General features: G+C 39.1%; 2 pseudogenes; both read right to left on the reverse strand.

The window, feature by feature from the left end:
• Positions 1–29,185: 29,185 nt before the first annotated feature.
• On the reverse strand, positions 29,186–29,943 carry LOC138838770 (tRNA wybutosine-synthesizing protein 3 homolog; annotated as a pseudogene).
• A 4,117-nt stretch (positions 29,944–34,060) lies between these two features.
• LOC138838771 (zinc finger protein 511 pseudogene) lies at positions 34,061–34,818 on the reverse strand (annotated as a pseudogene).
• Between the last annotated feature and the right edge of the window lie 37,271 nt (positions 34,819–72,089).

The following is a 72,089-nucleotide window of genomic DNA, read 5'->3' on the forward strand; positions in this document are numbered from 1 at the left end:
TGAGTCTCATATCTAAAGTATACTTAGAGCTCAAAAATAAATAAATCCCCCCAAAACAAATCCTAAAAGAAACAACCACCCTATTAACAAGTGGGCTAAAGGCCTAAAAGGAAACTTCTCTGAAGAGGAAATAAGAATGGCCAGTAGATACATGAAGAAATGCTCAACATCTCTGGCCATGAAAGAAATGCAAATCAAAAAACATTGAGATTCCACCTCACACCAGTTAGAATGGCCAATTATCAAAAAATCTAATAACAGCAGATGCTGGAGGGGATGTGGCCAAAAGGTAACCCTAGACTGTTGGTGGGAATGTAAGCTGGTTCAACTACTGTGGGAAGCAGTATGGAGGTTCTTCAAAAGACTGAACATAGAGCTCCCCTATGACCCAACAACCCCCTTCCTGGGCATTTACAAAAATGACCACAAACAAGGCTACACTAAAGCTACCAGCATAACTATGTTCATTGTAGCATTATTTACCATAGCTAAGATATGGAACCAACCCAGATGACCCTCAGTAAATGAATGGATGAAGAATATGTGGTATATAGACACAAGGGAATTCTACACTTCAATCAGAAAAATTGCACTTCCCCATTCATAAGGTAATAGAAAGACTTGGAAAAAATCATATTGAGTGAAGTAAGCCAGACCCAAAGAAACAAAGGCTCCATGGTTTTCCTCATTTGTAATAATTAGTAGATGTCTATGATAGTCCTAGCAGCGGATTACGATAGCTCAATAGCTATGTACATATAACCATAGAAGATGATGTTAATTGAAATGAACTTCAAGATATGTAAACAAGGGGTTTTTCTTTGTTGTTGTTGTTTTTAATGTACTGTGTGAAGTTATTTCTTTTTTTTCTTTCATTTTTTCCTCTTTTGTTTATTCCTTGTTGATTTTGGTACCCTGTGTCTTATATATATGTTTATCTGAACTGGGGAAGGGAAAGGAACAAAGGGGAAGGGGAGGGAAAGTGGGAGAAAAATGAGGGAGAGGGTAACTATGTTTGACAAGAAATGTCTTATTACCTTACATATGTACCTGTAGTCCCTCTGTACATCACCTTGATGATAAAATTAAATTTAACAACAAAAAGTTCCTGTGTCATCAACATCTAGTGTTTATTATAGTTGCTACCCAGTATTTATACATTACTTCATGGCCATGCCTTATTTACATTTCCCTATTTTCTCTCTTATTCTTCTCTAGGATCTCACATAGGATACTAAATTATGTCTGATTGTCATGTCTTTCTTTATATTACCTGCGTAACTCTTTTGGACTGTCTTTGGTTTTGTTGCCCTTGAGAGTGTGGTGGAGTTCTCTTTGAAATTATGTAATATTCCTTTTTCTTGGAATTGTACTGGGCTACTAGGCTTCGTTCATGAGTAGTAGGAAGTTAGAGGTAGCTTTACTTGCTTATCACATCTGTCTCAGGTATGTACTTGCAAGAAGACTACTTGCCTTGGATGTTGTCCTTGGTGATTGGCTGAAATCATTTCCATCAGATTTCTGATTTATAAGTACTTCTTCCTTACATTATACTCTTTGGAAGAAAATCACAATGAACAGTTCTCATTTAAAGAGTGGGGAGTTAGGATCCATCTCACCAAAGACACAATAGCCACATAAATCATTTGAAATTCTTCTGCATGGGCTATGTGGCACTTCCCCATGCTTTTACTCATTCAGTTGTTTTGTCAATATGGTCTATGGACATTAACTTTATATTTGCAATATAGTGGATTATTTTTATTTATTGCTCATATTGGACCATCTTTGGCCACCTTTCAGCTTGAAATACCCCCCTCAGTGTGTGAACACATATGTGTGTGTGCACTTTGTGCATAAACATATACACACATGTGCATGTGTATTTTATTGCTTGGATGTGTGTTATCCTACAAGATGCTCTAGACTCTGTTTTTTATCTCTTGACTTAATTCTATAATATTCCATTTCTATAGAGGTCCTTGTTCTTTTATCAGAACATATCACTACAAATAAGATCTGGGTGCTATGTATATTCCTTGCTACCAGGTTATCAGTACTTCTAGCATTCTCAGCCAACAGATAGAGACATAAAAATGTGTATGGAAACCTGTGTATAGAAACATACCTATAAATGTCTCTGTGGGTATACACATATCTATAAATATAACCATCTGTGTCTGTAACAAGCTAAACAAGTTCACCTTGACATTGCCATCTCTAGTGTGGTGAATGAAATCAGTCTCTCCGTCTTTTTTTACTCATATGTGTATCTCTTTTGCAGTGAGACAGCAGCCACCTACTTCAGCATTTCATCATAGTATGCACATGTTAGCTATTTTAGCATGAGAAATAATACTTCTTTTACTTTATTGCAAGAAAAGGAAAAAGCACATGAAAAGCTAGAAAGTGAATACCATCCCCTACTGGAATAACTAGGAAATTCCTATTTCATGCTTCAATTACTTCAGTAGGAGAAGATAGGAGTGATGGAGAGATTGTGAGGAGTTTTCATAAAGTGGAGAATGCATATGCTAGTCAGATTTACATCATTGTTAAAAAAATACCAAGCCAGGCACCGGTGGCTCCTGCCTATAATCCTAGCTACTCAGGAAGCTGAGATCTGAGGATCGCAGTTCAAAGCCAGCCAGGGCAGGAAAGTCCATGAGACTCTAATCTCCAATAAACCACTAGAAAACTGGAAGTGGCACTGTGGCTCAAGCAGTAGAGCACTCACTTTGAGCTGAAGAGTGCAGGGACAGTGCCCAAGCCCAGAGTTCAAGCCCCACGACTGACCTAAAAAAGAAAAAAGTACCAGAGGCAAGCCAGGTGCCAGTGGCTCAAACCATGATCTGAAGAATATGGTTCAAAGCCAGCCAACGGCAGGAAAGCCCAGGAGACTCTTATCTCCAATAAACTACTCAGAAAAAGCTGGAAGTGGTGCTGTGGCTTAAGTGGTAGAGCACTAGCCTTAAGCAAAAAGAGGCTCAGGGACAGTGCCTAGGCCCTGAGTTCAAGCCCAAGGACTGGCAAAATAATAAAAATCAAAAATAAAAATACCTGAGGCAATCAACTTAAAAGGAGGAAAGGTTGTTTTGGCACAGTTTTGGAAGTTTCAGTCCCTATCCTGTTGACCTGTGGTGAGAGTGTGTGCCAGAGAAAGATGCTGACCCTACAGCGCCCCAGGAAGAAGAGGTGGAGAGAGAAGCCTCATGTAGTGACCCTTTGAAGGTCACATTCCCTCAATCCTCTTAAAGATACACCTGCCTCCCCATAGTACTACAGGATGGCAAGCAAACTTTTAATCCATGGGCTTTTGGGAACATTCAGTATCCAAACTACAGCAATGCCTGACATAGACATGATTTTAGCCCATGGCTGTGCGTATTTAAAACAATCCTAGATTACCAGTCTGTGTTGAGGCAGGTGGTCATCATTTGCAGTGAAATTGTAGATATGCCTGTAAACTCTTCCTGTAAACTACTCCTCTGTGGAGTCTGAGTGATCTGCTGGGACAACAGCTTATGACAGTGGAACGTGGATCAGATTAGACATTTAAGTATAATTTTAGTTTAGTAATTTTAATGATATAATTAATGATTAAATGATATAATGACAACTGTATCATAAATATAGATAACTGGAAAGATTGATGATAGATGGTCTTGATGTGGTTTCTGAGGATACTAAAATAAGTAGGCTGGAAGTAGACAAGTAGGCTACTGAGATCCCTAGAGGAAGTGAGAGTTCTTGACTATGACCAGACTTGTCTTGAACTATGCAAATGGATAATCTCCCTCCCATCCAGCAGAGAACAAAGGAAGGGGAAATGTGGAGGCTGAAGCACTATGGATCAGGTGTTGAGTGTCACATGCATGGTGATTTACCAAAAATTATGGCAGGAGATGAAGATGGAGATGCAAAAAATTAGTAGGTATTAAGTTTTCAGCAGACAGAGTAGTGGGCCCACTAGGCAATGCAGCCATCAGGAATGGAGTGGGCAAGTGTAAGATGCTCAGAGAAAAGGGGGATTTACAAAAGAGACTCAGAGGGGTGATATTTGCTATCATGGTAATTATTGAATAAATTATTGTTAAGTGTGCACATGCATATACACATACATTCCAGATGTGGATGCAGAATATATTCATCCTGTGGTGCAGTTATTTATTTATACTTTATCAGTTCTTTCTTTTACATTGATTTTTAAGCCTAGCTCAGGATAGACTAGCTCAGCTGTGGCATACCCAAAGTGAAATTCAGTATTTCTAGATAAGAGGAAAACAATTATCCCATTAAAGGCAGCTATAACTGTCTCTTCTCTCTTAGTTGATGTCTTTCTCACGCAGCTGCTGTTTTGACTACATGATTATTGCACTTAATAATCATAGTAATCTCAGGAAGCAATTTCCATTAATAAAATGCAAATGTATACATCTTGGCATCTCATTAACAAATAAAATCTCACATTGATCTTTACTTTGTTTCCACCTTCTTGCAAGGCTAAAAAGACATTGTCTCTTAAATAATCTGTATTAATTACCAATTTACTTGTTGAATAGATTTAAGCTTTTCTGAGTTTTTATGATTTGAAAGCAAACTACCAATTAACAAAAGATCAGAACTTTCCCAGTTGCAATCCTTTAAAGAAGGGATGATGGCTGTTTAAAATTCTCTGGTGTTCTTTATAACATATGAGCTCATATGCAATTTGGAGAATCAATCAAAGAAAATATTTTCTCATAGGGAAAGTTGTGAAACTTAGAACCCAGTCTTATATCTACTATTCTGATGTCAGCTTGTCAGATAGCATCACTATCTTGAACTCCAACAAAAAATTGAAAATAAGGAACCACCTTTGGTTAAAATCCTCTTCTGAGGGTCATTTCCTGGTTAACGAACTGAAGCCTCCAGAAAGGACAGTAGCCTCTTTTCATCTTTGTATTTCAGACATAGATGAACTGTTTTTGAAAATAGTAGATGCTGATTGATTAAGCAAAGTATTGTTAAAGTATTGAGCATTTATTTACATTTAATAGACTCAGTCTTCTAAGCCATGTGTCACTATTGCCTTTATTTGAGAAATGTGAAAATAGAGACATGCAGAGGTTAATTAATCTGCTCATGGATAATCAAGCAAAGCTAGGTTTGGAGCAAAACTGTCTTATATTAACTGTCTGATATTATGCTAAGTGAAATAAGCTGGCTATAGAAAAGGAAGTACTACTTGATCTCATTTAGGTATAATGCCTAAAATTGTCAATTGTACAGAATCAGAGCTTCCAATGATTATATTGTATCTTAGGAGGTGAGAGGGGAATTTGTTATTCATTGGATACAAAATATCAATTGTGCAAGATGAATAAATTCTGTGGTTTAACTGTGCAGCACAGGGCCCATAGATAACATCTTGTACTGTGCATTTGAAAGTCTAAATGGGCAGATCTGTTATTAAATGGTCTTACCACATCAAAATTTTAAGCAAAAAGTGAAAAGGTGCTTTGAGAATTCACTCTCAAACTTTGTTCTGGTACTCCTAATGTAACTACCAAAAGACTTTGTTTTTAAGTGTTTTGCTGTAGACAAAAAAGTAAAAATAATGATAATATCATTGTCTGATTCCAGAAATGGAGTTATAACTGGAATGTACCCGTTCAGGCTTGAAATCTGACCTTCTTTCTGTTATATGTTTAATGATGATAAAACAAACAAACAAAACAATATCTGAATTAGATGTTCAGAAAAAAATCAGTGCCTGTGACCCTGGCTGCTTAATCAAAGACAGGGCCTTGTGAAGAGTGGGGACAGATAACTTATACCTAGAGACTGTTGAGGATCTTTTGATTCAGAGAGAGGCAGTTATGTCTCTGGGCAGTAAGCTCCTAGCTTCTGCCAAAGTTCTCCCTTATCTCACGAGAATACATATACTGTGTGGTAGGTGATCCTTTCAATATTGGAAGGAGCTCAAGAGCTCTTGAGTCTGCTATGATTATAGCTACACACTGGACTAGTCTGATGTCTAAATATGGCAAGACTGGTGTACACCAGGCCTTGAATTTCTAGTGATCCCCATCTTTGGCTGCGAGCTGGAGTCAGAGGATCCCTGTCATGGGTACCTCCTCCTGAAGGAATAAGGTGAGCTCACTCAACTATGAATTCCATAGTCTAAGTAATGCTCACAGGACTTTTTTTTTTTTTTTGTCGGTCGTGGGGCTTGAACTCTGGGCCTGGGCGCTGTCCCTCAGCTCTTCAGCTCAAGGCGAGCGCTCTCCCACTTGAGCTACAGCACCACTTCCGGTTTTCTGGTGGTTTTATTGGAGATAGGAGTCTCACGGTCTCTCCTGCCCGGGCTGGCTTTGAACCACGATCCTCAGATCTCAGCCTCCTGAGTAGCTAGGATTACAGGCGTGAGCCACCAGCGCCCGGCTCACAGGACTTTTGAAACTGGAAAGTTAGACCCCAGCTTCAAATTCCAAGGGTTCTACATGTCAGATCTGGCTACTGGCCCCTGTATATAGAGAGAATAGTTAGAACAAAGAGACATGCTACATTTTATCTAGCTTTTACTTAATTATGGAATGAAGTAGTCAGTGCTCTTCAACAAAAGTAGCTTTTTGTAGCACCTCTTACACTTTCAGGATCCTTATCAGCTTTCCTCTTCATTTCTGCTGTGTTTGGGTGTGAAATCTCTCCCTGGTTCTTTGGAGCCCACCGTTCCTCTCTTCCATTAACTTTTTAAAAAATTGTGATTAAGTGATTACATAAATTTCACAAATTTCATAGTTTTGTGAGACTTAAAAAGTCACAAAAACATTCTAACCTTTATGGGGCAAATTGTCTTTATTGTGGTCTATAAGTTTTGTGAATTTTATGAGCTTTGACAATACATCTATTTCTTGCACATTGGGTAATAGGTACATTTCTTTCCTTTTGTTTGTGTCAGCTGTTCCCTCTATCCCTCTCTTTCTCTCCCTCCCATTGCTGCCATTGAGTTGCTTAATTGATGTTTTCCCCTGTTTCCTCTGTTTCTGTGTCCTCCTCCTAGTTTCCTTCAGATGTGAACATAAATACCATAAATGTGGTCAGGAGCATGGGGTCATTTAGTAATGACACTACCAGATGAGTGGAGGTCCTTTGTTTCTCAAGTTTTGTTTACTTTGTTGTATCTCTTACGTTTTGGATTTAACATCCACATATCAGGGAGACCATGTGTTGTTTGGCTCTTTCCTCTTGGTTTACCTCACCCAAAGTGATTTTTTCTAGTTCCATCCATTTCCCTGCTAATGCCATTATTTTGTCCTTTCTAGTGGCTGCATAATATTCCATTGTGTATAGGTACCACAATTTTTGGATCCATTCATCTGTGGTGGGACATCTGGGTTGTTTTCATATCCTGGCTATTGTGAACAGTGCTGCAATAAATATGGAGGTACATGTGTTCTTGTATCCTGCTTCTTGTTGCTCAGGGTAGATGCCAAGGAGTGATATGGCTGGGTCATAGGGGAGGTCTATGTTTAGCTTTCTGAGGATCCTCCAGACTGCTTTCCAAAGTGGTTGTATTAGTGTACATTCCCACCAGCAGTGCAATAGGGTTCCTCTTTCTCTGCATCCTCTCCAGCATTTGTCATTGGCTGAATTTGGGATGTAGGAAATTCTGACTGGGGTAAGGTGGTATCTTAGTGTTGTTTTTATTTGCATTTCCTTTACAGCCAGGGATGATGAACATTTCCTCATGTGTTTCTTTGCCATTTTTATCTCTTCTTCTGAGAAGTCTCTCTTTAGTTCCCTTGCCCGTTTAGCAATTGGTTTGTCAGGTTTGGGAGAAATTTCAGCTCTTATTTTAGTTAGCATGTTCTGTCTAGAATCTTTAGGTTCAATTTCTCATTCTCATGTTTTTCTAGCAGCTTTAGTTACAATATGAGATTATTTACTTGTTCTCTATTATTGTATATGTTTTTTATTGTAAAAATACTGTAGGGAGGAGTTAGAGTTACATGAGCGAGGTAATGAGTACATTTCCTATCAAGCATTGTTACCTCCTCCTTTGTTTTTCCCTTACCATCCCTTCCCTCCCACCTCCACAACTACACCCCTTTCCCCACCTAAATTGTAAAGTTCATTTTTCAACATAGTGTCTTGTATATCTCATTGTTACAATGGGTCAACCTGTATCCCTATTTAAGCATTTTGTTTTTTTCCCTTCCTCTCCCCAAATTAGAGAAGTGTATATACAAGATGCAGGGCACTGACAACAAATACAGTGAAAACAGGGGTCTTCCCAGCCCTCTATTTTCTGGATATGTGCATTGAGAGCAATAAATTTGCCTTTCAGGACTGCTTTTGCTGTGTCCCACAGGTTTCTTTGTGATGTGTATTATTTTCATTGAATTGTAGGAACTTTTTAATTTCTTGTTTACTTTCTTCTGTTACCCAGGTGTTGCTCAGAAGTGTGCTGTTCAATTGCCATGTATTTGAGTAATTTCTATGGTATGCTTTGTTATTGAGAGTTAGCTTGATTCCACTGTGGTCAGATAGAATACAGGGAATTATGTCAATCCTCTTGCATTTGCTTAAATTCCTTGTATGAACTATGATAGGAGAAGAACGTGTGCTGGGTTGTTATAGGGTGGAACACTCCAGTAGATGTCAATTAATTCCACTTAAGATATGGCATTCTTTAATTCAGTGGCTTCTTTGCCAATCTTCTGATTGGTAGACATGTCCTTTGGTGAGAGTGGGCTATTAAAGTCTAGTATTATTGTATTTGGATCTATTGTAAGTTTGAGAGTATTGCTTAACATACTTGGGTGCACCACTGGGGAGTATAACTTGACAATGGTAATATCCTCTTGGATTGTTTCCTGTATTAATATGTAGTGTCCTTTTGTCTTTTTGTATTGATTTTAATAAAGTTTATTTTGTCAGATATCAGGATGGCAACTCCTGCCTCTTGCTGGGAGCATTTGCATGGTAGATCTTTCTCCGTCCCTTCACTCGGAATTTGTTTTTATGTTCGGCTGTGAGGTGGGTCTCTTGAAGGCAACGGATGAGTCTTGTTTTCTCATCCAATCTGCAGTTCTTTTTCTTTTGATTGGTGAATTGAGCCTATTAATATTTATGGTTATTATAGAGAGATGCATTGTGTTTCCTGTCATTCCTGCTTTCCTAGATTTTTCTTCTTTCTTTTCCTCTTGTGCTTACCAAGTTGGACTTCTAGTGATATTTGTCTGATGTTGATCCCTGATCATGATTGTTTTCTTCATGTTGTATTCCTTCTCTTAATATTGTTTGAAGTTCTGGCTTATTGTTAATGAATTCATTTAGTTTTCCTTTACTATTAAAAATGTTAGTTTTGGGGCTGGGAAGGTGGCTCAGTGGTAGAGCGCTTGCCTTGCATGCATCAGGCCCTGGGTTAGATTCCTCAACACCATATAAGCAAAAAAAGCTGGAAGTGGTGCTGTGGCTCAAATGGCAGAATTCTAGCATTGAGCCGAAGAGCTGAGAGATAGTGTGGGGCCCATAGTTTAGGCCCCACAACCAACAAAAAAAAATTTAATTTCTCCATCAAATGTGAATGCTAGCTTTGCTGGGTAAGTCAGTCTGGGTTGGCAGTTACTGGTTTTCAGGTCTCAGATGATACTATCCCAGGCTTTCCTTGCATTCAGTGTCTGTATGGAGAGATATATAGTGATTCTGATGTTTTCCCCATTATAGTATAGTTCCTTCTGTGTTTTTTCTCCATGCAAGATCGTTTTTTTATTATTTATATCTATCATTTTCCTATAATGTACCTAGAAGTGTTCCTCCCAGGATCCTGCTTGTTCAGTGTTCTGTATGCTTCTGTTATGTAGGCAAGATGTTCTCTTTTAAGATTGGGGAAATTTTCAGTGAAAATCTTATTGAACAGGTGTTGCATTCCTTTGTTCTGGTATTCCTCACCTTTGTCAACTCAGTTTTACGAGGGTTAAATTTCTTGGCACTGTTTTCTTGTTCTTAGACTTCCCTTTGGCATAGTTTAAGTGATTTTCCATATCTGTGGCTTGTTTTTTTCCAATTACTGCATTTTGTCTTCCGTATCTGATATTCTAATCTCTGTTTCATTCACTCTGTTAACTATGGCTTCCATTGTGGTTTGCCTGGGAGGAAATTGAATCATTTATGACTTCTATGTTGGTTCTCAGAATATTAATCTCCTCTCTTAGTGAGGTGTGTACTGAATTTATTTTTGTATATATCTCCTGTTTGAAATCCTGCATCTCTTTTAATGTTTTCTTTGTTCTTTAAATTTCTGCTCTATTTCTCACTTTAATTCTTGAGTCATTGCCTCCAACATCTCTTGGATATAGCATTTGTCTTCCATTCCTGTTTTGCTTCCACTGGGGCTCTCCCTTGGGTGGTTGCTGGCTTTTGGGGGTAGCCTGCTATCCTGGCTATTAATAAATCTTGTAATTTTTTGCTGTGATTTTCACATGGCAATTCAGGGATTATTGGAGACTAATCTCAAACTCTGACTGTTTTGGTCAATAATTGGTTCTGGGTTGGTTCCTGGATCAATTGATAAAACTTACTCTTGGCCCTGGGTTAGCTGAGAGTCTGTACCTGGTCTCAGTTCTGTTGGGAGAGAGGCCGACCTCCAGCTGCTGGTCTGACCCATGTAGGACTCTCAGCTGTCTGCTGGAGATCACAGGCAGTTCCTGCCTTCAGCAAAGAACTAAGCAGGCTAGACTGTTCATGCTTCCTCCTAGGTGTGCTCTTGGCAAGACCAGGTGGGCTAGGTGTATTCTCCCAGTTGCTGGAGTCCACCATGAGTTCCCAAATATAATCAAGTGCTGGCAGCCTGAGCTGTCCAATCCCCAGTTCAGGATACACAGGTCAGGCTCCAGTGGGATTTGGGCTTCTGTTTCTCCCACCCTGAATCCATAGGTCCTTTGCCATCACAGGCACAATTTCCAGGGGGTGAGGTTCCCTACATTCACCTCTCTGCTGAGGCAAGCGCTCAGCTTCTGACTTCAATCAGGATGGGTAGATGGTGCAGCTCAGGCACTGATCCCCAGGCCTGGTCCTGGCTCCTGGTTCCCAGCCTGGGACATGCCGGTTGGGCTCAGGAGGGACCTGTGCTGCTGGATAGCCCACCCAGGGCATGCAGCCTGTGGTACGCAGTTCAGATTTCTTCCTCTGCAGTTTTTGTTCCCAGCTTGTGCAGCATTTAAGCTCCCTACCAGGAGCACCCTTGGTCAAGCTTGGTGGGCTGGGTGTGCTCCACAGGCTGGTAGGGTGCTTGCACAGCTCCTAGTTTTAGTAGAACCTGTAGTCCAGGTGGTAGGGGGACGGTTCCAGGTCAAGCTGTGGTGGTTACCACCAGCACTGGTCTCCCTTGAGGAGGGGAGGCTTTCCCCTGTGGGCTACTCACTTATCCCAGAACTGGTTGGGATCTGTCCAGCAGTGCTGTGGCAGATTGCTGTTTCTGTATGCTGTAGGTCACTGGGTGCCACTGTGCTCCTTGTTCAGTTGATATGACTGTGGGCTGGGTTGGGTGGTGGTGGAGGCTCCAGGTCTGTGTTTCACACCATCTGCCTCTGTTGATGCTGTCTGAGTCAGCACTGCAGGAGATTTTTTGTGCTGGCTGCCAGCCTGGGGGTGGGGAAGGGGTCTTCCAGCAGGTTCTGAGCTCCGAGGTTTCTGTTTCTGATTGCATTCTCTGGGTCAGCACTGGCACCTTGGGAGTCTTCTGCACTGGTGTTCTGTGGATGGACACCTGCAGTTCTGGGGTTCCCATCTCAGCCTGAGGCTGAATGGCTTTGGTGGGATGGAAAGGCCCAGTTGATGCTATTGATGCTGTCTGCATCGGCACTTCAGGCTTTTTTTGTGCTGTCTGACTGCTGGGGGAAGGGTCTTTGTGCAGGTTCTAAGCACCAAGGTTTATCTGTGTGCAATCAGTGGGTCCACCACCAGCACCTTGGATGTCTTCTGCGCTGGTGATCTGCAGACAACCAACTGTGGCTTTTGGGTCTCCGGGTCTCCCACAGCCCTGGGCCAGGCTGGGCTGGGTTGCGTGCAGTTGGCACAGAGCTGCGCAGCCAGCAAGGGATGGGAGAAGGATTACTGTTCTGAAATTCTTCCTTTTCTTTCTTTTTTATTTTTATTTTTTCACCTCCTGTTGGGTGTTTGGCTTTTTGCTGTTGTTGGTCTCTTGGGGAAACTGAGTATTAGAATTCAAATTCTCTATTGGTGTTTCCCTACTGTACCATTGCCATCTCAGCCCCCCCTCCTCCTCATCCCTTAACTTTTATAAATGTTTTCTTCTGTCTTCACCATCAGAATAATACATGCTTGAGTGGTAATAGTGTGAACTAAGTATATGTTCCTACCCTTTCCTTCTCAATCCTGGTACAGAATAAGGATGCTACATGTAACTTTTGCTCTAATATTTGGTCTTTGACATTCCCTGCCCCCTCCATTACTCACATATAGCTCCTGATCCTTTCAAATGTTCTGGGTGATAGAAAATCTTTGTTGTAATCAAGCCACCTTTGTTGGAGTCCTGGATGTGTCTGGCCACTTGAATGACCAAGATAATGATTCGAACTTGGAATATTCAGCCCCTCTCTCCACCTTCTAGAAATAGGTCTGGGTCTGGGGTTGAGTCATTGACCAATTAGGGCCATACAGTAAATTCAGGCACCATAAAAATTATTGTATGTCACCAAGTTGATGAACACATGGAGATTCCTGGAAAGAGCATGAAAGATCCCAGAGCTTTCCATGAATTTTTCCCTGTTGCTAAGTTTGGATCTGAAGTGTCCCTTAAAGGCTGTGTGTTAAAGGATAGTTATCAGTTGGTAGCATTATTGGGAAATTATGAAACCCTTAGTGTTAGGTTTATTAAAGAGGTAGGTTTAGTTAGGTAGCCAATACAGAGAACACAATGTGGTACTCAGGCAGGAAGAAAAATTCCGAACTTCTTGCCCCTGCCATGTGCAGTGGAGACCACATAGCTGAAGGGAAGAGGTTGGGGGAAGGGGTGGGGAGAAGGTTCAGCCAGCTCAGGGAAGGTGTGACCATAATCAGATAGAGATGTGATCTCAGGGCCTGAGACCCTCCCCTGGTCAGATGGGAGGCCGTCCAGGGGAGGCCCAGAATGTAACTTTGGAGGAGGAGGAGGTTACTGCCTCCAGGTGTGCCAGTTACCTAAGTGATACAGGTACTGGGCAGAGACTTAGTCAAGGGGAGGGAAGAATCTGCCTGGCATTCCTGGGGTGGACCTTACACTTGGGAGATAGGACTTACTTGGAGAAAGCAGGTCAGTGGTAACTGTTATTGAAGCACATACCTGTCTGTCTCTGGCCCTTTATCCCACTCCCTTGTTTTTTCACTCACTCACTGTCTTTCCTACCTCCTCTTTTTCTAGCTCTCCACATACTCCCATACCTTCTTCAACATAATACTCTGTTTTTCTACAGAACTACAGTGCTAAGACAAGCAATCATGGACTGAAAACTCTGAGTCTGTGAGCCAAAATAAGTCATTCCTCCGTTAAGTATTTTCTTAGGTGTTTTGTCACAGAGACAGAAATCTGACTAATATACCTGTATATCTCATCTACCTGGCTATTCATCTTCCTTTGTAATGCAATATCTCCTATAATGAAATAGTTTCTTGATTTCTGTAAGCCACATTAACAAATAATCAAATTTGAGCTGGAGGTCATGGAAACCATGATATATAGGTGATAGCCTAAAACTTGGTGGTTGGAGCAATCTTTGGGGGTTAATGTCATACTTTAATTATACTGAAAGATACCCTGTGTTGGGGGTGGGGAGAAGGACACTGCTATGTATCTGAACTAGAAGTGTGTTGTGTTGAGTGTGCAGTGAGAGAAAACTGTCAGTTAAGTAGTTTGCTTTTGCTTACCATGCACACTGTGGTTTGAAAGTCTTTTTTGTTGTTGTCTACATAGGAGAGAATTCTTCTGCTTACTCTCTGCTGGAAGCCAGCCGTGGCCTCCAGTTCTCAATACTGTCACAGAGGATGGATGAAGGGTTCCTTCAGTTTCCCTGTTTCCACACAAGATCACAGATCCTCCAGACACATGTGTGCAGAAGCATTTTGGTGTGTCTCACAAAATGGAAACTGTCACAAGTTGAATTCTTTGGGATTTATTTTAGTGTAAGAAGGAGAGAAACATTTCCTGCTTTCCACAAGGGAAATGTGAATTAAAGACTCAAAATCTGATTTCAAAGATCTCACTTGTACTCTTTATACTTTCTGACCTGGGAGAAGGCATGTTATCATGCCATTTAACAACTCCTGGCCCTTAGATAATGGCTCTGGATGAGTAAGATGGAAACTATTTTTATTCTGAAACAGTTAAATATATTTGGCACTGCCTAAAAACATAAGGTTAATAGATGAGTTCTAGGGCATTGTTTTCCCAAGTATGCTTCTCATTTTAATTATTCATACAGAGTTCCCAACTTCTTACAAATCCCAAAAAAGATGGGCAGGTGCAGATAACCCCAGTTGAGGTAATCCATTAATAATTACATAAAATTTGAAAACATGGTAGTATTACCTTAGAATAAGTGCTCTGGAAGAGAATATAAAGTACACTTCCCAGGTGTTTCTTGGCAGAACATACTCAGAGCATAGAGATGTGAAGTGACACTTATGCTGGGACATGAGGGAGGAGACAATCTGTTCCCAAGATCTGAAGAATCAAAACCAAAGATCCGGAGGCATGAAAGCATTGGTGTGTTTAAAGATTCACAGGAAGCAGAGGGAGGGGAAATCAGGAGAGAGGGGAGAAGTAGCATATAGCACACAGGACTTGAAAGATCATGCTAGAGCACACAGAGCATGGGATTTATCTGGGGTTTTTTTTGGGCGGATCTCTGGCTGCTTAATGGAAAATGGATTCTTAACAAAGAGAACAGAAATAGGAAACCAGGAGGGCTTGTTGGTCAGGAAAGACAAGTACAGCACTGGACTAAAAGTAAGCAGAGAAATCATACAAACTCTTGGCACCTCTAGAGAAGAAATGGTGAAGATTTATGACAGAGGAAAAGCAAACAAAGCCGAGGATGTGTAGAACTTCAGAAATCGGAAGTAGATGGTTCTGTTTACCAGTAGGAAATGGGCACCATAAAAAAACATTTTATAAGGAGGGGATTCTGAGAAGTTCTACATCTTCCCCTTTCAAGTCTCCTGAAAAAAAAACTGTCATCCATGTGCTTACATAACAACTGAGATGCAGAATGACCAGGATAATAAACAATTAGAACATCTTTAAATCATAATCATAATAAGAATAAAAAACAAAGCATTCTGTAGCCTGCCAATCATGTGTATGGCTCAGGGACCAAGTGTCTCGGCTGCAGGAGTGTCTCAGCATCTGTGGTAGTCTATGGTAGTGTGTGGAGAGGATTAGTTTGGGAATAGGAATGGCACAACTCAAATTGCACCATGAAGTTTGATCATGAGGCACTAGGTTCTTGGAATTAAGGGAGATGTGACTATATGGTTCTCTTTTAACTCTTGGAACAAACATGACTATAATGCTAACAAATGTGCCAGGAGTTTATGCCTGATCTCAGTTACTGAAACTAAACTTCAGAAATGTGTAGTTACCAATGTTTTTTTCCCTTTTATTTTTAAAAGTGGTAACAACAGTAGCAGCAACAGGAGGATGAGACTAGCATGCAAAACTTTAACCTTACTGTCATACCTCTAAGGGTGGGGGTTCCTAAGGCCACTGTGGATGGAGAAAGGGGGTCATCAGTCATCAGTGTCTCTTTGTTTCCCTCTTCTTCAGTTTGTTCATGACGGTAACTGTGTGAAGGGCTTTTATACAGCATTGCCTGTTATTTAGGGCAAGGCTGTCAACTCCAGACGTCTTAAAATGAAAAATTGGAAGTATAAACCAAGTCCCATTGAAGTTTGTCAAATGGTGATTTTTTTTCTCATCAGCTGGACTTTGGACTTTTAAGAAGGAACAGAGGCTGTTTTCCAGCTTGCCATTTTCATAGAGAAACAAAGTCAGAAACTCCTTTAATTAAACACTTTCTATAGAGCTAGTGTTGAGAGCAGGTGAGAGTAATTTTAATAGAGTAGCAAGTGAATTTATACAGAACATAAAAAATTCAAGGGTAATTCACAAACACAAGGTCTTTTTATGCAAGCAGAATAAAAATGAGAAAGTTAAAAAATAATTTAGAGTAGTGCTAAAATACTTAAATACAATAAATGATATGTAAAAACTAATTTATTAAATTAAACACTGTGATTGTTGGATATTAAAGAAAATTTTAATGAACAGCATACATATTTATGGTTTATAATATCTAATGTTCATAAGTTGTTAAGTTTCTCCAAATTGTTCTAATATTTAAGACAACCACACTCTAAATTAAACCACATTGTTATTGAATTGATGTGATTCTAAAATATATACAGACATTTTAACAACCTAGAAGGACCAAAGCCAAAGTCTACCTCCTTCTTCCTGGAATACAAGTTGAGTCTAAGAAATAAATCAAAGAACAGTAGTTTAATAAGAGAAGAGCATAACTCAAGTTTTATGTGGCATGGAAGCCTTCATAAAGAAATGAAGATCTAAGAAAGTAGATAAGAGTCAGACACTCATGCACTGAATCTGACAAAGACTAGTATGCTGTAAATACACAACTACATTATGTAGGGAGGCTTAAGCAATAAAGCTTACCTTTAACAAAGTCTGAATGTAATTCACTTGGTTTCAGCATCTTATCCTAGGGATAAGATCATCTTCTGATTTTAAAAATATTATGAAAGTTAAAGTGACCCTATACCTGCTTTCATTTTCTTGAATGCCTATGACTTAAATAGTTAAAATGCTAAAGTGGTATGTTTTACCTGATTTGGAGCATTGTGACTACTTGATTTCAAGAATAGCTATAAGAAACAGTCATGGTAGCCTAAGTCTGGGATTAGATCCAGTGTTATGGACAGACACATAGATAGATCACTAAAGCAGAGAGAGAGAGAGAGAGAGAGAGAGAGAGAGACAGAGACAGAGACAGAGACAGAGACAGAGACAGAGACAGAGACAGAGACAGAGACAGAGACAGAGACAGAGACAGAGACAGAGACAGAGATTATAAATGGTCCGTATATGTGCTGGGCACCAGTGGCTCACACCTATAATCCTAGCTTACTCAGGAAGCTGAGATCTGAGGACCATGGTTTGAAGCCTGCCCAGGCAAATAAACTATAGACATTTACCATATATCATACTCAGAAATTCACTTGAAGTGGAGCCTAGCTCAAAATAAAAATACTAAAGTTTTAAAATATCCAGAGAAACATAAAGACAAAACATGTTGCGACCACATTACGTCAAAAACTATGTCTTGGAGCATTTGATCTTGAACAAAGACTTTCCTCTTCTAAACACTGTTAAAATCAAAAGGTCAAATGACAACATAATAAAAATTATTTTTAATACAGAAATCTGACAAAGCTATCTCAAGAATATACACAGAACTCTTATAGTAATAAATCAATCTAAAACAACATGAACCACAGATTTCAAGGACATTTCACAAAACAGGCTAAGTTCACAAGGTTTCATAATATAGTTTATTTTGCCAATACACAAAAGTACCTTAAGTATTTATATAAAGATTTAATTTAAGATGTAAATTTAAATATTCAAAATTGAAGTAAATTGTTAACTGGGTGTTGTAGTGAATACCTGCAATCTTGGGAATATGAGGCAGAAGGATTATGTTTGAGGCCAGCCTAAGCCATAAAGAAAACACTATCTAAATAAGTAAGTAAAAGGTAACATATAAACCAAAATCTCATCCAATAGCCTCTTCCCAATAAGAAAATAAAATTGATATAGCCTATAGGGAATGCACTATGAAGACAAAACTATCTAGAAAGATATACTAAGATCAACTTAGTATGATGTGCTGGCAATATTATTCATGTGTAACTATTTTATGGTGCTCTAGGAAAAATTAAATAAATATTGATATCATTAAGAACTAAGACTATTGACCCTAAGAAAGGATGGATCTGATATAAATAATCTTAATTTTGAGTAGGAATTAGCACTGTCTGATCTTTATAACATATTAATTAGTTCTGAAAACTGGAAAGGCCTGTAGATTAGAAGCCATAAATATTAAAACAACCAAGATTCCTGGGACAAATGTTTAATTCTAAGCCTGCAAACACTCACAGATCATGTAAACACCTTGTCAAAGCAGATTGCTATCAAACTATCAATAACTGTGAACAGTGTCAAAGTGATTCTGTAACCAGTTTGGGGAAGAATCTCTACACAAAGGTTAGATGATGTAAACACAAATAACCACACCCATAAACTGGGTTTAAATCCAGATGTGCTTAATAATAGTAACACCAAAAAATCTACAAAATATATAGATGTTACAGAACCAGCTCAAAATTTGAAAACTAGTAAAGAATACATGTATGTATCCTGCTTTCTTCTAGGAATGAGACTATAGAGTAAGCAAATGAATGATGAAACTTGAGATGCTGTGGACATTCAACAAATAAAAACAAGAACTGAAAGTACTGATAAAATTTAATTTAAAAAATGACCATTGTTTTATTGTAGATTATACAAAATAAAAAATATTAGAGCTAGCTTAGCCTCCGTGGCTCATGCCTATGATCTTAGCTAGTCAAGGAGGCTGAGATCTAATGATCATGATTCAAAGCCAACCCTGAGCAGGAAGGTTCATGAAACTCTCATCTCTCATTAAGCACTATAAAAAAGCCAATTGGTAGAGCATTATCTTTGAGCACAAAAACCCAGGGACAGTACCCAGGCCCTGTGTTTCAGCCTCAGCCCCAGCAAAAAAAAGAAAAAGAAAAAGACATTGGAGCTATTCCTTGTGCTAAATAAAGGATCACAGGTAACTTTGTATTTATTGTCAATAAGAAGAACCCAAAGAACTAGTGAGATGTAGTGATCTCTTATAATGCCCCTCCATCACTCAATAGGAACTATACCACTCTTTTTAATAAGGCTTTAGTTTGCTGGTGCAATATAAGATTTCAGCTGTTTTAGGACCCCAGAAAAGGAAAAATTCCTGTCATTATTTTGCAGCACTTATGCCCAGTATGACTTGAAATTAGAAACTATAGTTTACTCAAGGAATAACCCTTCCTCCTTTCTTGGCTGGTTCTTCTAATTAGATGGTATATGACACACTCTTAGCTCTTTTTGCCACGTTCTTCTCCTTTGGACTGGCAAGGAGCTCTGACCTCCTTTCTAATTCCAAGTTTTTGTTCCCTGTGATGCCCTCAGTGAAGAAGGCAGCTCCCATTGGTACATTCAGACATTTCCTAATTGCCACCAATGCAGTGGAAGTGATTGGAAAAATCACCTGAATGGAAAAAGGGACAGAGCCTAACTGGTGAGTTAATACCTTCTTGGCAAGTTTGTCTTTTGTCTAACCAGTTTTTACAGTAATTTGAAATTCATTCAGGCATTTCATCATGTATTCACTCAATACTCTCATCTACAAATCTGTATTGTATGAGTTCTATTTTTTCCAGCACTATTTTAGGTGGTTAATGTCTTGGGAGATAAAAATAATAGATTCCATTTGTTTAAAAATGCTGGAGCTTAAGAAATTCATACACAAATAATTTGCTCAAAACAGTTTTTTTGTGTGTTTTTCTTTGAACAGGCAATACCTATGTGTTATAAATGTTGGAAAGCACTCTTTGACCAAAGTCCAACCCTTTGCTGCACTGCCCAAAGGCAACAGACACACCTTGATAGTTTTGTATTCCCTAAAACAATTTCCAGCTGCTGAACGATAGAGATTTCTTCTATAAAATCATTCTGTTATTGAAATATTTTTGAAAACTAATCCTAACGCCTCCCTTTCTCCTACTTTTTTTCTAGAGCCCCACTTCCACCTTACCTTCTTCACTACACTGAAGCATACTATTCTCACGGGGCAGGAAGAGGCAGAGAAAGCTGTGCTGATCTCAAATAGAATTCTGCGAATTTCTTCTTTTTTCTGTGGGGCTCTGAGTTAGGTCCCATTTGAGGTCTTCATTTCTCTTATTCAGAGAAGTCACCTGGACTGACATTAATGGATGAGATGTGGAGATGTCTCCTTTTAGGAAAGGGGCAGAATTTGGGACCACATCTGGCTGCAGTCATTAGTGAGGTCTTCATTTCTCTTATTCAGAGAAGTCACCTGGACTGACATTAATGGATGAGATGTGGAGATGTCTCCTTTTAGGAAAGGGGCAGAATTTGGGACCACATCTGGCTGCAGTCATTAGTGAGATCAAGCTGGAGCTTTCTATCAACAATAGTCATGATAGTTGTAGGTGGGAAGGGAAGGTCTGAGCAATCCTATTGGGAGATAGGGTACTCTCTGAGTACTATCTTTATTTGCAGAAGACCTAATCCTAGGAACGCTAGAGACTCTATAGTCAAGCTTCGAAAGCTGATGAATAACTTTGGCAAAGCAGCAGGATATAAAATCAACCCACAAAAATCAGTATCTTTTCCATTTACCAACAATGAATAGATAGAAAGGGGAATCAGGAAAACAATTCCACTTGCAATAGACTCAAAAAAATAAAAATACCTCACAAAGAAAGTGAAGGACCTCTATAATGAAAACTATAAAACTTTGAAGAAAGAAATTGAAGACGACACTAGGAATTGGAAAGGCTTCCAATGTTCCTGGACTGGCAGAAATAGTATCAGGAAAATGGCAATGCTGACAAAGGCAATCTACAAAGTTAATGCAATACCCATCAAAATTCCAATGTAGATTCATGATATCACATTTGTAATAGTCTATTGGTTCCTTGGTTAGAAAGAAAGAAAAATAGAGATTTGTAGGAAATGTCCATTGAGTTAGGCAAAAAGAGTATATTTTAATGGTCCCAGGATTTTAGACACAATTGCAAATCCTTTAAAGAAATCAACACATAATTAGAAAAAAAAACCCATGTATTTGAAAGCATTTTATTTCCTGTAAATGCAAATGTGTTTAAAATCAAGGGAAACTTATCACTCTCTAGAAAGGTGGGGGGGAGGTGGGAGGGGAGATGCAGTCTCTAGCCTGGGCCTTTTTATCCTATGATCACAATGGGTTCCTTGGGAACAAAACCTTCTCATGACAGGCACAAGAACAGCATTTGCTCATCCAGGCCACCAAGTTCAGGCTTCCCCCAGCATCTAATTTCTAAAATTCCGACACCTTCCTTGAGTACTTTGAGGCCTCTTTTCAATAATCAGCTGCCCAGAACCATGAGAATCCTTGAGTTCTATAAAGCAGAACTTCATAACGTGGTTTAACTGAACATTATCAGGACAGTTTTTATGGCCATCAACATCACTGGGGATATAACTTCATAAATCTCTTGCTCACTACCTACTTAGTTAGTTAGTTAGTTAGACGTGGAGGCACTGGGTTGGAAAGAGGACCTTAGTCTGTCAAACATTGTCTTCTTGTTGGACTCTAATTTCCCATTACACACTTAAAATGGAAGGTAAAGTAAGGTGGTAATCTCAGGCTTGACCAAATGGATCAAGTGTGTGGTCACACAGAACTTTAATTTTTTCATTTGTAAAATGAATGTTAAAATCTACTTCACAGGGCCAATTTCAAGACCAGAGTTCATTTGTATAAAATTAATAATAATGTTTTCCTGGGAGCATGAAGTGTCCTTTCAATGGGATAAGATATATGTCATTATCTGTGCCTAGCTCACAAGACAGGGCAAGATTTTTATTTTTTTTCTTTTTAGTGGGAATGGTGTGGTCCTGAGCCAGCCTCCAGTCTGTTCTGGAAGCTGGTAATGAATGGTGCACACTTACAATAGGCTTCCCATTAATAACCTTGAAACCAAGCAAGAATTCCTTTTATATGATGGATACTTTTGGTTCTGGCCTCTATTTAATAATACCCACCAGGTGATGGCTACTGGCTTTGTCATAAGGATCAGCAGGCCACCTTCCCCATGTACATGCACTGCCCGTGGGTTATAAGATCTATCAGACAGGTAGACAGTTTAGAGATGAGACACAGAACCAGTTAGAAAAGATGAAGTGTTGGATTACTTGGTAGGATAAGGGATCAGAGACATGTCAGAGGAGCTTAGGCTTTATTGGGGTGAGTTACTGGATTTCCATTTATACCTCTCAAGTTAACATCCAGGCTATCTACTTTTTTTTCTAATAAAGCAATTCAATGAAGTTTCATAATTCAAAAAATCAACAAATACTCATGAAGTGAAGCCATTGACCATTTTTTATTGCTTCCAGGGCATAAGAAATCCCTGGGCCAAAGAAAACAGAAGCTTGTTATGATGATAAGTATTCTGAAAGACCATTGATGATGCCTTTAAGAGGGTTGTTGTCAATTGTAGGCAGCTCAGAGCACCATGGGAGCTATGTCTGGATGCAGGAAGTGTTAGTGGATGACATGCATGGAACAAGCCTGATATCAATGAGAAGATGCTGATTGTGATTGCTTATCTTGTGTCTCAGTAAAGACACAGGATTCTGAGTATTTGCCTTTCCTTAGTAATCCTGTCAAAAGACTTCTTTTACTGCTTTCTGATATCCTGTTAACTGCTCTTTGGAATGTGCCTTTTGATCTATAATCAAACCCCTACTCTCTGACCCCTTAAAAGCAGAGGATGGAGAAGATCCTGCAGTTTAATCTCTTCTGTCAATTCAGCCTGTTCCTTACCTTCCATGGTGAAAATTAAGTATTCAATATTAATATGAATATGTCACTGCATAGTAGGCAATTCTTTACCTCCCATCACAGTGTCTGCTGGACAGAACTAGCAGTCAGTCACTGTGGATTTGGAGTAGGTGGTGCACTGGGCAAAGTCTCAGTCTACCTTGTCCATGATGTCCTACTCTCACAAGTCCTTGAATGATGCAGAAAGTAGGAGAAAAAGTGAGGTGCCACTTGAGGGGCATATAAGGCCCAACCTCTAACATACTTGGAGCTGCATATTGCAAAACAGGAAAGCAATGAATGAGAAGATGAAATAATTTTTGCAAGTTTGCCTTACATTAAGGATTGGAGGTATAACCCTACTAATCCCAGACTCAGGGGCTTTTTCCCAGTGCTCTCACCCCCTGTCTGAGATCCCAAAGTTCCTATTGTGGCCACACCTGGCTCTCTGTTAGATTCCACACCATCATGTTGCAGATGTTTAATTTTTTTCTACCTGGACTTCAAGCACTTTGAAGGCAGTGACAATGTCATAAATGTCTTTGGGAAATTCACTCTGTGCTGCTAGCTTACCAAATTCTTGAAGAATTAGGGAATTCTGCTGGTCTTGAGGGCTCCAGATAAGACACATTCAGGTAGCAGGATCTCTCTGACTTGGTGCTCTTCAGGTGCTACTCAATATTGGAGAATCTGTAGTTGGCTTTGGCCTTCCTTCTTTGCTATAAAGCCCTCTGTTCTGCTTGTGGAGGTTCCCACAATGTACGCCTCATCTCTGAGAGATAATGGAGGAAGTGTGGGCTAAGGAAGAGCAGAAGGAGAGAGTTCAGAAGAGCAACCAGGGCAAGGTGGCAGTATGGAAGAGGAACCTGAATGCCTGTGCTAGAAGCTGTGGAATTGTTAGGAATCAGAGTTACTAGGACCCAGGACTCTGTTTCTGGGATCTTATTCCTCATTACAGGGGCTAAATTCATACAGAAAGCCAAACACATCACTTATCTTATACTGCCAGACTGTAACTGTAACTGCTTTTGCTTACAAGTCCTCCTTATATGGGTTATGAATTAACTGGAAGGGGCAGAAAAGTTTCTCATTTTACCTTCTTTCATATTTTTATGTTTTAAGCCATTAACTTTGTAGCCACCTTGAAATTCAGGAAGAATATGACAGATTGATAGCATCTTTACAAGGAGGGAATGGAGCAAATTGCCCACAAAGAAAGGAACAAACAGAGCCTCTGCAGGAAAGACCACCCATCAGGCAGGAATTTCATTTTTTATCCTCAACAGATTGCTCCCCTCAAGTGTTGATGAGTGATAACAACCTGTCTAGAATTTTCCAAACCAGAACTGAGTTAACAACCAACCAGGCCACACCTGTAAGCAGGATCATTTAACTATACACACCTTTTATTTCTTACCCCTAATTATTTTTCTATTTGAACCTAAAGCTGTTGTCGGTTCCTTGAAGATGGATGAAGATGGACTGACACGTTTACTTTGCCTCTTACTGTGGCTCCCTGTGCCATGTAATAAACCTCCTTTCCCTCTCCTTCACCATTACTCATTTTTTATACGGCCTGTTAGAGAAAGATCCCACCCAGTGCAGGGATTTCCTGCTCATTGTCTCACTGCAACCCCTTTGCATCCCATAAAAACCCTTCACACCCCATTCTCCCTACTAACAAAGATGGAGATTTAAGACAGAAATGTCTCTTCTATTTTCCTTCGGGCTGGCCTTGAATAAATCTATTTTTTCGCACTCGTTTTGGTTTCTTAAGTTTTTGGTTTAGTGGCCCAGCAGTATGAATTAGACTCCAGTAATACTGGAGTCTGTAACACTTGTTACATACTATGTTCTTTCTGTGAATTGACTTTCTCATATGTCTTTTTGATTGTTTTAGTCTTTTTACAATCAAATACTAATTTGTGAAAGACAAAATAAATTCTCATTAAAATAATCGTTACTTGAGCTAGGTTTTGCTGATGGAGCTGTGTAGCTGCATGTACAAGAAAGTAGTCCTTTTTCTCTTCAATGAAGAAACCGGGGCACAAAGATCTGAGCTCCAACTCCAGGAGAAGTAAAAAGTAGAATTATGATTCAAATCTAAGGGTTTTGTCTTCAAATGTAGCAATGTGAAACTATGCTTCCACAAGCATAACCTGTTTGAAAAGATGTTGCAACTTACAGTTAATTTTTGAATTAAAGTGCCAGGGAACTCTTTTCAAAGAACCACCTATAACTTTTTCTGTAAATATGGGTGAAAATTCTCATGATGTAGATAGTAAGAGAAAAGGGCATGAATTGGGGAAGTTAGGATGAGAATTAGGAGAAGGGTACTTACCCTAGTTTCTCGAAGGAAAAAGAAACTTGAGGGGATGTGGGGGGGATAGGGTGCAGGTAAGATGATGAGGTCCTGAGAATGTCCTCATGACAAGAATTTTATCACTTAAACGGCAGTGGACTCTGTTAGTGGTAAAATGCTGACAAGCTCAGAGAGGCCCAGTCCTCTTGGAAGGTGGGTCTGAGTCCCGCTTAACTGAGTATACTGCTTTGAGGCCCAGAAGGCTGAGGTAGCCAGTGGACACTACTACCCTCCAGCCCATCAGGAAGGAAGCTTTTCCATGGAATTTCCTTCAGACTTAAGAATGTTGGACAAAACAATATGGCTTAACTAAATTAGGAATTGAAACTGGGAGGGGATTGAAAAGATGATATTTCTAGTAATCTTTCTTTCATTTTTGTGATCAAAAATTAAGATAAAATTTTCATCAGTAAAATCTTTGAATTCCTAAGCAGGATTTAAAATTCTGATCCAGGTTAATCTTGTGCAGGATCTTTCCTTCTAGTCCAGGCTCATTTTGGTAGAAATAAATCTGATTCTATTAAAGCTACTTGACTTTTCAATATTTAACAAGATGCAAATGTATGTGATTAATTTAGTTATTTGCATAATAAATAATATGAAGTATCTTTGCTGCATGATCCCAAGTGTTTTGTTCTTAATTATGTTACTCAAAATGGGATAAAAAACAAATATGGCTAAGTCTGAAAAAGTTATTATTCCAGTTTATCTAAATTCAGTTTGGAATTAGTTACCTTTAGCAATGGGTTGAAATTCATAGTCTACCACCAGCTGCAGGAGTGGGTCTAGGTGGATTGGTTGCACAGCTCAGCTAAGTCTTGTGGCTAGGATGGAGAGTGGAGGCTGATGTTTTGAACTCTTCATTGGCCATTCTTGCTCATAGCTCTTGAATGATGGGCAGTAAGAAGGATTCAGACAATCACCACACTGTGCAGTGCTCCCTCTCAGTCCTACCAAGCCTTCACTCCAGTGTCACATGATGTGGTCTGGATTTCTGCTCCTTTTGTGTTGAAGCAGGACTAAGCACTCTCTTCTCACCTTCAGATGCTATCAATTAGTCTCCAGATCTATCTGACCTGAGTGAGGCAAAAGATAATTTTTATTAAGCTAAAATGTTTCTTTCACCACAAAAGCATATAGAGTCATTCTAGAAAATAGTTGACAAAAAAGGAGCAAACATAAGGAAATGAAAACTAATGTTAATCAATCCAAGCATTTACTGAAAATCATTCTTAATATACAGAGATTATCAGCACTTCAGCATTATTATATTTCTCTGGTCAAATAAACATGAGAAATCTATGTTAAATTTACTGAAGATCTTCCTTAATCCAGCACTCTTCAGCTTATACAGCATTCTTTTTTTTTTTTTTTTAGCATATTCTTATTACCTTTAAGTAGTTGTAAATAGAAGTCAGCATTCAACAGATCTGTTTGTAAGTACAATGCATTTTGACAGATGTCATTCCTTTGTCATTCTCCTCCATCCCACAGAAAATTCTTTTTCTCACAGTTTTTATTCTGGAAGATAGACTTTTAGGATTCTGGAAGTAGCACATTTGTCACTGGCAGTGGCTTTCAGAATCTGTGCAGGTCAGATTGTCTACAAATGTCCTATTCTAATGCACTGACATTTTCACTGCCCTCAAAGGATGAGCCACATCCTCAGAATGAGACACCATAAATAGATGAGGAGGCAGGAAAATTATGTTGTTTTTAACAAATATCAAAAGGGCCAGACTCAGACTTCAGAACCAAAAAGTAAAAACTTAGGAACCAAAGCAACTAGACCTCCATTCCCCGCTACTACCATACATGTTGGTGCTAAGAAAGGCTATCTGTACCTGCCTTCTTCTTTGAAATGATTACTAACTGACAACTGTCATGACTGAAAGATGAGTATCCTACCCGGGAAAGGAAACCTAACCATATTGTCTATCAAAACTATTGTCCCTGTGATTTAGGTTGGTACAGACTGAACTTCATATTTTAGAATTATATGAACACCCATTCTTGGCTACCCAGAACCTTTTTCTAATTGTTGAAGGTAGCTAGAAGACATTGCCAAAAATATTCACACTACTCAAATAATGATTGCTATTTTTGAGTCTTTATTGCCATATCTTGCATGGTGAGCAGGTAATGTTTCTCCTTTTTTTGTCTCTCTCTCAATTTTATCATGTTATACTAAAAAAAATCCTTGCTAAAACTCTCACATTGTCAGATTCTCCCTTTTTTCCCCACTGGTACTGGAGATTGAACTCAAGGCCTGGTTGCTGTCCCTAGGCTTTGTTCAAGGCTAGCACTCTGCTACTTAAATAACATTTCTACTTCTGGATTTTGGGTAGTTAAATATTCCTGCCTGAGCTGGCTTCAATCTGCAATCCTCAGATCTCAGCTTCTTAAGTAGCTAGAATTACAGGTGTGAGCCACTGGTGCCTGGCCGAGTCCCTCCCTTTTGTAAAACACACTGACATGGCTTTCATAAGTGGATTTAAAGGGCCTGTGGTTTTGTATGGAATCTGGGAAGCCCAGGAAAACTCTCACACCTATCATTTGATGACATGACATTCCTGCCATGGCTGGCTTCTGATTCCATCTTGAGATTATTTCTTCTCTATTTTACAGTAGTCTCTTGCCTTTATATAGCTACATTCCTTCCAGTGTCTAGAAAATTTTATCAGAGAAAAATATTATCCCTGCATGCAATATGTAAGCCATGTGATTCAGTTCTGATCTTGTTCAAATTGTCTTACAAGTCACACCTGAAAGATAAAGCATGAAGTTCTGGCCTATTCATTTATCAAGTTACTTCATGACTCCCAACTGAAAAACTATGTTGTTCTTCTCCTTTCACAAGGTCTGGGTCTTTAGAGTACAGTGCTGGAAGCTCTTATAGAATTCTCAATGGGAAACTCTGGTTATGATGGGAATTCATCTCAGCAAATCGTCTCTGGTTATGATTAAGAAGCACTGGGAATTCATCTCAGCAAATAGTGGTATTTTGTGTACCCTGAAATATACAAATCTATTCTTTTTTTCAATATTTACTATGTTGTATTTTTATTTGGCATTCAGGGGTTTAGTAATTGATTAGTTCCATTAATAACTAGTAATTTCTTTTAAACTATCTATTTTTATGATTTGTATTCTAAATAGTTTAAAATAATTATTTTATAATGATAAATGCTCACATGCACAATGGTCTACTCATAAATGGTTTTGCATTTTAAATTTGATACTGTTAATACTCCTGCAATATAAATAAGGCAGATTTCAGAAATACTTTTATGCAGAAGAAACATGAAACAGAAGCTCTGGAAAGTAAATGGTTTGCTTCAGAAACTCCAACTTCAGAATTCACACCTAAGACTTCTGATCCTTGAATTTTTCTATGGCACAATTAATTGAGTAGGATGCTTTGCATTAGTGCTTATTTTTGATCAGGCTTAGTGAAAAATTATGCCCATGTGTTTCAAAGTCTGTACTATGTTAAGGTTTGATTTATAATAAACAATGAGGAAAGGGGGCTCAGATACTTTGTCTTGAATAAAAATGGTACAGTTGTTTATTCAAGAGGTCAAAAGGGGGAAAACCAACTTGTTGCTGTACTCCATGAAAATAGGAGTAAACTCAAACTTTCTTCTAAAAGCTGGAGGAACTTTCAAAATTAGTTTCATATTACTATGATTTTTACTCAAATGTCCATGATGTGAGGTTTTCTTCAAATAGTGTTGTATTTTGTTTTCCTATTTCATAAAACTGGAAACTGTAAAAAAGAAAGAAAGAAAGAAAGAAAGAAAGAAAGAAAGAAAGAGAAGCATTGAAAGTCATAATTCTGCAAAGATTTTCTTTATGCTTAACAAGGCAGTATTAAATGAGCAAACATTATAAAATTATACTAAGTAAACATGCAAAGCTATTTTTAACAGTCATATATACATTGAAATGGGTTTCTCTGAATAGAGAAATTAAATATTGCTTTTCTAAATGCATTATACATACAACAAAGTCTTATAAAAAACAGCTTTATAAAATCTACTAGAAACACTTTACCAAATCACTTCAAAGGTAAATGCTAGTAATCTTCAGGGAAGATGGTAGAACTGATTTCTGGGTCATCATCATCATCGTCATTTTCAACTTTTTCAACATTTTCTTCAGGAATATATTTGCCATGTATTTTTTTCTGATTTCTTTTTCTTGTGAGTATAAGATGACTTATTTTTCTCTTTGACCTTGGGATGTGAATCAGTAATTATTCTTTTTCCAAAGCATGTTGTAGGCAGTTGTAAAACCTTTCAATTCTTTTCTCGTTTTCTTTCATTTTTTGATTGGTTATCTTTCATAGGAAGTCAATATATTCTTCTGTCACCATCAGATTGCCCTTATGGCTTAATGGAACCTCTAGGCCATGTGTACTCCGGACAACCAACATAGTCTTTCCTGTTTTTCCCACTGTGATACCAGAGTTCCTGAAACCAGAGTTAATTGCCACTGTCTGCAGAATCTGTGCACCCTCCAACTGCATACACTGCACATGAAGAACCAATGGTTCAAATTTTAAAATGGCATCATCATTCGCTTTCTTCAGAGCTACCATGACATCATCTTTTACACAAGATTTGTGTGTAACCAGTAGTCAGCAACGGTTTTGTTTCTGAACCTCAGGAACAGTACGTGGCTGGCGCAGGAGATGGTGGTGACAAACTGATCCCGTGAGTTGAGGAGCTGCGGGAGCTCCACCACATCCTCGTCCACGCTGCCTTTGCAGCTGAGGTCCTCTCGGCTCGGACGCTGGGCCTTCCTCTGCCCGAACTTGGCGCCAGGGTCCATAGGTGTCGGGTCTGGTCCCGCGGCCCTAACACGTTCTCCTCTATTTGAGCTCTCCAAGGTAAGCTATGCTATGCTATCATCCAAACCTCACAAAATAAGTCCAGGAAGCAAGTCTGGACTTACTGGGGGTTCTTTCTAAGTTCAAAGCTTAGAACCAAATGCTGGGTAGTCTACTCCTTAACACGCACTCAGAGCTAAACCTCAGAGATTACCACCAGCCACCATTCTCAGAGTTCTCATTACATCCAGAAGAAATGGAGTCTTAGCATAGGGTGATGTTTTTCTGCAATGCCAAGGACAAAAGTAGCAAAGAGGAAAAAAAGAACATTCAGAAAGGAAAGGTTTCTGAATCTGGTATCCTTCCCACTGCATCTATGTGAATAAAGTGAAACAAGGGGCCATACATTTAAGTACTTTCTCTGAAAAGAAGCATTGAAAGAATAACTAAACACTGACCTAGAACTTGGAACTTTCTATTCTTGATTCCAATTGTTCAGTTATTAATTTTTATAAGCCACAATAAACTTGTTGTTATAAAATAGCAAGTGCTTTTGGGAACTTCAAGAGAGCACAGTAAGGAGGTTATCTCTAACCCACCGTCGATACCCCCCTCTCAGAACACTGAAAGATGGAAGTTTCTTGACAAGTGGCACTGAAAGACCCTAGTCCCCTAGGATACTTTTGTCAATGGGAGGGCGCCCCAGAAACTCAGACTCCAGGCCGGGAGATGCAATAAGCAAGAGGAGTTTATTTGACGTTTGCGCAAATGGACTCTCTGCCTCGGGAAGGGAGAGAGCCCCAAGCAGCAGTTACAAGCCTTTTTAAAGGCAAAAACCACAAGATTAATGCATAACACAAAGCATCTCATGATTGGTCCATTTAAAGATCACCATATATACCAACAATCACTTTGCCACGCGGGAAATTTTGTAACACTCTTTGTAAAATGACTGGCGCGGGGGACTCAAGGGGGGGTGGTTACTTTGGACAATAAGGGTTAGGGGAGTTCACATAGTTACAGACTTGTGATTGGTTGACATTTGGCCTAGTTTGCTGGTCCTGCCAGGTGGTCATTATCTCAAGGTCCTGTCTGGGGAATTTCTAAATGGGAACTGAGGAACACGTACTGTCTGTTCTTTATCTACGACCACTGAACTTGTCCTGCGGCCGACATCCGGGCTCTGAGACTTTACCCAATTTCTTATTTCCAGGGAGGGGGTTGGTGTTAGCGCAAGCAAGCAAGTTTACAAAAGCAAAATCAGCAGTTAGCAATGGTAAAATATAACTCTAATTTTTAATCTTTCAGCACCCTCTGAAGGTTCACTCAGTTTTGTGAGAGCTGTTGCTGATTTGGGCCAGGACCTCAGATGAAGATGTTGCCAAAATATCTATTTGTTGTTGGTTTTTCTTCATGCAGTTTTTATTCCTTATATCATGATGCTGGGTTCTAATAATAGTTGTCCCAGGGCTGAGGTCTTTCCACCTTCTGCATACTGGTCATGGAAGTCAACATCCCTTTCTCTGCACTGAGTTGACCACACAATTGCCAAGGCCCTACCAGCCTCAAGGGAAGAAGATGAAGTCATCTGACATTGTAAGACAATGTGAAATGGTAGATATTATGATCTGCCACTCACTCATCACTTGAGAATAATATTGTGTTTGTGGGATGGAAGGGGCATTGGGAATAGATGCCAGCAAAAGTAAGAGAAAGGAAGAGATGTGAGTTTCTTCTAGAGGCTGACTCTGGGACATGTATCTGAGACTATGTCAAGGTTACATCTCTAACTTGTAATTGGGAGCCTCAACAAGAACAAATTATTGAGCTGTTATTGTTATTGATGTTAATCTTGGGCTATTCACCAAGATTGCCACTCAGTTATACTAGAAAGACACAGAAGAGTTGAACATTTAGACAGATAAACTATTTTTGGTATAGGACTTTGGGACACATTTAGTCTACCCATCCCATGGGGCAAACTTTGAGGACACTGAAAAGGGTGAAGTTTCTAATAACAAACTATTTGTTTCACAATTTGACCTTTAGTTAGATTAGGAAGGAAATTTAATCTCCTCTATAGAAAGCTTTTTTCTAAGAGTTGCTTCTTTTTGCAAAGTCATATGCAGATATAAGTCAGGATAAGCAATGGGCATGTTCTCCAAGCTTTTATGCTTGAGACTGGGGATAGGTGTGGGACCAGATAGTTGGATGTTGTCAACCCATCTAAGGGAAACACTATTAACATGTAGATCAAATGTATTTTATTTTTGCTAATATCAGGGCTTGAATTTAATGATTCATGCTTTTGTTCAGTTCTCTTGCTGACAGCTGGAAATCTACTACTTGAGCCATGAGTCTAGTATGGACTTTTTGCTGGTTAATTGGAGATGGAGATTTGCAGACTTTTCTTCCCTGACCTGGCTTTGAATAGTGATACTTCAAGTTTCAGTTTCTAAGAAAATATATAATTGATTTGGAATCAAGAGGGGTACCTCCCAAAAGAACAATTGAAAATGTAGCTCATAAACCATAATGGCTTTGGGAAGTTGAGTCTCAAGGACTAGCAACAGTCTTATCAATATCATTGCCATCACGATTAATGAACTCTGACCTTTTACAGTTTTTGGAACACTGAGCCCAAGAATCAAATTTCTTTTCTTCTTTTTATTTTATTTTTTTGCAGATCTGAATTTTTGCCAATATGTATTCATGACAATCCCTGGCAATAGGTTGTTGGGCAGGAAGGAATGCAGAGGTAGTTCCCCGAGTGGTCACAGAATTCTCCTCCTAGAAGTTCCTTCCCCAGCATCCTACTGATAAGGGGGCATCTGGGCACCTCCCATAGATTGCCACAGAGCACCCTCAGTGGAGTACAAGAGAGTCTCTCTTACTTATTCATTTCTGCCATGACTGAAGTGAGTTTTTTGGCTTTCTAGGTGGGAAGCTAGGACTGGACTCCAGGACCAGCAGTCCCCAGGGACAATATAGCACAGTACTCCTGGCTGCCCACACAGCAAGTGGGTATGTGCTGCAGTAAAGAGGGCTAAAGCGATTTCTCATGCTGACAGCTAGCCTCAGAACTGTACTACATAGATAGGGAAGGTGGACAAGCAGAAGTCAGAGGAGCAGACTTGCCAGGCAAGGCCTTCTGAGGGGAGATGGAGAAGGCAGCATTTCTGTATGTTGGAAATTTCCTGTTGTCACAAGAGGTCTGGTCAGGCCATCAGTGCATATTTCCCCACACAGACCAGTTCACTGGAGCTCTCTTCATGCTCTGTGATTACGGTTTCAATTTTTTTTTTAACCACTTGAGAACTTGGTAACTTACTCTAGTTTTCAGTGCTTGAAGAGCCATTGTCTGTTTTCTTGGAATCTGAGGTCATATTTTAGATTATCTGAAGGCTTTGAGAGTGGCTTTACTTTTGTACTAGAAGCCAAGGGTGAACCCCAGCTTCCTATGGCCAGACTCAAAGCCCAGAAAGAGTAGGTTATGAGGTAAGGTCTCCCTCCTGAACCTGGGGCCCTGCCTTTACCCAGGAAGCACTGCTTTCTCCTAGACATGCTATTTTTCTCTACACGCTAGCCCAGCTTCCTGACTTGTTATTTCCTACTGCAGCTCTTCATTCACATCACTCCTGATGCCCCCACCACCACTGGAGGGCAACTGCTTCTCTGTCCCCCTTGCAGTGGGGCTGCCTTCTGCACACTTCTGGCTCTGTGTCCCAGTGGGACTTGCTGGCTAGTTAAGATTGCAAGGAACATGAAGGCATCTCTCCCGGTGCTGTGCGGGTCAAGGACTCAGTCAAAGCAACTACTCTGGGCCAGTTGCACTCCTTTACTGGACACAGTATGACTTTCCCTGAAGGAGAGTCTCTAAAAGGAGGTGGGCCATTTCCCCAACCCATTCCTTACCCTGTGTCCCAGTCTTTTCTGGAGTCTTCAGGTCCTTCCCTGCTACTTCTAGTCACAGCTACTGCTTCACAGACAAGGGTGGCAAAGGGCTGCCAGGCAGCCATACTGGAAGCCAGAGGAAGATCCCAGTGGATACAGATTGCTGCACAAGGCCCTGTCTCTCTGGCCTTCAGCTCAGGCATTTAGTTCTCTCCCCTTCTGGATTTAGTGGTGTTTATTTCTTTTCTTGGTGCTTTTAAACCCTTGAGATGCACCCTGGCCAAAACATATGGTAGAGGGTACTCTCTGACTGTAGGTCCTTCTACAGGGGTGCCAGTGCAATGGGTTTGGAGCTGAGTTCCATGGTGTTGTCCAAACAGATTCCATAGGGTCCCCAGTGTGGAGGCCTCCTACAGGCCTACACTGGCTCTAGGCAAGGTGAGGCCTCTGCTCGTCTTGGGCTTGTCAAATTGGAAATCCACAGGGTACAGGTGGAGCCTCACCATGTGATCCTTCTGGTCTTGGCTGGTCTGGAACTTTTCCGGCAGCCTTCAACCAAGCAATGGTACATATCCTGTTTCTCTGCCAGGATCTGGAAGTGAGTCGAGCCACCCTAGGATGTGGGCCTCCAGCAAGTGCCTGGAAGGGAAGGCCCGGTTGCAGAGGGAGCAGACATTTCTGTGCAGCATGTGGTAATGATGCTGGTAGTCCTAGAGGGCTGCAAATACCTGGCAGCAGCCCTCCACTTGACTGGTGAACTCAGGCGCTCTGGACTTCTCTGGCAGCGCTGCTACCTGTGTGAGTACGTCTTGCAGCTAGAGGTGTCACAGCTCATCCCCATCCTCAAAGAATTCGTGGTCCCCCGGGAAGCACACTGGGTGCACAGGGAAGCGGAAGGGCGCCTGAGGGGTCCTCTCTCCACGCAGCGGTTCAGAAGCTCCCGCCGTGGCCAGGTGGGCGCTCAGTGCCAGTGGCAGCAGCATTGCGCTGAACACCAGCACTGTGGCCCATTGGCCTCAAATTTCTTAAAAAGACTAAATAAACAAGCAACTTGGGAAATAGCCCTGTAGTTTTAGTCAACATGACATTTGACTGGTAATTTTATAGGATCCTATAAATAGGCAAAGGACTAGATTACATTGTATAGCCAAGTTCCTCAAAGTGGGGGAAGGGGTCAAATTGTGGCAGATGGCACCTATCTTGGAACTTCATAAAAATTCAAGGTCTTAAGTTCTATATTATAAATATCCAGTTGTAATCTATATATCAACATGTGAGAAGTACTAGCGTAGATCTGCATTTATCAGTCTGAGTAGAGCTTATAGATATATGATTACTTAGATCAACTTCTGACCTATCAAGCCAAAGGTTTTAGTGGTGGTCTGATGCCCTAGTAGTTTTTACAAAACTTTCAAGTCATTCCTGAGAAGGAAGTCAAGACTCAGGGAGACAGAAGTATGTAATTATTTGCACCTAGCTACTTCTGTGTAAATGAGTCAAAGTGTCTAAATTTTTCTGTTTTACATCCTTTCAAACTGCACCTCTGATAATCTCCTGAGCATAAATGGATCAGCTTGCCAGGTAATTTCCTAGAGATCAGTAGAAGAGAGTATTGCTTTAGCTACAGGATTTGGTTAGTCAAGCCCATTGAGATCTGTGCTAAACTGGGTGCTCAGGAGCCTTGTTTGTTGAACAGAATGGATATGTTAATGGATTTTGTGTTTTAATAGCTGTTGCTTTCTAACTTTGGAGATTTACAATATTGGAGCTAGAGATAACCATCTTTCCATTTAGACAGAGGATGCAGCCATTTAGCCAATAACAAGAGCTATAAAACTAAGTAACAACCATGAATACCCACATTGTGAGATGCACAAATTTGAGTTTACTGAAGGATTGACTCCCACCCTGTTCTCCCAGGTGCATACAGATAGCAGGCAACCCACCAAAGCTAAATGCAGACTTCCTGACTCTAGCAAGGCAATCTATCTAAGCTTGGCTGTAAACATTCCATCTTGGGCCCAACCGAAAGGCCCCTCACCTACCTAGACCTAGTAGCTTTGTTATTAACCTCTGCCTCCTTGCCCAGACCTCATAAAAGCCAGCTCCTGTCCCAGCTCTACAATAGTCTCCAAGCCCGTGGGAGGCTTTGTCCCTCGCTGCTCTATATCAATAAACAGTCCTCACCTGTGGAAGATGGAGTCCAGACCATTTCATTCTTTTCTCCTCCATTTCCCCAACATTTACAGTGTATACACTGGCTATAAAATTAGTAATTTTTCTTGTATGATACATAAGCTACCATTCATGAAGTTGTCCATGGAATACCATATAAGAAAACTGCTAAAAATATATAATTTTGTTATTTAGTTCTGAGCAAATCTCAAGAAATGAGATTCTAACTTGATAAGGGAAGAAAGCAAAGGAGAAGAACAGAGGAAGGAAACATGGAGGCTGCCGGTTAACCAAGAGTGTCCTAGACATATATATGAGAAAAGACTTTTATCATCCCACTAAATGACAACATGTGCTAAATTAGCCCACAGTGAAGCTAGGAACCTTGGTATAGATGCCAAATCAAATTCTATGCTAAATAATAATGATGTTTTTTTCCTTACCTGCTCCTTAGCTGTCATTCAAAGCTATTTGTATGTAAGAGTAAGCAGACATACTTAATTTTGAAAGTTTTCAGTTACTTATCATCATGTAGTATGAATTATTCTGAGTTGACAATGATTGGAAATGGAACATTGTATGTAATTCTGGATTCAGCCTAGCTTTAAACCTAGTAGATAAGTTTTAAAATTATATTTTTTAGTATCTTTAAGTAATTGTATAAAGGAGTTACCATTCAACAAACCAGTTTATAGGTACATGATCTTTGATCAAAACCACTCATTTCATCATACCCTCCCAATGAAATCCCTCCCCTCAATTTTCTTAGTTTCATAGAGTATACATACAATATTAAGAGTCTATTCTCTGCCTCCACTCCTTGTTTTATTCATCTATCTTCCTCTCATTGACCTTCCCCTATACACCTTTGTGGTCAGGTGTGAGAAATTGGTTTTAGGTTTCTGTTGATAGATACCTACAGTGTTTCTGCATCTGGACTATTGTGAACAAAATTGCAATGAATTAGAGAATGTAGACCTTCAAGATGCTGATTTCATTTCCCTTGAATATATACTCAGAAGTAGGATTGCTGCATTAGCATGGATTTGTTTGCAACTTTTGAGGAACCTGTGTACTGTTTTACTTAATGTTTGTAAACTTTTACATTCCTGTTAGCAGTATATATCAATCCACTTATCTACACCTTCACCGATACTTGCTATCTCTAGTAACGATTTCACACTACATGTGTTTATCAAAACAACATGTGCCAGGTTTGGTGGTACAAACCTGTTGTTACAGTCTCTTAAGAGACAGAGAAAGAAGGATCACTGTTGAAGGGCAGCCCAAGCAAAGAGTTACTAAGACCTATTTCAAAAATTGCAGGAAACTGCTGGCTCATACCCATAATCCTTGCTGATCAGGAGGCTGGAATCTTAAGATCCTAGTTTGAAGCTAGCTCAGGCAGAAAAGACCATAAGACTCTTATTTGTAATTAACCAGCAAAAAGTTGGAAATAGAAGTATGGCTCACATGATGGAACACCATCCTTAAGCAGAAGAGCCAAGTGAGAGTGCAAGATCTTTCTCCTTATCTCTCTTTTTTCTCTTTGTTTATTCCCTGGCTTTGAATTCACTATTACACCTTCCTGCTTCAGCCTCCCACGTTCTGGGACTACAGATGTGCTAGGATTAAGGGTATGCTGGAATTACAGGTATGTGTCATTCCATTATAAAAGGGTGACCTATTTTTCTTTGCTGCCACCATATGAATCTAAGGCACAGTCTTTTTTCACCTAGATGTGACAGTAGTTTATATCAATCATTCATGCTGTTGACATTCCTGCTTTTCTCCTGTCATTATATATGTACCCCCACTCATACTACATATACTATAGTCACCCATATTAATATATTACTCATATATATGTGAGTATATATATATATATATATATATATATATATTCCACACACCCTGCCTTACACATACCACACCAAATTCACTCACACAGACACACCCTGAACACTCACTTACATACTCTTAGGAACTTGTGTAACATAATACTGCTTCTGTTTATGATGCATAAATAGCATCCCGTGACATTTTGTATATACTTTAAAATTCTCCCATTGTAGAAGCTCCTAAGGGCCACAGCCTCTGCTATGCTTGCAGAACTCTCTTCACTCTCTCCAGTGCAGTTACCCACCACTGGGATCCCTTTAAGATGCCTGAATATCTTCTGACCCAGCCAACCTCTGGTTCCACAGGAGCCTCCAAACTAGCAGTTTTGCACCTGTTACCTCCTCTTTCCACAGAGGAACTCTGTGTGACCCACCAAAATCACCTCCTGCAAGTTTACAATTAGACATTTGTTCATCTATTTGTATATTATGTCCTCTACTAAAGTTGTCTTCTGATAAGAAAAGAAAATAGTTCACTTGTCGCTAAAATACCAAAGTACCCACCTACATATGACTGACTAAAGTCAGAAGATTTGATTCCTAATGCTATCATGGCCTCTGTGTGACTTTGGACAAATCACTGTACCACTCTGACTATTTTTATAACTCCTAATTATGTAAAAAGAAAAGTACTCCACTTCTTGGGATTTTCTAGATTGACCCATTACATATGTAACCAGAAGTTCCAGTTTATACTTACTTATTTCTCCTCCCTTGGCTTAAAACTTTGAAAGATTTTAAATGTACTTGCTAGGTACACTTCACAATATAAAGCTGTAATGTTTGGATTTAAAAATAACTTGCAACTTCATAAGATCCTTATCCACAAGTTGGAGAACTCTTGTGGCATACAATTTTACTTAGATGACCTGTATCTTTATTTCACTTTGGGGTCCAAAGATCACTTAATTTTGGTTCTCTGTAGATGTACCATGTGACATGGAGAAGCTGAATGGGAAAGAAATAAAGGCTAAACCCACTTGCTTGGATCCATTGACTCGCAAGACAGCAGTTTGTAGTATGCAGCATGCAGCATTCATGTGAACCAAGGAAGCAGCCAACTCTGTCAGGACTCTTGCTATGGAATTTGAGTGACTTACCAAATTGTGATCTGAAGAACAGAACATTCTGATGCTGTCTAGAGAAACATTGATTTTTCTCCATCACTGAAAGAATTAAAAATAAAAAAGTATTTCAAGTAAACAGAGTAAGTTTATTTAAAAGTGAAAGGAAAGCTATGAAGAAAGTAGTGAGAGGGATCCAAAGAGGAGTTCAATGGTGGATGCGTCTTTCATATGAGATTTCTGCCATGTCTCCTCCACTAGGCTTCATGAGGATTTCTTGATGGCTTCTGCATGCACTACCCCAGCTCTTTCATTGGTTGAGTGGGCATCCAAGGCATTATGGGAAGAAGTATTTGAGAACAAGCACACAGCATTATGGGAAGCAAAGCATTTGTGTAGGGGCCCAATGCACTAAGGGAACAAGAAATGCCAAGATGGGATATGTGTTATCTGCCACTTGTTATATCTGCCACTTTTTATCCCTATGCACCCTTCCTCTCTCTCAAATCTGACCTGGAGCAATCAGAAGACAAAACATAAATGGGATCTCCTTAAATTTGATCAGCACAGAAGACATAGAAGGTCAAAACAATTGCATTGGGATATTCTATCAGTCATGAAGAAAAGTAATCTGATAACAGCCTGTGTATTTCCCTGGTTCTCAAATAAGCATAAAGTGACAAAGATGAAGTAGTATATTAGAGAAGTGGTAGAGTCATGACTATGTGGTTTCTTTACCTGACATCAGCTGAGACACTATACTGCCTATAACAATAAGCAACATACTGCAATGCACTCTCTATTATGTCCCTTTGTACATCATCAGCTATTATTTCACAAAGAAATAAATCAGTCAGCATGGAGAATGCCCAATGATCTTGATGAAGCTGCCCACTTAACATACTTCTGCAACCTTCCCTTGAAGTGTTTAGATATTAATCTTTAAACAGAGACACAGAGTGAGAAATCTACATACAATCCCAGTCTATTTTACTGTTTAGAGCTGTGCTATATAGAAAGTAAAGTGGTCAGATACTGAAAGAATGAGTATAACAGAGAGATGGGGTGGGGAATGGCATATGAATGAGGGATAGAGGAGAGGTAAAATGAGAGAAGAAAAGAAAAGGAGGGGTGAGGGGGATGGGAAGCTTTCCTAATAGTCACATACTCACAACAAAATAGCCCAAAAAAGCTTATAAAATCAAGTTTTATGATATTCAAAATTAAAACTCTCTCTACTTAGAGATGCACATAAATGGCTAAATAAATACAATGTTAAATTACAAATATAGCCTATAAGTTCTAAGAGAAATGTGAGAATTCTAAGTCTTCTGCTTTCTTTAGGTCTCAGCAGACCAAGGTGAGTTATTTTCTTTTGAGACAAGGGTTTCATCAAAACCCGATGCTCATTTGTGAATTTCACCTGAACAAGGTCACTGTCTCTGCACAGTTGTGCCATGGAATTTTAACAAGAAACACCTCAGTCATTCCAAGTGTGATCATGTGGACAGATGTCCCTGAAACCAGCTACCTTTCCTGGGCTGGCCAATGTCCTGAACTCTATTCTTCTGAGGTCTATGCCCAGTGTCCTTCTCTGAACCATACTCAGTATGCTACCAAGAGAATCCTTGGACAGAGATACATTATTCTTCAGCAAAACAACATCACACCATCAAAGATGCTTCTGCTCCTTTCTGTTTACTTAGAATTTTATACCACAAGGCAAAGCTCTACTCTATTAAGAACAGAATGACTCACTCATCCTTCATACCCAAGTCAGCTCTATGAGGTTAATTCATGAAATGATGTGGCTCAAAGAGGATTTTTTTATATTGTTATGTGACTGAAATACCAAAATACTTAGAAATCCTGTGTGGGTCATAGATTTATAAGCTGTCTGAGTGACTTCCCTTCAGTAGCAGCCACATGCCTGAGATCACATCATCTGTAGTCTGTGAGTGACTATGAATTTAGGGGACACTGAATGTATTTAGAGATAATATAATATAATGTTATAAACTGCAAATTTGTGTCCTTTCAAAAATTCATATGTTAAAACCCAAACCTGGGAAGAAATGAAGAAAAGTCAGACCATGAACATAAAAGTGAACTCTTTGGGAATAATAAGCTGGAGAAGGGGAAGAAGGGAGGAAAGAGTAAGGAGGAGAGAATGTGATTGAAGTATATTAAATATCTATGAAAATTACAGCAAACCTCACTAAAAACTGTTAAAAAGAGAGGGGAAAAGAGAAAGGAATTCAGAAAGAATAATATATAAAGGATAAATATGATCAAAGTGCATTAATATGCATGTATGTATTTTAAAAATGAAACCTCTTTGTACAATTAATTTATGTTAATAGAAAAATAAAAGAAAGAAATGTAAAAGTGTCCCATGTCTGGATTTATAAGACAGAGCCATAATATTGTTGACTAGACAAGTTCTTTATTCTTTAAGAAAAAGAGGAGATAGACCCTGAATACAGCTGAGAGATTGTAAGAGCTGCCTCCTTGATCAAAAGCAGACACTAATATCTTGTTTCAAATAAGGTATGAGGCCTTTGTCTAAAGCTAAGGGGCAGGCCTACCAACATCCTCTGATCTCACACTGTCTGCCAGGCAAAGCCACAGGGTATCAATCTCTGTTTTTCTGCATCTGGAAGGTTGCTATCCCCTAATACATATATCCAGTGACTGCAGAATGAGGAAACAGGGAAACTAAAATGAATAAACATTAAAAAGGCCAAGCCCAGGCATTAAAATAAGGGAAAAAAACTAAAGAAACAAAACCAGTAATAAACAGAACAGCTATACCCTTATCCATGAAATCTTAGATGAAAAGTTACAAGAGTACTGAAAAAAACAGCTCACTCTCTCTGCCTTTTCCTTTGTGATTTAAAAAAGCTGAACATGCTTCCACTAGCGGCTAAAGAGACAGAGTTGGAAGGCACAACGGACAAGGGGAAATAATTAATACCATCTTACCCAATAGAACCTTTGTCTAAGAATTAGGTATTCCTAGACAACATGACCATGTTATGTTAAAATAAATCTTTTATATAACTTCTACTTTGTGAAATTCTTATTTTTATAACACACATTAAAATTTCTTTCAAGTGTTGAGCTCAAGTATCTGTAATTTTTTTGAGGAAACTAGGAAGCTGAGGGAACCCCTTTATCCTTACCCCTCACCCTTTACCCATACCAGTGAATCTGAAAGGCAGTGAATCAAGCCAAAGGAGAGTATCAAAGTTGAAAATCAGGTAGAGTTAACTTTGTAGTGTGGATTAATTAGCAACCTCTTGCCCCTTTCTTCTTTTCTATCTCTCCTTTCTGAAGGAGAAATTACTCCTACGTTTGTGTCACCACTGTAAAACTGGCATTTTAGACCACAGGCCAAACTCTAGGAGTCTCATATGTTGTCTAACCAATTGCTTCCATATGCCAAATTAAAAGATACAATGAAAGTCAAAAAAGGAGATTTATTATTTTACAGCCATATGAAGATAGCACTTCAGTACATCTTCAGCCATCTTTGAAGTACAAACATTTATCTTATGCTAAATAGGAAATACAGGGTGTAGGAAGGGAGAAAAGTATGCATAGTTAAAACAGGTGAGACAGCTAAGTTTAGAGAGGATCCTGATGCAAGTTAGTAGAAAAGCAGGCATCAGGGCATTGTGGCTTATATAATTTGCAGGTAAATTGTTAAGCCAAAACCTGACTGAACAAAATGGGGCAGGGGCTAAAATGGAGTAAGGAAGAAAGGAGGATGAGGCACAAAATATTTGGTGTTGGCTGGGTGCTGGTGGCTCACGCCTGTAATCTTAGCTACTCAGGAGGCTGAGATCTGAGGATTGCAGTTCAAAGCCAGCCTGGGCAAAAATGTCCATGAAACTTATCTCTAATAAAACATCAGAAAACCAGAAGTGGCTCTCAAGAGATAGAGCACTAGCCTTGAGCTGAAGAGCTGAGGCACAGCGCCTAGGCCCAGAGTTCAAGCCCCATGAATGACCAAAAAATAATTGGTACCATGACTTTGTAGGAAATAGAAAGGAGACCCAAAAATCAGAAAGCAGTCTTCAAGGGCTCCAATTCTCCCCCTATTTAACCCAAGGCCAAGCTCTATGATTGGGAAAAAGTATAAGATGGCTGAAAAGGGTTCACCTACTATCTTCCTGTGGCATAGACATGCTATATGATCTTTTCTCTGCCATATTTATTTTCAGATAAACTTTCCTCTTTATTATGTTCTTGTCTTGCTTAAATTCTTTGCTTGGAAGAACTAAGATCAACTTAGTTGGCTAAAGTTTTGGTAACTATTTTATAGTCCATTGTCTTAGAACTGGTAGAGACTTGCTACAATAAATCAATGCCTAGCAGATTTTGTCCTTCCTGGCTTGCATGATAGCTACAAAGTAACCTCAGCAGAGAATAGCTCAGAACAAAAGACACAAACACAAAATGAAGAATTCTAGGATGCCTAACCTTTATCCAGCTTCTGATTAATATATGGACCTAAGTAAGCAGCAAAACCAAGCATGTATTTGTGAGAATCCCTATAAATTGCATAGTTGTGTTCTTACAAAATTCATCTGTTGAAATCCTTCACTCTCAAGAAGATAGCAATTAAGAAGTGGGGCCATTTTAAGATGATTAGGTCTCGAGGGTGAAGTTTTCATGAATGAGATTAATGCCTTTACAATATAGACCCAAGGAGACCCCTAATAGCTGCCATATGAAGATATATCAAAAGTATCTTCAATAAATCAGGAAGCTGACCCTCATTAGAAACTGAATTTTCTAGCACTTTGTTCTGGACTTCCTTGCCTCCAGAAATGTGAGAAATGAGCTTAACATTCTATTATATTTTGTTGCAGAAACATGAATAAACCTAATAAATTAATAACATAAAATGAAATATTTTCTGTTATTGTCTTTCTTTGTGTGTATGTGTGTGTGTACTATTAACATTTGAGCTAAGTGTACATTAGGCAAGCACTCTGTCCCTTAACTATATCCCTCCCTGTTTATTTATTTTATTTTAAGACAGGATAGCACTACATTGCCTAGTCTGTCATTACACTCATGATCCTCCTGCCTTAACTTCTTGAATAACTGCATGTTGCACCACATCCAAGGCAAAGTCAAGGCTGCAATAATGCAGAGTAATGAACATGTCATGAGCAAAAACAAACTTCTTCCTTTATCTCCTACTTCTTAGCATTACTTCCAAACCTTTGCCTTTTCAACCTACACACATCCAACACTGTAGCCACCTTCTTTTCTTCAAATCTTCATGCCAATATTGCCTATGAATGTTATATTCAAAATCAACTTTTACATAGTAAGAGTCCAACATAAGTCATAGATCTGAACATACACGGAGTAAGGAGTATACTCCCTTTTAGTTCATTTATACGATGGTTTGTGATGAAACTTTATTTATAAATTTTATGATTATTTTAAAGTATTATTTTTCTCATCTCTGTAGAGTTAATACTCATACACATAAGCACACAAGGATGCACACAAACATATTTGTGAAAACAAAATACTAGAATTCTGATAATTTACCAACACTATTATAGAATTAGAGGTTTATGAAACTTGAACACTACAGCTCTTAGCAGTGACCATACATCTGTCTCCAGTACCTATATAAAGGAAGAAAGTGAAAAGAAAAAGAGGATTTAAGTTTACTGTGATGCAAAGCTATGAATCTCATGAACAAGAAAAGTGAATTATTTGACATCAATAATGGTTATTTTCATAAAGTTTGTTTTCTCTCTGCCTTCTCCTCTTCCTCTCTTTTTTTTCTGCAAGATAGTTTTGTTGGTTCTGGGGCTTGAACTCAGCTACAGGCGCTATCCTTGAGCCTCTTTGTGATCAAGGCTAACACTCTACCACTTGAACCACAGCACAACTTTCAGCCTTTTCTGAGTAGTTTATCAGAGATAAGAGTCTCACAGACTTTCATGCCCAGGCTGGCTTCAAACCTTGATCTTAGCCTCCCAAGTGGCTAGGATTATAGGCATGAATCACTGACACCTGGAAGTCTTGCCTACTTTTTAAATCAGGAAGTAGTTCTGAGTTTATTCATCTTAAGTATAAATAAAATTTTCCTCTTAATAATTATCTTTTATGAATTTGAAGAATTGTAGTGGGTTACCATTTTATTCTAAAAATGTCTTCTTGGGATCTTATCTCAATGTATGTTTTTCTCATAGAACAATTCTATGAACCACAGGAACACATTGTAAATATGGCATATTTAAATATCAGAAATTCATTCCATTACAAAAGCAATGAAAATTGGGCAAAAGTTATCATATTACTTTGTCTTTAAGACTGGGAATTTATTGAAGGATTGTAGAAACGTGGGTATATGCAATCAAGAAAAATGGCTGGATTTCCACAAGAACAACATACTTTATTATAGCTTTTCCCCTCTGCAGCTCAGTGGCAATTTTGAAAACTAACACCCTGTATTACTGTTACAAAAGAGAGCGCCTCAGAGGTTAGTGCACTTGCTCAGCATGTGCAATATTCTAGCTTCTACCACTAGCAAAGCAGGAGGTGATGTTAAATGGGCAGAGCAGAAAAAGCCAGAGCTTGAGCTCTTTTTAAACCCAATTGCCACAAAATTTTTCATTCTGTAACATCTCTAGTGGTTCCATAGAGGACTACCCTTCAAAGGCTTTTCTTTATTTAATTTTAGAGCATATTCAGTGCTACATGCTTCAACAAGTGTGGTGAGGGGAGATCTGTTGTAAACATTTAATATGATGTGGCTAATTGATATGATGGACAATAAATAGTTGAATCAAATAACATGTTGAATTTTCAGAGATCCAAACTTAGTTGCAGCCTAACCACATTCAAAACACAGCTAGATATTCTCAATGGCACCAAGTAAGAAGCAGTGCTAAATCCAAGAGATCTTGAATAGGGATTTCTCATTAGAAACTACAGCAACACTAAGACAAGACCAAAATAAAATGAACAAATGACTAAATGAACATAGACTTGTTAACAGACAATTTGATATTCAGAATGAATACCTTTCACAAAGAAAATTAAGACAGTGGCAAATAAAAACTGAAGGTCTATGTCAATACAAAAAGTGTTACTCTGTAGAGCTAAGCATTGGTGGCTCACACCTATAATCCTAGCTACTCATGATGCTGAGATCTGAGAGGACTGTGGTTCAGCCAGCCTGGGCAAGAATGTCCATCAGTCTCTTATCTCCAATTAACCACCAGAAAACTGGAAGTGGCACTGTGGCTCAAGTGGAAGAGCACTAGCCTTGAGCTGAAGAGCTCAGGGGCAGAGCCCAGGTTCAGAGTACAAGACCTACATCGAACAACAACAACAAAAAAAAAAAAGAAATTGTTACTTGCTAGACACCCCCCCAAAATTAACCCAAGTAAACATCTGAACAAACAAAAATACAAATGCTTGCCTTGCCAAAAAATACAGTAAAACTTGGGCTTGAAACTAAGGACATGGACCAATAACTGAGACTAACATTGGTAAAGGTAACATTACAGGTGAATAGAAAAGACAATTTATTACTATTTCTGTTATTATTTCTCCTATGTAATAAAAATATTATGACAATGTGCAATTTATACCAGGAATACAAATCTAGTTCAGCACACTGAAGTCAATCTTTTTAATATACAAAATTAACAGAATAAAAGAGAGGGCAGCAATATTTTAGCCAGTTAGAAAAGTATTTGACCTAGCCCAACTCACTTTAATGGTAAAAATACTCAACAAACCAAAGAAGAAAAGGGAATTTTCTCTATGAGTTAAGATAATCTAAAAAGTATGCACAGCTAATGGCATACTTAATGATGCAACAATGAATGTTTCAGGAATAAAATAATGACTTCTATTCCCAGTATTTCTAGTCAAAATTACACTTTAAGTGCTAGCTAAGGTTATTACCAAGGACTGTATGGACTATGTGGGCCCTGTCCCAGGACTCCCTCCTAACACTCTACCATGATGGTGAGCTGAAATTCTGCTTGAAGTCCCTAGAATGCTCCTAGGGTTTCCTACTATCCTTTTCATCAGGAAGAGGTCAGCCTCTGGGAACTGGAAGGAATTTCATGTCCTGAGGAAATTTTCCCTCTGTATCAGTCTCTGATGTTCAGAGAAACATCAATTAGCCCAGCTATAAGCCTTGAGCACTGGGGCCGCTGGCGGATATGACTCAGTCTATATGGGATATAATCAGTAAATCTATGTCAAGGATCAGCTTCCTTGTCTACAGATACTTGGCAGAGTCACATGAAAACTTTTCATCTTTTTATAGATACAGAAATTTGTTCAGTTGAACTCAAAACAGCCACTCAATGGAAATGAGGGTAGGGCCTCTATGGTTCCAGCACAAAAGCTTTGCTCCAGACCCATGAATTCTAAGGACTAAGTAAATCCATTTGCAAATAACTTCTCCAGTCAGTCTAGAATCTTGGTTCCACAAGAAAAATGGACTCACACTCATTCCCTTCTTCATCTTTCCCATGTGTCACTTCTCTACCTTTCCTGCAGGAACAACCTTTAGATATTCCAGAAGTTATGGAAGATGTTCACTCATTAGGAAAGCTAGATTGTGAGTAAAGAGATGCTCATTAGACAGGGTGAGGAGGAGGCCAAATGAGAAGGCCAAATGTAATTACATCTCTTGTTCCACATAGCTACACAGGTGATGGCAAGCAGTAAGATTGTGAAATGAGTCTAGGTCAATCTCTACAAATCTCTACAAATAAGCGGGATGTGGTAGCATGTACCTGTGGTCCCAAGGTTCCATGAGACATAGGTATAGCCTGTTTTGGGAGAAAAAACGAGGCGTCCTATGTATAAAACAACTAAAAAAAAAGGATTAAGGTCTTGGAAGGTGGCTCAGTGGTAGAGTGCTTGCCTTGCATGTATGAGGCCCTGGGTTTGATTCCTCAGTACCACATAAGCAGAAAAAGCTGGAAGTGGCACTGTGGCTCAAGTGGTAGAGCACTAGCCTTGAGCTGAATTGCTGAGGGACAGTGCCCATATCCAGAGTTCACCCACCACAACCAAAAAAAAAAAAAATAGGATTAGGACATAGTGCTATCTAGCAAGCACATGGTCTTGAATTCGAATTTTAGTACTATCCTCCTCCCCCAAATAAATAGAAAGTTAAAGTCAACCATAACTAAGGATAAATATCCACAGAGTAAGCCAGGCACCAGTTGCTCACGCCTATAATCCTAGCTACTCAGGAGGCTGAGATCTGAGGATCATTGTTCAAAGCCAGTTCAGGCAGGAAGGTCTATGAAACTCTTATCTCCAATAAAACACCAGGAAATCGGAAGTGAAGCTGTAGCTCAAGTGGTAGAGTGCTAGCCTTGAGCTGAAGAGCTCAGGGACAGCACACAGGCCCAGAATTCAAGCCCCATGACTGACAAAAAAAATCCACAGAGTAAGATAAATATATGTTTAACATGTACATAATGAAGATCTATCATAAGACATGAAGATGTCTTATAACTCAACAATAAAAAGGTGAAGAATCTAATTTGAAAAATGAAGAGAGAATTTGAATAGAGATATCTCCCACAACTACATTAATGGTCAATAAAGATGTTCCACATTCTTAGTAGAGAAAGACAAACTCTGTGGGCATACCATTCTATAGCTACTAGAATAATTGCTTAAAATGTAAACAGTAGGGCTGGGAAGGTGTGTGGTAGAGTGCTTGCCTTGCATGCATGAGGTCCTGGGTTCAATTCTTCAGTACCTCATAAGCAGAAAAAGCTGGAAGTGGTACTGTGGCTCCAGTGGTAGAGCACTAGCTTTGAGCTTTGAGCTGAGGAACAGACAGTACCCAGGCCCAGAGTTCAGGCCCCACAACTGACAAAATAATATAAACTGTAAAATGTTGGAAAGAATGCTCAAAAATGGAAGGCCTCAGACATTGATGATAGGAATGTAAGCAATGAAGTGCTGGCATCTTCTAAAAGACTTTCTAGAAGATAGATCTCACTCACATCTAACACTTCATGATAAAAGAACAGGAAGTACCACTGTATAATCTTGCAGATATGACAGATTCTTGGATTCTTGGATTCTTGGATGCTAGTGGTTCACACCTATAAATGTAGTTACTCAGAATGGTGAGATCTGAGACTCTTGGTTTGAAGCCAGCTTAATCAGAAAAGTCCATGAAACTTTTATGTCCAATTAACCAGCAAAAGCTAGAAGTTAAAATGTGTCTCAAGTGACAGCATTGGGTACAAAAGCTAAGCAAGAGGATGAGGACTTGAGTTCAATCCCCAGTACTGGTATGTCTGCACATACACACATGTGTACACACATGCACTTGCATACATATGCATACACACAGAAGTTACCAGCAATAATGCTCTGTGAATTGCTCCATTTATGTCCACAATGGTATTAATAATAGAGAGTGCCACAAAAATCAATAATAACAGTAGCAACAACAGTGGTAATAATGACATATCAACAATGGTAAAAAATTATAAAAATATTGTTGTTAAGTCCTAGATACTAGGATGTATTCTGAGGCAAGATTCACTAGGTGATTTCATTGTTGTGTTGGTGCCAGTGTCCAATCACCCAAACTAAGCTGGCTTCAATATCACTAGGCAATATGATTATTATTTGGTGCATGACTGCATAAATACTTTGCATATATTAACTCATGTAAATCCTATAACAAACTTTTGAAACAACACTATTTACCAAGAACACACAGCAGCACAGGTGGACTGCAAATCCAAATATGTAAACTCCAAATCTACTCTCTTAATAAACTGACAGCAATATCATATCTGACATTTTTTAAAAGACTTTCATCTGCAACATTTTATTTGCCTTTATAACAATCTTTTAAAAAAAACAATGGAAACATGAACTACAATTGACTAGCGAGGAAACCAAAAATCAGAGGTAAGCTGAAGAATGGGAATTGAACAGGTTCTGACACCCAAATAAGAGTCATGCTTTTCTGATAGACTAAACCACATTCTATCTTAAACCCCTAATAACATATAGCTCCTCAGTAGTAGGCCTTCATAGGACTCATGGACTGAAGACTAAGATGATCACGCTACCCAACCCATGAACTCACATGACACTTTGCACTTAACTCAGCTGTGGCTTTAAGAGTGCAGGTTGTCCAAGAACCCAACCTCATCACATAGAAATAGTGTGTAGATGTCAGTCCCAGAGTGACTAAGAGATAAAAAGGGGCCTGACTGCTTCCTGAGATGGCTCTTTCTTAGATCCAACTCTGGAGGCATCACAAGGAAACCCAGATGTTTTCAGCCTACATGTTCATGTCTGTCTTCTTATCCTCTGCCTTACAAACTTAACCATTTCTCAACACAAGAGCAAAAGAGCCAACAATACATTCAAATAATTCAGAGAAGCTACTGGCAATGAAAAGAATGTCAATATAATTCTAATAGCTCAAGAATAAAATATAATCATGGGAGGAAATTTCCCCTGGAGACTTTTCTTAGGGATTCTTCTTTTCCTGGACTCCTTAATTCTGTTCACTTATTAGGCTTTTCCCTTGAGAAAGGGGTACTGTCATGTCTCTAGGTTGCCTGGAACAGAGGTCCTAACTGCCCTTTTTGGTTTGTCTCCACTGAGAAAGCTGACTTTTCAATTACAAACTTGCTAGCTATATTAAGGACCCAAAGACACAGGATTCACTCAGGCTCTTATGGATATTTCAGTTTGGGATTAGGAATTTAACCAGGAAAACACAAAGGAGCCATTGCTTGCTTTTTATATCTTCAATCATTCTTGGTTTATAATCCTATAGACTAGAATTGGAAATTCTAGGCAGTATATTCTACCTATTCAAATTGGGCGAGGAAAACCTTTCTACCTCTGGCTACTAGGGACACTAGTAGATGTGTCAGTGAGGTCTGAGTAAGTGTATGCTGAGCTGCAGCAACATTTTAGTGAACAGGATTGTGTGAACAGAGGACAGACTTTGACAGACTTTGCCCAAGATTGGGGGACTGGAGCGAGCTCTGGTCTTGTCACTTAACAAGGACAGCTTTTTCTCAGGGCCGTGTCTGGACCTTGACATTGATTGGTTCCTACCTTTGTTTTAGGCCCCAGTTGAAATCTATGTAATTCATGAAATTTAGTACTTTTAGTAACTGTCTGAAGTATTTTTATCCCGATGTTATATGTAAGAAAAACAGCCTTGGGGATGTTGAAATGTTTCTATCATTTCCCTGAATGCAGAAAACTGGTGTGTGTGTGTGTGTGTGTGTGTGTGTGTGTGTGTGTGTGTGTGTGTGTGTGTGTGTGTGTGTGTGTATGTGTGTGTGTGTGTGTGTGTGTGTGTGTGTGTGTGTGTGTGTGTGTGTGTGTATTACCGGTTTTAGGGATTGAAGTTTTTCTGGATGCTGTCCCTGAGCTCCTTTTGCTTAAGGCTAGCGCTCTACCATTTGAGCCACAGCAACACTTCCAGCTTTTCTGTTGATTAATTGGAGGCAAGTCTCAAGGACTTTCCTGCTGGTCTGGCTTTGAATCACAATCCTCAGATCTCAGCATCCTGAATAGCTAGGATTACAGGCGTGAGCCACTGGTGGCTGGCTCCAAAGATATATTTTGGTTCTGTTTTTGATGTTAAGTTTGTCAAATAGGTCATACCTACCCTAGCTCAACTTCTCTAATTCTTTAATATATAATGTAGGAAAACTAACTTATTATTTACAAATGATGTGAGGAGATTTTTAGGGGAAATTTCCTACCATGATTGCATTTTCCTCACAGATGCTGTGAGAAGTATGTATAATAGCACAAGAAGACCAGGCACAGCTATAAGTATGTAGCAGATATTTCTCTGTCCCTCAGCAGTAGACATAAAACCTAGGACCTGATAAACTGTCCACATAGATATCTTTATTCACTTCTGTGTGTGTGTGTGTGTGTGTGTGTGTGCTAGTATTGAGATTTGAACTCAGGGCCTGGGTACTGTCAATTAGCATTTTGTTCTACATTGGTATTCTACCCCTTGAGCCATAGCTCCATTTCTGGATTTTTGGTTTGTTAGAGATAAGAGCTCACAAAATGTTTTGCCCCAGCTGGCTGCCCATCTCAGATCTCAGCTGAGATTACAGGTATGAGCCACCTGTAGTCTTAATAATAGATTAGATGTGAGCTACATCTTTAAATTATAAAAAAATGATTAGTGTTGGATGTCTTAATCTATCATTTAGGCATTAAGTTTTTGGACTACTTCATAAAAAGTAAAGATATATAGGACCATGAAAGATTGAATGAAATATGAAATAAGTGATCAGTAAACAAGAGCACAACAAGGAAGGAAAGAAGAAAGAAGGAAGGAAAGAAGGAAGGAAGGGAGGAAGGAAGGAAGGAAGGAAGGAAGGAAGGAAGGAAGGAAGGAAGGAAGAAAAGAAGACATGAACAAACTAGAATAAAGTTAACAGGCCTAAATCCACAGTCCTCTGAAGTCACTATGTGGAACACATAGAGTTTTATTATGGGGGCGGGGAGGATTGGGTGGGGGGGACGGGGAGAGGATGGGAAGGGATGGGAAGAGGAAACAAAGGAGGAGGCTACAATGCTTGATAAGAAATGTACTTGTTATCTTGCCCATGTAATTGTAACCCCTCTGTACAGTATTTTCACAATAAAATAAGAAATGTACTCATTATCTTGCTCTTCTAATTGTAACCCCTCTGTACAGTATTTTCACAATAAAAACAGAAAAAAATTATGGGGCCTCATACCGGTTATAAGGCACCTATTTATTTGTTTTGCTGCTGAGAATCACAGCTACTTCTAGAATGCTGATCAGAGATTTTTCCATGTACTGTCTATACCTACTACTATGTGAAATTGCCTATTTGTTCTGAAAATTCTTAGAATAAGCATAAGATATATGACTAATGGGCTGGGAAGGTGGCTCAGTGGTAGAGCGCTTGCCTTGCATGCATGAGGCCCTGGGTTCGATTCCTCAGCACCACATAAGCAAAAAGAAAAAAGCCGGAAGTGGCGCTGTGGCTCAAGTGGTAGAGTGTTAGCCTTGAGCTGAAGAGCTGAGGGACAGTGCCCAGGCCCAGAGTTCAGGCCCCACGACCGGACCCAAAAAAAACCCAAAAAACAAAAAACAAAAGATATATGACCAAGGCCCAAAACAGAAAAGACAAGGCTATAAAAGAGCATCAAGTGGGACAGTCCAGGGCACATTATCTTCCTGACAAATATGTAGAGTGCTTTCAAGCCTCTGTTTCTTTGTACCTCCTTTGATGTCTATTATAGGAATTCGATGGAGAGAGGTTTAGAAGGATGGGTTAAGACTCTAACAACAATGTGTGTGTGTTGTCCAGGTGTGAGATAATGAAGGATCCAAAGACAGAACCAAAACCAGCTTCAAGAAGCCATTGGGTATCTACTATCATAGGAGCCAACAACTCTGAGAAGAAACCTTCCACTTCCCAGAACCAGATGTCAGCAGCAACCATTCATAAATTACCAGCTTTTTGGAGCCAGGAAGGGGCTTCATGTTCAACCTGGAGCTGGAACACGTTCCTTCCACCTTCCTGAGTGGTGCTGGTCCTCTTCTATGTCCATTTCAATTCAATGAATTAATTTAGTTCAGTCAGCTTTGTTGAAAGACTTCTCTTAGCAAAAGAATTAAACTCTACATCACCAGTCATATTGGCCACATTTCTCAATGTAGCAAATAGCTAGTGGTAACTATATGCCCCTAAAATGTAGGTTTCATGCTAGAGCTTGGGACTTGAGCCTTAACTCAGTAGGCTCATAGTCTAATGGGTGCAAAGCCAACTTGAAAACCCTTAACAACATGTAGAGTAAGCTTCAAGTACCTCAAGAGAAGGAAAATGAGTTTACCTGTGGACATTAATCATAGATGGTGGTATTAGAGTCACATTTTCAATACAAGCTTTCAAATCAGTACCAGTCACCTGGTTAAAGGCTGAACTGGAGTTGAGTTACCCCACTTTAAAAGGTAGAGAGCTGGTACATTAAAGTATCCCCAAGCTGATAACCATATTCCTTTCATTGTGGGGAAGATCACCAGGAGAGACAACAAAGACATAGAGTACATCCAATAGAAAGTCTTCATAATTGGCCAGGACTACACTGGGCAGTCAGGTGCCCTAAAAAGGGCCGCTTTTAAGGAAAAATTTACTTCCTTGTTTGCTCAGAGTGAAAAGTCCATAATGATTCTTTCCTGCAGACTCAAGCCAAGTGGGAAATTACAGAAGCTTAATAGACAATGCTGTAAGCAGGCATTGAGCGAGGGTGGCATGACCCGTTTCTATGATTGTCTCTATGATCATTACCTAGGAACATAAACAGAACAGTGCACAATGGACACATATATCTTTAAATGTCAAACCATAAGGAACAAGTCTCATGGATGGGAGTGCAGTCCTTTCTTTAAGAAGGAGTCACAAAGGAAATGGAATTACAGAAGCTAAGAGTAAACTCTAAGACAGTGAGATTTGACAAGCCCATATAGACTTTGTCCAGCCTCAATGCCTTAACATTCTTAAAATAATAAAGGATTATGACAGTACTACTGTTTTTGCCAAGCCTGCCAATATCTTAAAGTCTTTTTCCAAGCCTGCCAATATCCTAAAATCTGGCATTAGACTTGAGATTCAAGTTAGACCTTGGACATATGTTATTAGCATAATCACCATAAATCACATCCTTGCATCAAAAGAATTCGATTTTGCTTGCTTGTTTTTGTTTCACATCTCTTCCGTATTACAAGCATTTGAAAGTATAATTAAGCCTGAAGATGTTAAATTAAAATCAAATTAAGGAAAAAGTACAAGAAGGAATTAAAAATAAAACAATAAACATCTGGTAATGAGAATTTGCCTTCATTTCCATTCTATATTGCTGCCCTCCATTTCCCACTCTGCCGGAAATGCCATATACCCTCATATGATAGACAGGCCCCCTGTTCCATGCCCTTGCCTGCTTTTAAGTCCACATCCTAGCTGGTATCCATCCATGGAAAGCTCTACTGTGTTAGTCTGGACAGGAAAGGACATCAAAGCCTTAGCATTCTCAGAAATATATTGTGTCCTGAATCCCAGCATGGTCTCTATTTTCACCAACAAAGGAACATCAATCAAACTGTAACTCTGCAGTGGTTGAGTTGAATGATCCCTTTAGCTGAGCTTGTCCCAATTCAGGACCAGTTGTGAGCTTTGTAGTGATGCTATCTAAAGGGAATTAATTTTTTTCTGTTCAGAAAAGAATTAAAAGGCATGGAAGCATTTAAAATCAATAGAGTATGCTTATTTGCAAGTAAAAGGAAAGAAAGAAAAGTCGGGGGAGCAGATTTTCTGGAAAAAGAGGAAATCCTGGTTGGGTTATCTGCAGCCTCTTCACCTGAGCCAGAGAGCCTTCCTGGTTTACTCCCACTTGGAGGAGTATATCTTTGGTTTGATGGTTAAGCAGTGGCCATCACACACTTCTGGAGGTCTTTCTGATTGGATCTCTCCAACCTGGGAATCCTCCTAAGTTTCCTTCTGATTGGATGCTTCCAACATGAGAGCTAAAGGGCATAACTGGGAGGGCTTACCTCCTGCTTTGCCTTTCCTAAAACAACTTTCTGTTGAATCCCTTGCCTAGGAACCTGATCTGGGAAGTTAGTTCCCTACTGATTGGACTCTGCCCATCTTGCAGCATGAGGACAGAAGTGGGTGGGCTTGCCTTTTACCTTACACTTTTCCTTTATAAATGAATGCATCAGTATTGGAGCCCTCATGGGACCCACTGGGAACAATAAAGGTGATTTGTGCTGTGCTACTGTTCCCTACCATGTTAACCATTGTCCCAGTCATCATTTTCTCCTAAGTACCTACCTGGGGCCAACTAATTATCCCTCTCTTAACATTGAACCTACAGTAGGCATTCTAGATGAGATACTTATATTAAAAACAAACAAATGAACCAAATACACACACACACACACACACACACACACACACACACACACAACCTAAACCAAACAAACAAAAATCCTTGAATAATTCTCCCATATAGCCAACTGGACAATCCAGAGATGTAAGCTAAGGTACCCTAGACTTGTTGAGTCACTTTGAAGGAAAGGGAAGAGAGATACAAGTCTAGTTTTTCCATAAGCAGGGATAAATGGTGGCACAAAGAGCCCTTTTATGCTGCAGACTTTTTTTTAATTGTGAAAATACTGTACAGAGGGGTTACAATTGCATGGGCAAGGTAATGAGTGCATTCCTTATCAAGCATTGTTGCCTCCTCCTTTGTTTCTCCTTATAATCCCTTCCCATTCTCCCCAACCCTCGCCAATGTTGTAAAGTTCATTTTCGACATAAGATCTTGTACATCTCATTGTTGCAATGGGTCCACCTGTATCCTTATTTAAACAATTTGTTTTTTCCCTTCCCCACCACAAATTATACCACCATCAATACAGTGAAAACAGGGGTTATACTGTGGGGGAGTGACATACAAAGCAACAAAGGAATATCTTATAAATATATTAGACATAATAGCAAGAAAGAAAAAATATTTGAGTCCTTAACTTGGGGTTCATTTCACTTAATATCAACTTATCTGATCATTTCTGCTTGTCTCAGACATATACTAGTTTTTGCAAATAAAGGAAAGCATGGGACCTATCTTTCTTTGGGCCTGGCTTACTTCACTTAATATAATTTTTTCCAAGTCTTTCCATTTCCTAACAAATGGGGCAATGCCATTCTTTCTGATGGAGGCATAGAATTCCATTGTGTATATATACACCACATTTTCTTGATCCATTCATCTATTGAGGGGCATCTGGATTGGTTCCATATGTTAGCTATGGTAAATAATGCTGCAATAGACATACTTGTGCTGATAGCTTTGGTATGGTCTTGTTTGTGATCATTAGGGTAAATGACCAAAAGTGGGATTGCTGGGTCATAGGGGAGCTCTATGTGGAGTCTTTTGAGGAACCTCCATATGATTTCCAAAGTGGTTGGACAAGTTTACTCTCCCCAAAACAATGCAGTAGGGTTCCCTTCTGTCCACATCCCCTCCAGCATCTGTTGTTATTAGAGTTCTTGATTATAGCCATTCTAACTGGGGTGAGGTGGTATCTCAATGTTGTTTTGATTTGCATTTCTTTTATGGCTAGGGAGGTTGAGCATTTCTTCATGTGTCTATTGGACATCCTTCTTTCCTCTTCAGAGAAGTTTCTCTTTAAGTCTTTAGCCCACTTATTTATTGGGCAGTTGTATCTTTAAGGATTTGTTGTTGGGGGATTTAATTTTTTGAATTCCAGATATATTTTAGATATGAGACCCTTGTCCGTTGTATGACTAGTGAAGATCTTCTCCCAATCCGTGGGCTTTCTATTGATCTTGCTAGCTATGTCCTTTGCCATGAAGAAGCTCTGCAATTTCATGCAATCCCATTTGTCCAACCTTTCTTTGATTTGTTGTGTTTCTGAGTCTCTTAAGAAAATTTCGGCCTGTGCCAAGGAGATGTAGGGTTTCTCCTATTCCATCCTGTAATGTTTTCAGAGTGTCTGCTTTGACTCCGAGGTCTTTAATCCATTTGGAGTTTATTCTGGTACAGAGTGATATATAAGGATTTAACTTAATTTTCTACAAGTGATTAACCAATTTTGCCAGCATCACTTACTGAAGAGGCTGTCTTTCTTCCATTCTATTTTTTAGCTCCCTTATCTAAGAGTAGATGGCTATAGGTCTGTAGGTTCATTTCTGGGTTTTCAATTTTATTCCATTGGTCCTGAGGTCTGTTCTTGTGCCAGTACCAAGCTGTTTTGATTACTATAGCTTTGTAGTAGAGTTTGAAATTTGGTATTGATATTCCTCCAGCACTGTTCTTTCTGTTCCGTTGCAGACTTTTTTGAGTCATATATATTTGTTTTAAGATCAGAAGAGGAGCCCAGGTATTTAAAAGGTTAATTAATCATGTCACCACATTCTGTTTTAGATAAAAGTCATGCTGTGATAGCACCTACCACATTGTAATATAATTTAGGTGTATGCAATCTCCATTACAGCAGAACTTGAATAGCATTTTACAGTATAGCTTCAGGTGAATCTTCCACTCACCTTTTCTTGAATTGTTTAAAATGAGCTAGTTGATCATTGACAGTATTATGAGACTAACAGTAGTTCTTCAGTTAAATCTAATTTCTATGAATTGAAGCCTACAACTTACATATGGAGTTCTCCAGCCACCATTCCTGGGTGGGAACACAGCCTTCAGAAATTGATTGAAGACTTCCCTGTCTCCTCATATGGACCAAGGGTGTAGGGCATACTAATACTGAGAGAAAAAATCAGAGGCAGAAAAGTATTGGACTTTCTATTCTATGAAGAGGGAAACATATTCACCCAGCAAGTCATTTGAGGGTATCTCCATATCTATGGCCAGAGAGCTTGATGTTTCATAGCACTTGTGACAAGGGTCTTATGACTCAAGTCATGGAAGAACCTATACAGAGTGAAAAAGTGTTCTACAGAAACTGTGGGAAAGCTTTGTCTATGTGCTTGTGACTGCCAGCTTCTGAGAAGGGATTGTAACAAAGGGAAGAAGGTAATCGTGAATGGGTTGCTCATAGGCCTTATTTTGTAGGGAAAGAGCCTGTAAATAATGAAGCTGGGGCAGTTGCTACATCAACAAAATCTAGAGTTTTGATCTATTTGGGTAAAAAAGATCCAACCTGACTTTCCTTCCAATTGGAACCTTAGTTCCCTATGAGTAAGGAACACAAGTTCACATAGCTTATGTGAAATGGATTCAGATAATATGTGTGCTCCTCCCACTGTTTCCTTTGCTTCTGAATTACTTTACAGAGCAGAAGCAGCCAGGAGTCATCCATCTCTATTCCTGCTGCCAAAGGAATGACTGTATCTCCTGTTATAGATCACCCAGAAAGAAAGAAAGAAAATATCACAACTGTGATGATAATCTCCTCCAGGTTCCCCAGAACATAGGGACATGAATCTTCTCATATTTAATTTATTATTATTATTATTGTTTCTGTTGTTGTTGTCAATGCTGGGGCTTGAACTTGGGGCCTAGGCACTGTCCCTGAGCTTTTCTGCTCAAGGCTAGTGCTCTACTTTTGAGCCATGGCTCCACTTCTGTTTTTTTGGTGGTTAATTGTAGATAAGAATCTCATGAACTTTCCTGCTGGGTCTGGCTTCTAATTGTAATTCTCAGAACTCAGTCTCCTGAGTAGCTAGGATTATGGGTGCAAGTCACCAGTGCCAGGAAAAATACTACATTTTTATTTATTTTAATTTTTTACTTTCTATATATTTATTTAACACATATGATTTTGAGTGTTATCTACAGATTTGTTCTTTTGTTTTTAATTTCATGTATTTCATAGTTATATTAACTTGAGTGAATGAATGTCCAATTTGGTAGATGATATGGCCTCAGTTAATATCTACTATGAATTGAAATAGGTTTTTAAAATCTTTATTATAAAGGTGATGAATGGGGGGTTACAGTTACATAAGTAAGGTAACGAGTACATTTCTTTTTAAACACCGTTACCCACTTCCTCATTTTCTTCTGCTAACTCCTCCATACTCTCCCTCCCCCCAAGTTGTATAGTTCATTTCCAACGAAGTGTCTAGTGAGTATCATTTTGCATTAGTTCATCCGTAGTCCTGTTGTTTCTGTGATTCCCTTTCCCTTCCACAGATCAGATAAAATTACATACAAGATAAAGAGTACAGAAAACTTAAGCAAAAAAAAGAAATAATAGAATATAGGACATAATAAGAACCTCTGTTTCCAGTTCTTGGAGATCATTTTGATACACTTCATTATATATAGTCTTATGCACTTAGCTATTGTGATCACTTGCTAAGAATATCATAGACACATTCTAGTTATTACAAATTAGGGAAACCATGCAATCTACTTTTTTGGGGGCCTGGGTTACTTCTCAATATAATTTTTTTCCAGGTCTTTCCATTTCCTTATGTAGGGGGGAAGGGTCTCCTAGTGTTAAGGGCACCCAAAACGGCCACTATCTGTAATGCACTAGGATTCCCCCCAACCAGAATAAAAATACTGTTTTCCCCCAAGCCTCCAGGGTCAGGAAATATGCTGTGTTTGTTGAGACCCTGGGAAATGATGAAACTGTTCAGAAAGTCTTGCTAATTGCTGTGATAAGGTTGTGTAGTCTGCTTGACCACTTGTTTGGTTATCAATAGCCCAGACAGGATCTGCAGTCCTGTTTGATTAAACTATAGTAGAACATCCCAGCCACCTTTGTCCTTCCAGGAAGGAGCACTCTTATCTCTGCCCCCACAAGTAGAATATCTGCCTGCTTTGTGCAGGGACCTGCCAAATTCGCCTGCCAATTCAAACCAAAAAGATAGGTTAGTTTAAACAGATACTATGTGACAAACTGTAACTCCATTGGCCACTTGCATGTGGCCTAACATATTGTGCTCAACCACCTGTGCTGTGGTTTTTCCCTATAAAAGCTAGCCTGTAAGACTAGGTGGGGTCCCAGTATCAGCTCCTGAGCCTGTGGTGGGGTCCTGACCTGTCAGTGTAGGAACTGTCTCAATAATGTTGCTTCTTTGCTAACAACTTTGTTGCAATGGGCTCTGTCACTCTGCACAACTAGGCGGGCTTGCCTGCCTGGGGTAGGGGACTTCCTACTACACTTATGAATAGGGAAATGTCATTCTTTCTGATGGAAGTGTAGAACTCCATTGTTTCTATATACCACATATTTTTGATTCATTCATTTAATGAGGGGCATCTGGGTTGGTTCCATATCTTAGTTATGGTAAATAATGCTGCAATGAACATGATTGTGCTGGTAGGTTGGAATGACCGTGTTTGTGGTCATTTGGGTAAATGCCCAGGAATGGGATTGCTGTGTTGTAGGGGAGCTCAATGTTTAGTCTTTTGAGGAACATCCATGCTGCTTTCCAGAGTGGCTGAACAAGTATATGCTCCCACCGAGTGTTATTAGTGTTTCCTTTTGGCCAATTCTGCCAGCATCTGTTATTACATTTCTTGATAATGGCCATTCTAACTGGGGTAAGGTTGAATCTCAATGTTGTTGTGATTTGCATTTCTTTTATAGGAAGAGATGTTGAGCATTTCTTCATGTGTCTATTGGTCATTCTTATTTCTTCTTCAGAGAAGTCTCTCTTTAAGTTGTTAACTCACTTGTTAATGGGGGTGGTTGTTTCTTTGAGGATTTGTTTTTGGGTATTTAATTTTTTGAGTTCTAAGTATATTTTAGATACGAGGCCTTTGTCTGTTATGTGGCTAGTGAAGATCTTCTCCAATCTGTGGGCTTTCTATTGTTTTTGCTAGCTATGCCCTTTGCCATGCAAAAGCTCTGCAGTTTAATGCAATACCATTTAGCCAACTTTTCTTTGATTTGTTATGTTTCAGGGTCTTTATTGAGGAAGTTTTGACCTGTGCTAAGGAGCCCTAGTGTTCTCCCTATTCCTTCTTGTAATATTTTCAGGGAATGTTATATTTTTATTGACAGTCATGCTCCAGTATATAAATGCTTGTGCAGTCCCATATGTAACAAAGACTGATGCCAGAAGGTGAGCACCTTCTTCCTCTAGAGACTTGAAGCCATCTTCATGTACTCACATCTTCTAGGTGCTGCTCAGCCTAATTTCCCAGACTCAACAGGGTACTTGGAACATTTCTTTTGCATGTTATCAGAGAGAGAGAGTCAAGGAGAAATTTAACAAAGCTTAGAGTTTATTAGTACTGCCCTAGAGTTTATTAGTACTGATTAAAGACATGGAAAACTGCAACAACTCAACCTAAGAAAAAGTGTGAATGATCTATACACTTTAGGAATTGAAGTTTTTCACTAGTCAAAAAACTCTGTTCAGCTGAATAGTGGAGGGATATTGTCATCAATAACAGGATTTTGTACTTATTTCTTTGTGAGGGAGAAGAAGATAAAATTTTTGTTTCTTAATTTCTTTAGGAATCTGTTGCACTTATTCTCTATTAGAAACTAAGTCAGTATTGTCTATTTTCAAGAACAAGCCATTTGACCCTGAGTGGGAACTTAACCAGTAATTTGATCCTATAGGAACTTGCAGATGTGATAATGTTCATGCATTAGAAAGTCCATAGACAAACAGAACTGACAAGAAGGGGACAGGTTAGCGAGGGGAAGAATCAACCACAATAAAATGAGAAACTGTGTATGTGTCCAAAAGCACAAACCCAGAAAAGCCTTCCCACCACAAAAGAACAAAGCCAGTCAAAAGCTGGATTCTAAAATTCAACTAATCCCAAGAGGTATATGTGATTAAATTATCTAATAGAAAGTAATGTAATTTAGGTGACCTTCAGGTGAGATTGTAAACCCATAGTACTGTCATTAGAGAACTGGAGGAGGAGCCTTACCAACCAGGGATAATTTGTTTGTTGTGATTGCAAGATAAGCTTCCTCATCACACATCAAGTCTTGCAAGAGACCACCACCAAAGTTTCGCTTTTGATGCTCTTTTTGTCTCTTGAGTTTATCCTTTGAACTTGGATGAGTAAATGTGTTTCTCACATTCTCTCATTTTATCTCCCCCACAGGATGGTGAAGGAAGGAGGGAAGTAAAATTGCATATCTACTTTTCATCATTGAGGATCCCAGAGAGTAAATTTTTTGTTTAAGTCACATTTATGACGGACAAAGCTGTCCCCAGGCCCTCTACTTAAGACCGTAAGTTTGTCAACACAGGCAAGTTTTGGGCACTGCAGAATTTAGTTGTTTTCTTTGTCTTTCAATCTTACCAGGGGGCTTCAGGGGCCTCCAGTTCACTTCTTCTTGCCTAGAATAAGGTTTGAAGACTGGAGTATGGGGAGAGGAGAAATTATATTGTCAGTGTATCATACCCTCACAAGCCTGGACAATCTCAGCCCGGGATCTTGCCTGCTTCCATTTGGTCCCCAGTGAGCATAGATACTCAAGTTATTGAAAATTTGGCACAGTTAATCAACCTCTGTCCTTTTTTCCTTTCCTCAGAGTGAGGGTTGAATAGGTCTTTGTCAGATGGATCATGCCTGTAAAGACTCTACTGATCCTGAATGTGAGATTTGGACACTGAGCCCACATTAAGAGTGCCACAAGTCATTACAATCATTCATCCTACCAACTGGTAAAGAGACATGATAAAGAGCAGAAAATGGAAACTTATTATGTGGTAATCACAGGAAGACACCATTTTAGTGCATCTTTAGATATTTTTTGATAGAGGTTAAATAGGGAAATGCAGAGTCTGGGGGTAAGAAGGTAGGCATAGTAAAAGTAGCTTCAAGTGACAGGTGTGTTCAGAGGATAGAGGTTAGAGGTAGCATCAAGAAGTCTGACAGTCCATAGTCTCAAGATCTGCCAGATGCGGACTTGTTATAATGAGAATCATTGATGCTTGGCAGGTGTTCTGAGCCCTTCTTGGTTTCCAAAATGACTGAAAAGTAACTGCAGGAGAGAATGGCTTAAGACAAAACATATAAATAAAAAATAGTGAAGTCTGGCATGCCTTGCCTTAAAAAATCTTGCTCTCAGTTAATTTATTGGCCCAATTAAGGAGTCAATAAAAAAGAAAGAAAGAAAGAAAGAAGAGAAAAGTAAAGTAAATTTTAAGCAAGTTTTACAACCCTACTGCCTGATGTTGCCTTTCCCCACAGTGTGCTTTAGAATACCTGGAAGAAATTGCTTATCAGCACATGAAAGACTAGCAGGACTGAAAAATCCCATTTTTACCAATAAAGCAAATATTTTGAGATTCATGCATGGTCTTTAAATAGAATATATGGTCTTAGCCACTGAACAAAATAAAATTGATGATTCCCTGAAAGCTAATCACTTCCAAGAAACAACAGATGTACTTAAAATGAAGATATATTTCATGGTGTTTTCTCTCCTCCCCTCAAAAAATATCACCTCTAGTTAGCTGAATAATGTATTATTATGATTAAGCTGTTAGTTCCAAACATGTTGTTGAGAATTTATGAAACAATCTGTTCTCTTAAAAACTTAGGGAGGAACTGAAATGGTGATGAAAAGAGAAGCAAGCAGGAGCTATTTCCTGGACCCCAGGAACTTCTGGTTGTTCAAAGGGGAGAGTTGAAAGGGCTTCCATGACTCAGAAGCAAGGGCTGCTGTGAGGATGGGTGGAGGCCTCAGAGCTAATCATAGAGTGACTATTCACCATAGAATTATTCCCTCTCCTCCAGTTCATTGACTTAAAACCAGAGCCAGAGGCTATTGACACAGGCTGCAACCTTGGAGGACTTGGACTAGTCTCTCAGGAAGAAGTTCTTTCTCCTTGGTGTCTTGGTGTCTGACCTGGATGAGACATGTAACCCTAAGAGGCTAGAGCTGGCCAGCATAGTCTGTGACTGCCTGGCACCTGCCAATGAGATTTGACTTGAGGGTAATATATACTTTGTGTTCACAAAAGCCCCCACAAACAAGCAGTGGAGATAGGTAGGGTTGGTGGGATCAGAGAGAGCCTGGTGCAGTGAAACTCCCTTAAAGACTTTTAAGTTAAACTTATGCCAATTCTCATATTATCTCAGGCCATGGTCTGATTATATTATTCCATCCCTTTAAGAAAACCAGGCAGTTCTGATCCATTTCAGAAGTTTGAGAGCAAGAATGTTGATAATGTGAATTACAGCCTGGGCTGAAGAAAGTGGCTACTCCAGCTTGCATTTAGGCAAAGAATTAACCCTCTCTTACTTGATATTTTGTTTTGGTTTGTTTCTTGTTTTTTCTGAGCCATCAACAATATTGGATGGTGCTCATCCACACTAGAAAAACATCTGCATTACTCAGTCTGCCAATTAAATGTTAATCTCAGCCAGAAACACATTCATACGTAGGCACAAATAATGTCCAACTAAATACCTGCTTTGGGCATTCCATGTCTCACTCTCTGCAAAATTGAGAGCACTCATGGGCCTGCTTTACCCAATTATTTACTCTTGAATCTAAAATAATACATCTTAAATCTCCACTGAGCTCTGGAACTCCACATGTTCAACCAAGTCTGCAGCTGAACAAATACTTTCTTTCTCTCTCCCTCTCCCTCTCCCTCTCCCTCTCCTTCTCCTTCTTCCCCTCTCTCTAGTGGGTCTCACACAGTGATAAATGACATTGACCATTAAGACCTATATAAACTTGAAGATATTAAGTTAGTTTATATTTCTCATGCTTAGGCCAGTATTTTAAGAGCCAAAACCTTTTGAATTTATGGAGAATAGCTTCTTAGAGGCAAAGTACAAATTTTAATACCTTCAAGCATAATAGGAGTGACCAAACCCAGAGGTGTTCTCTGTGGTTGTAACACAAAAAGGCAGCAAGCTTTGCCACAGATGCATTTATTGCACAAAGTGCCTTGATTTTCTTACCTCTTAGCCCTGCCTAAACAGAGACACATAAGTAATGGGGAAAGGAGGACCAGCAATAGCTACAGCATATTTGAGGTGTGCTGGACAAACCCCTACAAGCCTGATATTATCACCATTCTGAATTTTAGGGTGAGGAAACTGAAGCTTCAAAATGTTAGATCATTTGTATATAGGTAATGAGCTAAGTTAGATCTGAAGAATTGTGTAGGCCCTGAATTGAGAATTTAAATTAAGGAAGACATTGGGAAGATGGCGGAGGAGAAGCTGGAGGCTAAACAAGCTCTCCCACAGAGAATTTAAATTAAGTGGGATTATGGGATTAGTGGGGATTTTTTGCCATTTTTATTTGAAATAATTTCAAATTTCCTGAAGCTTTGAAAGAATTATGCAACATTAAATTATGCCTTTACCTAAATTTTTTGTTAGATCCTGACTTGTTTTATTTCTATGGATGGATATTTTATTTTTATTTTTTTTAATATTATTTTCTTTTTCTTTTTTTTTTTAATTGTATTTTATTTTATTTGAGAACATACTGTACAGAGGGGCTACAATTACATGGGCAGGATAATGCATACATTTCTTACCAAGCATTGCAGCCTCCTCCTTTGTTTACCCTTCACCTCCCTTCCCAGCCTCCCCCCTCCCCCCACCCAATTATACCCCCCTCCCCCCCCCACCGACATTGTAAAGCTGGTTTTGACATGACATTTTGTACTTCTCATTGTTGCAACAGGTCCACCTGAATCCTTAAACGACTTGTTTGCCCCCATCTCCTCCACATGTTATACTGACATCAAATATAGTGAAAGCGGGGGTTACACTGTGGGGGAGGGACATACAAAGCAACAAAGAAATAATCTTATAAATGCGTTAGAAACATATGCATGAAAGAAACAAAAACATTAAAATACATGTTTAAGGGTTCATTTTCCTAACATCACATTATCTGACCTTTTCTGCTTGACTCATACCTATACTAGATATTGCAAATAAGGGAAACCATGGGTATGGATGGATATTTTAAAAATACATTTTGTTATAATGACATACATATTTTACAATAAGCTATTTTCATTTTCTATTTATTTGTATTATTTTTAAGTAGTTGTACAAAGGACTTGCCACTCAACAAAGCAATTTACAAGTACAATGCATCTCTATCAATATCATCCCTTTCATTATTCTCTGCCATTCCTCCTAACACCACCCCATCTCCCGATTTTCTTAATTTTGTAGGATATCTATTGTATTTTATAATTGAATTCCCTCTACCTCTCATTTGTTTATACTAAATAATATATTTAATGAAAAATTTGATTATAAAAATTATTATATTTTTCTTCATTTCTTTTTTGTGGTTTTTTGTTTTTGTCAGTCGTGGGGCTTGAGCTCTGGGCCTGGGCGCTATCCCTACGTTCTTCAGCTCAAGTTGAGCATTCTACTGCTTGAGCCACAGTGCCACTTCCAGTTTTCTAGTGGTTTATTGGAGATAAAGAGTCTCACGGACTTTCTTGCCTGGGCTGGCTTTGAACTGCGATCCTCAGAGCTCAGCCTCCTGAGTAGCTAGAATTACAGGCATGAGCCACCAGTGCGTGGCTATCTTCATTTCTTTTCTTTTTGTCTTATTTGTCTTTATGTCTTCAGGAGTATAAAGGGAGGAACAGAAATGGAGGGACAAAGGGTAAACAAATGTAGCCATGATGCTCACTGGACACTATGTTAAAAATGAACTATACAATTTGTGGGGGATGGGAGGGAAAACGGGGAGAGAGTGAGGGAAGGGGTGATATTGTCCAAAAGGAAATGAACTCTTTGCCAGACTTATGTAACTGTACCCCTCCTGTTTTTAGCATTTGCAAATAAAAATAATAAAAAATGTATTATTGTGAAAAAGTAGAGAAAAAATAGTTGAATTACTACAATGAGTTTTTACAGTCTTTTCATATATAGTCTATACATAAAGACATTGTATGTACAGATACTATAATTGATGATAATACATTTAGGAAAGATGTTATTAAGGAATTTCAGGGCCTACATTCACAAACTAGGATGACTGAGGTGTTATTAGGCGATACAGTCTACAGGAACAATAGCATATGCTCTTTGTTAATGACTGACATGCTGTCATATAGAACAAGACTGTTTGTAGGTAGACACATGAATATGTGGCTCTGATTCCAAAGGAGAATACATGCAGACATTGCTTTGTATTTTTGCTACTTCCACTTAGGAAAAATACCTTTGAGATGACTTTTAATCTGAACTCATACCTCTTTATTCTAAACATCTGTATCTTATTACATAATTAAAATCTAATTCAGTCTATCACAATATTTATATATATTGCTATTGCCAGTCTTTTGTTACTACAGAGAATTTTGCAATGAGTATATGTGCATATTGTAGTAGATGAACTCAATGAATCTTGACCAATGTCACCCCTTTCATAATTTTCCCCATCCCTCCTAACTTCACCCCTCCACTCAGTTTTCTTAATATGGTAGAATATGCACTGAATTTTATGACTGCATTTTCCTCACCCCTTCCACTCTTCATTCTATGCCCCTCCCTTGATCTCAAACCCCACTTTTGAGAACCTGATATGTGGTATTTTTGTTGTTGTTGGACTATGAGTTAGCCTTTCTAAGGAACTACATCATTTGTGAAGTCAAGGACAGAAAGATAAAGGATGTTTGTTTTCTTTCATAGGTGAAAGCTAGAATTCAAGGGAGAATTCAAAATAATTTCTAGTTTCATGTTTTATTCTTTTTTTAAAAAATATATGTGCCAATATTTATGCATACACACACATATATTTTAGTTACCATTAATCTCAAGATATTACCAGACTGTGTTCCTCCTTAATATTTTTACAAAAAGGTTGTGTTGGATTGATATGTTTCTGCATTTCACTCATCAAGTCACTTGTACCCAGACTTTGTTTCTGAAAATATTAAAAAAAATACTAAAGCTGAGGAGCTGTGGCTTATGCCTATAATCCTATTTACTCAGGAGGCTAAGACCTGAGGGTTGTGGCGAGAAGCCAGTCTGGGCAGGAAAATCTATGAGACTCATTTCCAGTCAACCTCCAAAAAGCTGGAAGTAGAGCTATGACTCAAGTGGTAGAACACTAGCCTTAAGCACAAAGGCTCAGGGACAGTGCATAGGCCCTGAATTCAAGCAGGATCAGCTTAAAGCTTATACAAATTTATTTTTAGTTGAAATTAATTTTTCATAATTTTTTTATTCTAAGGTCAGTTCTGTAATTTCTTTTTATTATCTAGTGCTTTCTTCCTTTGCTTATGCTATTGAGTTTATAAACATAAATATGTTAACAAATTTCCTTTTTACTTTTTTGTTGTTGTTTCTGAGTAGTCTGATATGATGTCCCATCTTTCACATTTGATTATGTAATTTATCTTTTTTCTGTTTCTCTTATTTTAGACAAATATTTGATTTTTTAAAAAATTTGCCAAGAACTAATTCTTAGTTTCACAGATTTTCTTAGTTCTTATTTATATATTTAATATTTTGTCTCTTTTATTGTCTTTAGGTAGTTGTACACAGGTGTTGCCATTCAACAAGCAGTTTATGAGTAAATGCATCTTGATCAACATCACCCATCCTCCCCTGAGTCCCTTTGCTCATGTTTCTATTTTGTAGGGTATACATTTACATTGAATTTTGACTGTTTCTCCGGGCAGTTGATTGGCACTTCTAGCCCAGCGATACAAAAAGACGTTCCAGAATATGAAGTGGAAAATAGTTATTGCAATTCAGCCCATCCAGCCCTCAAGAAAGTGTCAGGTGTTTGGGATGGAGTGTCTCTGTAATGAGAGGGCCCTTTGAGGAATCTAGGCAGACCTTAGAAGCCAATTGAGAGCACCTGTAGAGACAGTGCAGGATGGGAGATCCAGGAGAGGGAGCTGCTCAGTTGCAGTTGTGTCCCAGAATCAGCCTGAGTTCTTTGCAGTGCTTCCTGAGGAAGAGTTCCTGGGGTGTTCTGAGGAATGATCCTAAGACCAGTGTTCTTGACATCACTCTAATATTCAGTTCACTCTCAAAGGCACTCAGACTTACCAAGCTTGGAGAGGTATGGATAAATAAAGAAGGTAGGCTGGGAAAGGCAATCAGCTGCAGAGAAAGTCTCTTGAAACAAGTGTGCTTCCCATTCATGTCTAAACCTGTCCTTTTGTCTTACTTCCTCAGATATCCCATCCAGAGGGTAGGGTTAGGAGCAGGTGGTAAATGACCATGAGACATATAAATGGCAATGTATAGATTGCATATACTACAGTGTATAGATTGTGTGTTGATATAACAGATATAGGCAGTATATCCAGATGTCTAAATCTAGTTGTTAAATCCTAGACCCATAGAGATGTGCAACTAAATTCCAAAAGCCAAACCTATTTCATTGTGGAGCCTGTCTCCATCTTGGGATTAAGGACCTTTCTTATGATAAACAGGAACCAAACAGTGGCTGGAGGGACATTGTTAGCCGTAAGCAAGAACTTGCACATGCTCACACTAATTGCTATTTTGGGTGCATACCCCACCTACATCAAATACAGAGGGCACGTCATATAAGCATCCATGTTTCAAAAAACAATTAGGCAGTTAACTTACAAAAATGTCGGAACAAAGGTGTTAGGCGTATAAAAGAATGAGTCCAAGTCATTCAGTATGGCTTGAACTATCCCCAGCTACTCCTGAGAAGGAGTTCTCTTACTTTGTATCTTCTTTCAATAAACTACTGCTTACTCTTCTGACAATTATAGAGTTCATTGTTTATTGGTTTCTAGACAATAATTTCAGATTTTGACTGGAAAATGATTTCATCCAAGCAGTTTCAAAGAAACTTTAGACTTTGCATTCCCTAAGAATCTAGGAATCTATATGTTGATGCTGGGTGTAGAATGGGTTGAATCTTGAGAAGCAGATGCTCAGGTAGTGTTTGGGGCACTAGATATTTATAACTTACCCACACTTTGAAGGGGAGGAAAACAGAAAAAAACCGAGTAGAAAAAAATGTTTGCACCACCATTCAGACTCTCATTATGGCCAACCTACAGGGGGTGAATATCAAAGGGGTGAATATCAAGTCAGTTCCCAGCATTTTTCCAGAGTTCTGGACTCTGTTTGGCAAACTTCTGGGTCACCACAAGCCAGCTGCCCTCTGCCAAGGAAAAGGTTACTCTGTTGCTGAGGCTATATGCAAAAAGTAGACAACACAGGCTGCTATTGACACCTATACCCACAGTGAAGAAGAGGTACTCTTTTCTTTGTTATTATTTAAAATTCTTTCTTTTTTTTTAATTTAATTTAATTTTATTTGTGAACATACTGTACAGAGGAGTTACAATTACATGGGCAGGATAATGCGTACATTTCTTACCAAGCATTGCAGCCTCCTCCTTTGTTTACCCTTCACCTCCCTTCCCCGCCTCCCCCCTCCCCCCCAATCCCAATCCTTCTCCTTCCCCCCCTTCCCCCCCTCCCCCCCCCCCCGCACCGACATTGTAAAGCTCGTTTTGGACATGACAACTTGTACTTCTCATTGTTGCAACAGGTCCACCTGTATCCTTAAACAACTGGTTTTTCCCCATCTCCTCCACAAGTTATACTGACATCAAATATAGTGAAAGCAGGGGTTATACTGTGTGGGAGGGACATACAAAGCAACAAAGAGATAATCTTATAAATGCATTAGAAACACATGCATGAAAGAAAAAAACATTAAAATACATATCTAAGGGTTCATTTTCCTGACATCATATTATCTGACCTTTTCCACTTGACTCATACATATACTAGATATTGCAAATAAGGGAAACCCTGGGACCTATGTTTCTTTGGGCCTGGCTTACTTCACTTAATATAATTTTTTCCAAGTTTTTCCATTTCCTAACAAATGGGGCAATGTCATTCTTTCTGATGGAGGCATAGAATTCCATTGTGTATATATACCACATTTTCTTGATCCATTCATCTACTGAGGGACATCTGGGTTGGTTCCATATCTTAGCTATGGTAAATAATGCTGCAATAAACATAGTTGTGCTGGTAGCTTTAGTGTGGTCTTGTTTGTAAACATTTGGGTAAATGCCCAAAAGTGGGCTTGCTGGGTCATAGGGGAGTTCTATGTGAAGTCTTTTGAGGAACCTCCATACTGCTTTCCAAAGTGGTTGAACAAGTTTACATTCCCACCAACAATGAAGTAAGGTTCCTTTCTGTCCACATCCCCTCCAGCATCTGTTGTTGTTAGAGTTCTTGATTTTTGCTGTTCTAACTGGAGTGAGGTGATATCTCAATGTTGTTTTGATTTGCATTTCTTTAATGGCTAGGGATGTTGAACATTTCTTCATGTGTCTATTGGCCATCCTTCTTTCTTCTTCAGAGAAGTTTCTCTTTAAGTCTTTCGCCCACTTATTTATTGGTCAGTTGTTTCTTTGAGGATTTGTTGTTGGGGGTTTAATTTTTTGAATTCCAAGTATATTTTAGATATGAGACTCTTTCTTATTAAGTATTTTAAATTGTTATTATAAAGGTGATAAGTCAAGTAATGAGTATAGTTCTTTTGTTTTTTTTTTTTAATCAGTCAGGGGGCTTGAACTCAGGGCCTTGACA

Source organism: Dipodomys merriami, unplaced genomic scaffold (genome assembly GCF_024711535.1).
Source record: "Dipodomys merriami isolate MVZ:Mamm:240054 unplaced genomic scaffold, mDipMer1.0.p SCAF_29, whole genome shotgun sequence".
Lineage (NCBI taxonomy): Eukaryota > Metazoa > Chordata > Mammalia > Rodentia > Heteromyidae > Dipodomys > Dipodomys merriami.